Source organism: Lepisma saccharinum, chromosome 24 (assembly GCF_977018435.1).
Source record: "Lepisma saccharinum chromosome 24, izLepSacc3.1, whole genome shotgun sequence".
Lineage (NCBI taxonomy): Eukaryota > Metazoa > Arthropoda > Insecta > Zygentoma > Lepismatidae > Lepisma > Lepisma saccharinum.
In genome coordinates this window covers 9,417,888-9,489,976 of record NC_139252.1, presented here as the reverse complement: position 1 = coordinate 9,489,976, position 72,089 = coordinate 9,417,888, and positions in this window count along the sequence as shown.

Below are 72,089 nucleotides of genomic sequence, written 5' to 3'. Positions count from 1 at the left end.
CGCCGTATCCCAAGTACTTCACGTCAGACTCCGAATCGATTCGCATGCCGAAATAAGGCTGAAAGTTAAATCCAGTAGTTGTCAATGGATACTTGTTGAAGTTTCTAATTGATTCTTGAAACACATTGTTCCAATTTTCGGAAGTCGAGGCTGGTCGTAAACATTTAGATTGTAATGAATTTTTCGGTTGGAAGTTATTGTATCTTCGTATGAAGCAAGTACACTCGTTATCCTGGGTATCAAGGAATATGACGTTCGGTATTTGTTTCTCCCACAGGATCCTTGATAAGGGAATAACATCATATTCTAGCTTATTGATGATTATGAAAACAAAGGCTCTAGAATTGCAATACGAAATATATTCTGCTGCCTTTGTTAATGTGTCCTTTACTTGACCAATGTGTATGTGAATAACAACTAAGTCGCATTTACCGGACTGGCCAAGTGATTTGAGTTCTCTTAAACTAAGAGATAGAGTTACAACATACAGAGGACATTTACTTATTGCAAGATCAGGTATAAATTCAACTCTTCTTTGGTTACTATCCATAAGAATTCTTACATCTCTTATATTTGATTTGCTATACTTAATAAAATCTGTTATGCAGGATATTTTTGACCAATTTTTGATCTCTGTGTCATTGTTGGTAATGAAATATCCATTAACTGCTTGAAGAAGTAAGAAGAATACACACTGAACAGACAACATTCTGCTGAACGTATATCCTGAAAAGAAGAAAACAAGTTTAAACAAATTTGCGTAACATTCGTTGTTGTGAAAAGACAAGAATATGTATGGAAGGAATAGAGAGTACATAAGATACACGCAGATACAAAACCATGATTTTTTTTGTCTGGGGAGAGGAAGTAGTAAGTACCATGAGGATAAACGTGTCAATAATAATAATAAGGTCATAGATCAACACGGATTTCCTTTTTGTTGTGATGCTGGTTTTATATGTAAAGTGCGTATCTAAATCCATAAATGACCCCCGTTTTGTCCTATCACGTACCAATTTTTAATCATTTGCACCTATATCTATTTAAAAATACACAATATCCCAGTGAAATAGCAATACAAATATTGATGTTTAAGTCAGCAATCACTCATAGTTATTTCTTTATGTGCAAATAATAGTCTTCAATACAAAAACAAAGGGATGTTATACCTGGACTTGGATTCTGCTAGATATCTGTACCACATGGTTCTAATGTTTCAGTACCGAACCCTCCGAAGACACTGCAATCTGAATCAAGTCATCAAGCTAGTCGACGCATGTAAAGATGAGAAGACACATCTGCGCAGACAGACAAAAAAAAAACCAAAACTTTCAAACAAAATGAACCCCATGATGTGGTCAGAGATTTAAATCTCCCAAAAGGATGCTACAGAACTTCTGGCTTCAAGGATGAAAGAAACACCTGCTAACTCCAGAAACATATGTAACTCTTTACATACATCGCGAGAAAGAACTAGAACAGTATTTTATTGAGGAAAGCTCTTTAGTACATTGCATATACATTCCAAACCTAATAAATATTTTAGGAGAAGATTATAACATATATAAATGGACTCGTCAATAATTCTAACTACATCAGTTTCAAAGGTACGTTGCTACAATGGTAACATTCCAGCACCAGTACCAGTCGCTTATCCTCATTCTGCCGATGTAAAGGAGACATATGACAATCGTGAGCAGCTACTAGAAAAAGTAAATACAACAAAATTCGTTTGACCTTAGTTATTAATATTAATACTAATATTAAAATTATTATTTTTATTGATATTTTTCAATGGAACACATTCGCTTTTGCTTTGAGTTGCTGTTTGAAGTCCACTTTATGCACAGTAAGGCTAATCGGGACTGGTCCTACAGTTTAAAGTGGGACCCGAAAGACTGGTGCCTCCACCGGGTATCGAACCCGGGACCCCTTGATTACAAGGCTGGAACACATTCAATTTCACATTAGTTAATAATTATAATTGGAAAGAAGCACACAGGCTGTATTTTTGAAAGAGAAATAAGACGAATATAAGTCATTTTCTACATATTACATGTGTAACGTTTATGTAGTACATATGTTTTACACATGTGCAACGTAGAGTGACGTAAAATTAGAAAATACATATGCAACGTGTTAAAACGAAATTGTGCACGTCTTCAATGTTTCTTTAATATATATATGTATCATTTAAATACAATACATAATCAATTCATACACATTATAAAAAACCAACAGCAAAAATTATTAAATTGTCTTACACACGTGTTTGCTCCTTTTCCTCAAAACATTTGTTCATGCATTTAAGAAAAAACACTGGTTAGCAGAAACAGTCTGAAGTCTTAATTACATTGTTGGTCTTACTTCTCTCTCTGGTAATTTACAACCCATTACAGAAAATAATCATATTGCGAGGAAAAAGATCAAAACAATTTTTAGATACAATTTTTACAAACTCAAACAATATTCATTTAGTAGACAAAATATTTTCACGGGTCGACATGTCATTTCTCTTTATAATATTTTTTTTAACTAGATAGTTCGGTGCCCAGGTCCGTCTTCTGCTACGGCTCTGAACTTGATTTTCCAACAACATCGGCTGCGTCGAATAAATTCATGTTTGCAATATTTTCCACGTTTTCATGCTGTGATACAGTTTGGGTTATATTACGCAGAACATTGAGAGATGATATATAAAGTATACTCAGTACAAGAGAAGGGAATTTCCATGATACAAATGTGCATGTCATTGGAAATGAAGGAGTGGCAAAGGTGATGATACTGACAATAAAATAGCAAACCCTGAAAAATTTGAAATCTCATGCCAACATATTACAAGGACACTTGCTTTTATTGAAACAACTACATAGGAAAAATCAACTAAAGTACCGATCCACAGATGTGGTTCGAATGAAAAAAAAAAACAACAGATTCGTTCACTGAGGATATAATGTAGGATTTGGAACAACAAACAAGGTGTAAGCATATGGTAGTACAACCAAATAATCATGTGTAAAGTACATAAACCCCAATATTGCCCAATTACTTTGGTAGAACTATCAATCAACATGCGTCTACTATCCCAAATATCACTATATCCTGATCCGTTACCAAAAATTACACCCTTGCGAATATAATTATGTACATTAACAAAATCCAAAGTTAAATTCATATTATCAACCACAGTCGAAGCGAAGCTACCACATAACCTACAAAAAAACTTAATTGTATTTTCTGACATATATTTCGAAAGCATAGTCTCTTGATGTAAGAATCTGTGCATGATTTCCAATTTGTTGGAATAAAGATTTATTTCAAGGTGGAAACTGTTGTTCCTCCACATGCCCAATTCTACCATTTCCACACCTCTGCAAACTGGTTCTGCGAACGGATAGTAGGTAAACAATGAGACCCACACTTCATCTCTGTCAACTTTCATTTCTAAATTTGATGATTTTTGAAGTGATGGTAAAGAAATTACGAAGTTCAATATAAGATGTTTTCCTGTAGACTTGAACAGTTTGTAACGTTCATCTGATGAAGCATCTCCAGTGACAGCTATTAAATATCTCACCTCACATTTCCAGTGTGTAAATTGTGAACATCTTGTATTAATATTTTGTGCTGTGAGAGTCTTGCTCACAAGAAATGAGTAGCCTATTCCGTTTCATGGTATAAAGTTTATTGATATCTTTAGCAAATATAATTTCCTTAATCTATACAAATCAGCAACAAAATATGTACAGTGAAAAAAAACTTCTCGTATATTTGTGATGGCAGTGTGCTATTCTCAAACTGCTTACAAATCAATTGCCATAATATTAAAACACATCAATTAGTATTGTTGGAGGAAATAATGGGTTTTACTCTTCACCCTTCCATGTCAAGCAAATGCATGTCATCTGGTGACATCTCGCTTAAAATTACGCCACGGAAAATATGTAATATTTACAATACTTCAAGCATCTAATAACGAAACATAATATACAGAACATTAACAATCTAATTATAATATTTTCAAGATATTTCAATGTAATATATCGCAAAGAACGTGTAGTCCTACGAACGTGGATGAAATGCCATTCTTCATTGAAAGTGCTAATGATAGAAGAAATGTACTTTGAACCAATACAACATAAGAAAAACATTAATTTGCCATTGCAGGAAAAGTATTTTAATATACCCTATTTATAAAATTCATAGATATTTTGAAACAGAACTCTGGTAATTTGGTACTTATTATTCGAGGGGAGATATCACAAACAATATTAATTAGTATTTTGAAAACTTTCAGTTGCCACAATTTAAAAGCTGTGTCGCCCCAGTCGAATCTGGTAATTCTTCCATTTACAAGCAACAGCGCAAAATCTGCGCGTAGCTACATTATCTGTGCAATGCACGAAATTGGAACATTCGTGAATTGATTTGCTATATTTTAGATATCAAAATTATTATTTCGTGATATTTTTCGGCATTAAATAATATTTTAAGAAGATATGTAATTTATAACTTTGATAATTTTCTATAAATATTGTAACAACCTAAATTACGTATTATAAATATGCAGATAAATTCATACGCGTAAATATCGAACACGTTTCCTTGGAATTTTGTCAACAACCGTTCGGCATGAAAATAGACCACTCACATTTCTGTATTTTCTGGGCCCGTATAAATAGTTGTTTCTCAAGAAACGAAAGCGCCCTGAGACCTCTCCTAACGTATCTCAAAATACAAGCCAAGTGACTCTTTGCTTCATCATCTTGTATAAGAATAGTCTGTGGCAAGATAATCTTTCTGGCGCTTTTTTCTTTTGTTTCATAGTTCCCTCTCAATATCCACCTTAAGATACGTTGTTTCATAAACGATACGTGGTAGCAGATGATCGCTATGCGGTCTCTTAAGATACTGTATTCGCCAAGAGAACGAGAAAGGTCTTTTGAAATACAGAAAGTTCTCCTGAAAAAATAAAAATGGACGCTGCAGTTAGGAACTATAAAGAAAAGGACGAACATTTTGAAGTTTTCTCATTCCAACAGCTGTTCTGTCCAGTTTTTATGCCTCGGTTTAGTATCAGGTACATAAATTGAACTACTCTCTAAGTAATTGAGGACTAAAAGTAGTAAACGTTGTAAGTTCCAAAAGCAAAATGGGTTCCGACATTTCCGACACAGTCATTTGCGACACTAAGGCATAAAGTGTTTTTTTTTCCGTTATAAGCGACACTGCTTGGATTTTCGCCTACGATTTCTAATTTGTTTACCAGAATTAGCGACATTTGCGTACGTGCAGCAGCAATAGCGTATCTGAAGAAAGTATTTCCCGATACTCAGATCAGTGGTTGTAATTATCACTTTAACCAATGTTTGTGACGAAAAGTGCAGGAGTTAGGACTGACAAACGATTACAAAACAGATCCAGCCGTGCAGCTGTGTAAGAATGTGTTCAGCTCTGGCTTACCTCCCTGTGGCTGACGTCGATGATGGAAGATGCGCCAAACCACGACATATTGAGAAACGTTTTTTGGATTATTTCTGTTTTCCACATTTCCATGTGGAACTGCTCCCAACAGAGGCACAGGACTAACAATGCAGTCGAGGGATGGAACCATGCAGTTAATATATTGACGGAAACGTCAAGTCCTAACGTGTACCAATTAGTGAAGACTTTAAGATTAGAAGCTGTGTACAACGTATACTTATGTGAGAGGAGGGCCTCGAATCTTAAAGGGAAACGTAGAAGACGTCAGTACATTACATTACATGAGAGAATACAAAGAACGTTTGCTGACTATGAAATTCACAAAGATCTTAAGCGCATTTTGAGGAGAATGTCGTACTTTCAGAAATTAGAATGAAAATAGTAAGATTTTGGTTCAACTACAAGAGAAACGACGCATTCTACATTTATACATTGACAAGGGGTTGCAGTCGTCTGCTCCTATACTGACAAGGGATCTAAAAAATCCGTCATTGACAAAGGATAAATGCATCCATGTTTTAAACACCCAGCTGCAATGATGCAGTGTGAAGGAAAACTAATAAAGGTTTTAAAAAACACACCAGCTTTCATGATGCTGCCAGTCCTAAGCCTGGCTAAAGTATGACGGGAAACTATTTACACTTTGTGTCGCATATGGCGGTGTCGCAACTGTCATGGAATATATTTTCTATACTGTGAGGCATATGACGGCAGAAACGCTAGTGTCGCATTAGACGGTGTCGCTAAAGTCGTGGATTCAAGCAAAATTGTTGGGAAATCGCATCGTTCCGCACATCAGCCCGTAAGAACGTTCACACTAGTGACCTCTTTACACATCCTTTGAACTACTTATAGGGCTACCAGCCACTTTTCACGTTTACCACATTACGCAGCATGGAACAATTAACAGTTTAAATTGGAAAAGGGTGTTTGAATTATTTTGGCACTTACAGCGTTTACCAATTTTAGTATTCAATTCAAGTGCCTCAATAATTCAAATACCATTTTCCAAGTTAAACTGTTAAATGTGTCATGCTGCGTAATGTGGTAAACGTGAAAATTGGCTGGTAGCCCTATAAGTAGTTCAAAGGGCGTGTAAAGTTTTCACTAGTGTGCACGTTCTTAAGGGCTGATGTGTGGAACGATGCGATGTCCCAACACTTCCGCTTTTGACACTAACAGCGTTTACCACATTAAGTCCACAATTATCTTAGTTCGAGGAAACAGAAAGCATGTTAATTGGTTGTAGTGTCTTTTGCCTTCTGTTTATTGATTCATAAGTAAAATTATAGTTCTGTATTATAATAATATTGCTTCTGCATGAACATTATATTTTTCTGAAGTAGTGATTCGAGTTGTGACTTAGTTCTGTAGCAAAATTATGGAATGAAATAGGATTTCACTGTACCCCTTTGAGAGTTGTTTTTTTAATGGACGGATTTCGATGTTTAATAAAATACTAAATTTGTTCCAACTAGCGGCAAATATATATATCGGATGTATTTGATCCAAAAGCATGGCCTGCGTAAGTAAACAAAAAAAACTCCCATCTAGGTTTTTTTTTTGCAGGCTTTTATTAGCAAGAAACACTTTATGTGCACACTAAAGTAGCGGAAATTGTTGTCTACTTCAAACCTAACTCATCTAACATAACGAAAAATGTTTGCTGCTGTTATGGGATGTCGTGGTTGGTGCTATATTCACTTGGGTGAAGCTTCCGGGCTGTTCTGTTTCACACTAAGGTAACATATGTACTTTATTTCACAATAACACATCTGCACGAGCTAAAAACAGAGGATAACATTCATATTCAGCATAATGTTTATAAACCATGCAAGGCATTTAATTTTTTGAGGGAGTACACATGCTTAAGGTTACGTAGTATTTCTTTTTTCAGTGCAACTGCAGGCACGAGGTGGTGAGGCCAGACTTATCTTTCACACATTTTCAATGTTTGTATGTTATATTACTCATACTAATCATAATCATTAAGCATAATGTGGAAAAATAAACAAGACAATAACATTTAATATAACTACCTAACCTGTGCACTATATAAGTTTCTTATTATTTTAGACACACACATGGAATACCTAACTGCCGTATAATCTACAGTTAAAAAATAGAATGCAAGAAAAGAATGTCATAAAATAAATTTCCAGTAACAAATCACGAGAGCTAGTGAAAACAGCACCAACGCTTGGTTCACCACCTGGTGAAGGTAGTTACTGATTTTATTTTGTTACTACAAAGTGAGGTATTATTGACACAAAAATATATGATTTAACATAAACATGTCTGAACAAGCATAATTGTGAAATCAAGGATATTTCTCTTCTATTTTCCATTCCAAAGTGTACCGACAAGAGGTTGTATCCTGTCAGATAACTTTTTTGACATAAATTAATAAAGGCACAAACTCTGATTTTGTCATTTCAATATTGTCAAAAAACACACATGCATTTACATAAATCAACTTCAACATATCCAAATAAGCAAATATTGAACAGATTTTGTGATGAGAACAAATTTACCATCCTTCTTGTGTTCAGTTTTTCCAGAAAACGTGGAAACAGTTCAAGATATTATAAATGCATGCGCAGTCCTCCACAATATTGGTATTATGTACAGTGACGATATTGAAATTTCTCATGAACCACAGATAGAAGGTGCATGGTAACAATGCTCAGGTAGCAAGCTTCTTGTAAATAGCCTGTGTATGTGAACATTAGGGACGTAGACAGCATACACATTGTTCAAAGACTCTTCCCGGTTTTTCAATGTTTTACTTTTCCTAATCAATTTTCTGTGTCAGTGTGTGTGTATGTGTGTGTGAGAGAGAAAGTGATTTGTAGTGGTAGGAATACTAGTTATATGAGATGTCACCTGTGTATCTCTTCTATTGTGATTGTCAATGTGAACGTCGTTTCAGCATTTTCAATAACATGAGGTTCCGATTCATCCAAGTGCTATATGCATTGATACTAAGTATCATATAATCATACAGGGTGGTCCATATGTCTTGTTACCCCCCGAATCAATATCTTGTTATCTCTAATTCAGTGTTTCTTTTGCAGAGATGGCTGACACAAGCTCCTACAATGTAGAAGAGCGCCTTGTTGTCAGTGTTTGGGCCCATGAACGTCCACATACCGGCAAGACCATGGAGGATGTGCGACGAGAATTCACAAGACGATTCCAAAAAAATACACCACCAAAAGTGACAATACTGCGTTGGAATAGGAAACTGTTTATGTTGGGATGTATCAAAGAGAAACCGAGGCCTGGTGCACCAACCAAAAGACAGAACACATATACAGGAGTGGAGGCATCTGTGCTTCAGTCACCACAGAAGTCACTGCGCAAACGGTCTGCTGAGCTTGGAATCCCGAAAACAACAATGTTATGACACATGAAGTAGGATCCTGGATTGAAATCCTTTAAACCAGCAAGCGTCAACGAGCTCAGTGATGATGACATGAGTAGACGACATGCAGCATGTGGAAGAATGTTGGATGTATTTCCGACACTCCTGCAGCGGGCTCACATTTTCTTCTCCGATGAATGGGCAATATATTGAAGTGCAAGTGCAAGGAATGTGTATTTCTGGTCCAAGGAAAATCCGCATTATTACGAAGAGCTGGAAAACAACCCCCCACATGTGATGCTCTGGGTCCCTATGTCCGCTAAACACTTGATAGGGCCCTATTTCTTCGATGGCGTAGTCAATCAACACTCCTATCTCGCAATGTTACGAGCATTTTTTGTTAAAGAGCTGCAAAGAATTAATCTCCTGGGACGTTCCTGGTTTCAACAGGATGGAGCACCCCCCCACTATGTCATCGCTGTCAGGGAATATTTAAGTGAAGTGTTTCAGAATATGTGGATAGGACGCGGATCGGTACATCATCCGGCGTCTCTAGATTGACCTCCCTGAAGCCCTGATCTCTCGTCTTGTGACAATGACCTCCGGGGCATTATTAAGGAAAAGGTATCACAACAACGATACCAAACAACAGAACAATTAAAGGACGTTATTAGGGCAGCCTTTCAGACAACAATCACAAAAAATTTGCTTCGTAAAATCTCACACACGTCATGGCGCCGTGTCATTTTGTGCCTTGAAAATAATGGTGGTCATACTGACCTTTTGGATGCGTGAACAACATCCTGGTTGACGCTGAATCCATATGTCTTACAAATTGTTATATTGTTATTATCATAATATAAAATTATGTGAAATTGGTGGTGTCACACGACATATAGAATGAATGGCTACCTTACACTTCATTATATTCTATTGTATTATTATAAAGTTGTATTATTATTATCAAGTTATGTAAAATTATGGGGTAACAAGACATATGGACAACCCTGTAGAATACCAAAACTTTATCCTGTAAAACTGTACATTTCCTTAAAACCATACATTCCATTTCATGTTTTTAGTGTCACCGAAAATATGCGTATGTGGACGACAGAATTTCACTTAACTTAGTTAAGCACTGTATTTTTTTAAGATCAAAAAAATAATAAAATTTGTTACTTTATATGTTATATGTTGTCAGTAAATGAGATAATTCTCAAAATATAATAATGCTTTTTACCTGTAAATATTTTTTGCTTTTTATTTATGACAGAGTTTAGTGTTTCTCAAGAGTGATGTAGCGTCGTCGCCTTTTATTCAAGGGGTCTCGAGTTCAATACCCGGTGGTGGTACATAGTGTTTTGGATCCGACTTTAAACTGTAGGTCTAATCCTGATTAGCCTTACTGTGCACAAAGTGTACTTAAGACACCAAATGAATAAAAAATCTCGGAGTGATGACCAATCCTCTAGGAAAATTGTACATGTTGTTAATTCCTTTGGTTCTTTATGAATCAATAACATGAGGTAATTCTCGGAAGCCATGTGCATACACATGCACAGACAATTAATCGAAAAATAATAAAAAAAGATGTCAATTAATAAATTAACACAAACTCTATGGTATCTTACACCAAAAATTATTCAAAACAGGAATGCCATGCTTTCAACTATTCAGTATATCCTGGTATATTTGATTAAATACATGTTAAGAAAAAGGTCAAGAAAAAGTGTAAAACTTTGGATTTGTTAATTTGGTAGACACGTTGTATTTCTATTCAATAACTTTGTTTATTTGTATTCTCAAAAAGGGTTACCGAAAAACCTTAATACATTTGAGAAAATGTGTATAAAATGTAACCTATTTTTTATATGTGGGAAAAGGAGATCGTGTAGATTTCAGATAAAAAAAGAAAACATTAGCAAATTGAAGAAAAAAAATGTACGATTTTCTGGATAAAGAACATGACAGTATGCAGGAAAGTTTGAACTAGAAAGCCTTTTTTAGTTACTTGCACTTTTTGACAGTAGGGTGGCAAGTTCAGGATCATCCCAGTATTAGACTGATGCAAGGAAATTGTTTTTTACCAGATTGGTGCTACATTAAAAATCATAATGGTAAAGTTTGTAAGCAAGATCGTAAGATTATCCAAATGCCTTCTTACAGCTATAAATAACCATTTCGCTCTACTAAAGCTTTTTAAAGCTTATGCTTAACATTACATATTCGCAAATGATCTGCGTTTTCCCATATATAATGTATCTGAACATTCCTTTAGTTCACTGAACCAAACACCATTATAAAATATCAAATTATTATAATGTCACACATCTGAACGCAGCCACGTACAAATTTACTCTGTTGAATAACAATCTGTATAAAATCGGTTTCGCAATGTGAATTGACAATGATGGGGATTTCAAGAACGGATGGAAAGAGCTTCAAAACAAGACCAAAATTATATTTGCAGGACTACACAATTCTAAGGTAATTTTTTTTCACAAAATTTATCAAAGCGTTTTTTTTTTTAAATTTAAAAATTGAAAAGAAATAAATATGTTTAAAAACTTTGTCACCACCGTACTAGAATTCCATTAGGATCGAACCACCCGTTTCTCATTTATAGAATTCCAGAGGGCGATCATTTGCACAAATAAGAAAACGGAACTTATTTTTTTTCTTCTTTTTGTTCTCGCGACGATTAAGAATAGAAGACATACTCCAAGGAATATTGGTTAGCATGGATTATGGCAAAATTAAATTTTGTTATAACCTGTTTCTATGTAGGACCAACTACTGGTTATTTTTTAAATTGAGTACAAACTGGAGTATCTATAAGTTTTAATCGGACAGTAGATAATTCACTATTTTTTATTTTTGTTTCTCTTTCATCAACGTGTATGAGCATGAAACACGAAGCTCTAGCAAACTGCATGCCGTAAATTTGCGGTTTGACTGCAAACTACTGCGTGATGTTCTATTGTTTCACTATCAACATACAGCCCAAGAGAAACATACAAAGACAGGGAAGTAATTTCTCTATATAACAAAATCATCCGTTATCGAAACAAATGTGCTTTTACGTCTCTGTTCGTAGCACAAGTAATTTATTAATGTATTTAAAAATGTGTTATGTTGTTTCATTTGATACTTCTCTTGCATTTCTTAAAAGTTTGCAGCACTTCAGGATATCGCATCTCAAGATCAAGATCTTGGTGAAGAGAAGGTTTCTTTACTTGACTAGAGAGGCTCTTAGCCAAGAGTTTCTCAAGATACCACTATGAAACGACACTGTCGTCAAGACTTCCTAAGATCGTTTTGGCTAAGAATTAACCAAGAATACGGGCCACGGCTATCTTACCCGGTTCCCCTTAGGCTATATCACAGATAAAACTCGTAGGGAAAACTTTCCGTTCCTTAATGGGTTAATCAACTTATAAAAAGGTAAAAAGGTAAAGTGCTCTCCTGTGCTTAGCACCACTCCATGAAGGCGTATAGGGGGTGTGAGGTAACGCCCCACACTTTGCTGATCCGGTCGTGAGTGGGGGTGATGTGATCAGCATCACGCCCCTGACCACCTTTACTCCCCAGGGTTTCCCCCAAATACCCATATCTTTCGAATCTGGGTGGGCGCCGGGGCAGCTTCCAACTTTAGAAAAGTTCCCGGATTTGAACCGGGATTTTTAGCATGGTAGTCAGACTCGTTACCGACCGAGGAACCTCGGCCATTAATTAACTTATGCTTGGGCTAATTCTTCATAAATATACTGCTTTAGAACCAGGCTCTAGCGATACTATCAAAGCCTGATGGAAAGGTTGTCCGCTATAGATTTGTGAGCAGATCTGCATAAGTCAACTCGATCCAGGATTGGCAGTGGATAAGTGTTAATGTAATTGTGTATATAGGACAATATGTAAGACATATAATGAAAAAATCCATAAACCTGCCTTTCATAAGAGAAGGTATAAATACAACAACCGTGACCAGTCAGGGCCTAGTCATCTGTTTACCCTGTTGGCCTGAATAAGGATTCCGATATCGGTAACCAAGCTATGACCATTAACAGGCCTTATAGAACCAGTATAGGTGCGTGTTAAAGCATCGGGTTAGTCCTAGTATCAAAGCACCTATAGAGGAATATGATAACAAGAGATGAGCAATGAAAGTGTTGCGGCCATGTGTGAGAATGGCAGGTGAAAGAATAGAAAGGTGATTGTGACGTCGTCGCCTTGCAATCAAGTTGTCCTGACCTCGATATCCGGTGGAGGAACATAGGAGGTTCTGCTAGATCTTCGTTTAGCGAATGAAAAAAAAATTCGTATGAAATCCTGCACTTGTTCCTAAAAAGCTAATTATAGTAAATGTTGTCGTTAAACAGTTGTAGGCTTCGAAGTTTTTCTCTTATTTTAAAGTGTTAGTTAGAGACCTACCGGTTTGTAGTGTTTCTGCAGCAACTGGTTTGGAGCCAAGTGAAGGTGATTGAAACATCTGAGCCGTATTAACATTATTTTGTTCGTGTGTCGCCATACATTGTAGCTACGAAGGCCGTGGTATCAATTATTAAAATGATCTACTCGTATGCCACAATCATGTTTCCATACTGTTCGAAGGGAGTATATCGTTTTGATATAAAGGCTGGAAATACTGGAAAGAATATAATGTCCAATGTTTAGAATACCAATGACACACTTTTATGAAATATTCCCTATTGTAATATTTGTACAACATTGTACCGTATGTATTATGTTTTCATGGGTTTCGATTTGTATTGTTCCTTGCCTTTGCGTGTTTGACTTGTTTACGCGCTTTGTTCAAATCTATACAGCCTTTGGCTACATCGTACCAACTCGTTTCTTCTATTGGCCCGACCCTGTGGCCGAGTGGTTAGCATATCGCGCTGCGACGCCAAGGGTTCCGGGTTCGAATCCCGGTCGGGCTTGGTTGTTTGTGAATGTCCATTCATCAATTTCATCATTTCATCACTCATCCCCATCTTCGCAAATTAGCCAAGAGGCACAAAACGCGAAGTAAAATAAACTAAATCAAATCAAATCAAATCAAATCGTTTCTTCTATTGATTGACGAGAGCAGTTCAATAAAAGACATTGGGAGGAAATACAGGGAACTTTAAAACCGTAAACAGAAGAGAAAATCGGAGAAGATAAACAAATGGCAGCCGCAAGACCTTGGTTTGATGAGGTTTCCGAGAAAGCATTAAGTGAGAAAAACGAAGAAAGGCAAAAGATGATGCAAAAAAGAAACTAGAGCAAACATTCAGAGGTACTGAGAAAAAAGGAATATACGTATATAATAAATTATACAAACAGAAAAAGGTAGAGATAATAAAAACGCAGCTGACTGCGATAGACAACATGAGAAGACAAAGTGGAACAAGGATGTTATATGCTGCAATCAAAAAGTAAACAATGACTATTAGGACATTGGTTATAGTGGAGAAAATTGAGCAATGATAGGAGATCAGTATAGGAAATTATAAAGATGGCAGAATATTTCCAAGAACATCTGGGGAAAGAGGAGGAGCGCTTGGAAATAATGGAGGTACCTCAAATACACGAACAGTAGAGGATATAGAAACAACAATTAGGAAATTGAGAAACAACAATGCACCAGGAGAAGACGCATAATAATATAAATATAAATTTATGGCATGCGCTTTAAAGAAAATAAGTATTCACGAGCTTCTGAAACAGATTTGAAAAGACGAACAAATGCCCGAAGGACATACAATGAGAATAATATGTCCAATCAATAAAAAAGTGATCGGGCGTAATGCGCTAACTATAGGCCAATAATGTTACTATATGTGGTGTGTAAAATCATTATCAGTATTATTAATGAAGATAAAAAATACACTGAATGCATAATAGTATAATATTAATGTGGATTTAGACCAGAAAGAGGCTCAACTGATCAATTACTTGTAATACAAAGATAATTGAAAAACACTATGAGCATGAAATAGACCTTCTGATTTTATTTATGTACTATCGAAGAGCGTTTGGCACTATAAAAAGTACCAAACCTACTAAATCCATTCCAGATTTAGAAATACCTAATAAAATGATAAGCTAAGTCGAAATGACAAAGAAATAGACCAGCGCAAGAGTGAAAATAGGGAACGAAAGAAGCATAGAATTTCTTTACTATATGTGTTGCAAAAACATTTACACAACGCTTGGGTGCTAGTAGATATCATGAAAACATGTAATTTCTCCTAATAAACTTTACCTCGAAAGCGCTTAGTTTCTATGTTATAAGCTCTTAAAATATATCCTGTGTGTATACAACCTAACACAGCAAACGACGTGCTTCCAAGCACGCGTAACAGGGTTGCCACTAACGTCACTTGACAGTTTTACCCGAGAAAAATACAAAAGAATAATGATACTTGCGATGTTGTAAAAAGTATTTACAGTACTTACATACTTACCAAGCAAAGGATTTTAAAAAAATAGAGCTGAAATTGAAGAGAGTTATTTCTAAAAAGTCTCTATCATATTTCGACTGCCATGTAATATCAATAATCGGAAGAGAAATGTGCGACAGATGTTGATGAAATCGACTAGCAAAAAAAATGCTAATAGAATGTGCCCTCCGCCTCGTTTTGAACACACAGACTGTAACAATTTATTTGGAAATTATTATTTGACAATATGTAGCGTAATATCTCTAACCGAGTCCGTCACAAAACACGTGAGCAAGTCCCTTACAGAATAGGAAATTAAGTTAAGGGTTCCTGCAATAATTTGAAAAACGTTCTTTAAAAAAAATAATTCAAAATAACATTTATAAAGGGATCAACTCCTTATTAAGAGCAGGTCTCCGTGGCGGATTGATTCTCCACAGCGCGTTACGACGAAAATGGCCCAGCGTTCGAATCTAGCCCTGCACATGCATGTTCTTTGTGAGTGTCCCATCAACAATTTTATCGCACCATCACTCATTCTCACCTTCGTGATTAGCCAAAGTAGTAAAATGCAATGCGTTTACCAATTTTAGTATTCAATTCAAGTGCCTCAATAATTCAAATACCATTTTCCAAGTTAAACTGTTAAATGTGCCATGCTGCGTAATGTGGTAAACGTGAAAATTGGCTGGTAGCCCTATAAGTAGTTCAAAGGGCGTGTAAAGTTTTCACTAGTGTGCACGTTCTTAAGGGCTGATGTGTGGAACGATGCGATGTCCCAACACTTCCGCTTTTGACACTAACAGCGTTTACCACATTAAGTCCACAATTATCTTAGTTCGAGGAAACAGAAAGCATGTTAATTGGTTGTAGTGTCTTTTGCCTTCTGTTTATTGATTCATAAGTAAAATTATAGTTCTGTATTATAATAATATTGCTTCTGCATGAACATTATATTTTTCTGAAGTAGTGATTCGAGTTGTTACTTAGTTCTGTAGCAAAATTATGGAATGAAATAGGATTTCACTGTACCCCTTTGAGAGTTGTTTTTTTAATGGACGGATTTCGATGTTTAAAGAAAATACTAAATTTGTTCCAACTAGCGGCAAATATATATATCGGATGTATTTGATCCAAAAGCATGGCCTGCGTAAGTAAACAAAAAAAACTCCCATCTAGTTTTTTTTTTTTTTTGCAGGCTTTTATTAGCAAGAAACACTTTATGTGCACACTAAAGTAGCGGAAATTGTTGTCTACTTCAAACCTAACTCATCTAATATAACGAAAAATGTTTGCTGCTGTTATGGGATGTCGTGGTTGGTGCTATATTCACTTGGGTGAAGCTTCCGGGCTGTTCTGTTTCACACTAAGGTAACATATGTACTTTATTTCACAATAACACATCTGCACGAGCTAAAAACAGAGGATAACATTCATATTCAGCATAATGTTTATAAACCATGCAAGGCATTTAATTTTTTGAGGGAGTACACATGCTTAAGGTTACGTAGTATTTCTTTTTTCAGTGCAACTGCAGGCACGAGGTGGTGAGGCCAGACTTATCTTTCACACATTTTCAATGTTTGTATGTTATATTACTCATACTAATCATAATCATTAAGCATAATGTGGAAAAATAAACAAGACAATAACATTTAATATAACTACCTAACCTGTGCACTATATAAGTTTCTTATTATTTTAGACACACACATGGAATACCTAACTGCCGTATAATCTACAGTTAAAAAATAGAATGCAAGAAAAGAATGTCATAAAATAAATTTCCAGTAACAAATCACGAGAGCTAGTGAAAACAGCACCAACGCTTGGTTCACCACCTGGTGAAGGTAGTTACTGATTTTATTTTGTTACTACAAAGTGAGGTATTATTGACACAAAAATATATGATTTAACATTAACATGTCTGAACAAGCATAATTGTGAAATCAAGGATATTTCTCTTCTATTTTCCATTCCAAAGGTGTACCGACAAGAGGTTGTATCCTGTCAGATAACTTTTTTGACATCAATTAATAAAGGCACAAACTCTGATTTTGTCATTTCAATATTGTCAAAAAACACACATGCATTTACATAAATCAACTTCAACATATCCAAATAAGCAAATATTGAACAGATTTTGTGATGAGAACAAATTTACCATCCTTCTTGTGTTCAGTTTTTCCAGAAAACGTGGAAACAGTTCAAGATATTATAAATGCATGCGCAGTCCTCCACAATATTGGTATTATGTACAGTGACGATATTGAAATTTCTCATGAACCACAGATAGAAGGTGCATGGTAACAATGCTCAGGTAGCAAGCTTCTTGTAAATAGCCTGTGTATGTGAACATTAGGGACGTAGACAGCATACACATTGTTCAAAGACTCTTCCCGGTTTTTCAATGTTTTACTTTTCCTAATCAATTTTCTGTGTCAGTGTGTGTGTATGTGTGTGTGAGAGAGAAAGTGATTTGTAGTGGTAGGAATACTAGTTATATGAGATGTCACCTGTGTATCTCTTCTATTGTGATTGTCAATGTGAACGTCGTTTCAGCATTTTCAATAACATGAGGTTCCGATTCATCCAAGTGCTATATGCATTGATACTAAGTATCATATAATCATACAGGGTGGTCCATATGTCTTGTTACCCCCCGAATCAATATCTTGTTATCTCTAATTCAGTGTTTCTTTTGCAGAGATGGCTGACACAAGCTCCTACAATGTAGAAGAGCGCCTTGTTGTCAGTGTTTGGGCCCATGAACGTCCACATACCGGCAAGACCATGGAGGATGTGCGACGAGAATTCACAAGACGATTCCAAAAAAATACACCACCAAAAGTGACAATACTGCGTTGGAATAGGAAACTGTTTATGTTGGGATGTATCAAAGAGAAACCGAGGCCTGGTGCACCAACCAAAAGACAGAACACATATACAGGAGTGGAGGCATCTGTGCTTCAGTCACCACAGAAGTCACTGCGCAAACGGTCTGCTGAGCTTGGAATCCCGAAAACAACAATGTTATGACACATGAAGTAGGATCCTGGATTGAAATCCTTTAAACCAGCAAGCGTCAACGAGCTCAGTGATGATGACATGAGTAGACGACATGCAGCATGTGGAAGAATGTTGGATGTATTTCCGACACTCCTGCAGCGGGCTCACATTTTCTTCTCCGATGAATGGGCAATATATTGAAGTGCAAGTGCAAGGAATGTGTATTTCTGGTCCAAGGAAAATCCGCATTATTACGAAGAGCTGGAAAACAACCCCCCACATGTGATGCTCTGGGTCCCTATGTCCGCTAAACACTTGATAGGGCCCTATTTCTTCGATGGCGTAGTCAATCAACACTCCTATCTCGCAATGTTACGAGCATTTTTTGTTAAAGAGCTGCAAAGAATTAATCTCCTGGGACGTTCCTGGTTTCAACAGGATGGAGCACCCCCCCACTATGTCATCGCTGTCAGGGAATATTTAAGTGAAGTGTTTCAGAATATGTGGATAGGACGCGGATCGGTACATCATCCGGCGTCTCTAGATTGACCTCCCTGAAGCCCTGATCTCTCGTCTTGTGACAATGACCTCCGGGGCATTATTAAGGAAAAGGTATCACAACAACGATACCAAACAACAGAACAATTAAAGGACGTTATTAGGGCAGCCTTTCAGACAACAATCACAAAAAATTTGCTTCGTAAAATCTCACACACGTCATGGCGCCGTGTCATTTTGTGCCTTGAAAATAATGGTGGTCATACTGACCTTTTGGATGCGTGAACAACATCCTGGTTGACGCTGAATCCATATGTCTTACAAATTGTTATATTGTTATTATCATAATATAAAATTATGTGAAATTGGTGGTGTCACACGACATATAGAATGAATGGCTACCTTACACTTCATTATATTCTATTGTATTATTATAAAGTTGTATTATTATTATCAAGTTATGTAAAATTATGGGGTAACAAGACATATGGACAACCCTGTAGAATACCAAAACTTTATCCTGTAAAACTGTACATTTCCTTAAAACCATACATTCCATTTCATGTTTTTAGTGTCACCGAAAATATGCGTATGTGGACGACAGAATTTCACTTAACTTAGTTAAGCACTGTATTTTTTTAAGATCAAAAAAATAATAAAATTTGTTACTTTATATGTTATATGTTGTCAGTAAATGAGATAATTCTCAAAATATAATAATGCTTTTTACCTGTAAATATTTTTTGCTTTTTATTTATGACAGAGTTTAGTGTTTCTCAAGAGTGATGTAGCGTCGTCGCCTTTTATTCAAGGGGTCTCGAGTTCAATACCCGGTGGTGGTACATAGTGTTTTGGATCCGACTTTAAACTGTAGGTCTAATCCTGATTAGCCTTACTGTGCACAAAGTGTACTTAAGACACCAAATGAATAAAAAATCTCGGAGTGATGACCAATCCTCTAGGAAAATTGTACATGTTGTTAATTCCTTTGGTTCTTTATGAATCAATAACATGAGGTAATTCTCGGAAGCCATGTGCATACACATGCACAGACAATTAATCGAAAAATAATAAAAAAAGATGTCAATTAATAAATTAACACAAACTCTATGGTATCTTACACCAAAAATTATTCAAAACAGGAATGCCATGCTTTCAACTATTCAGTATATCCTGGTATATTTGATTAAATACATGTTAAGAAAAAGGTCAAGAAAAAGTGTAAAACTTTGGATTTGTTAATTTGGTAGACACGTTGTATTTCTATTCAATAACTTTGTTTATTTGTATTCTCAAAAAGGGTTACCGAAAAACCTTAATACATTTGAGAAAATGTGTATAAAATGTAACCTATTTTTTATATGTGGGAAAAGGAGATCGTGTAGATTTCAGATAAAAAAAGAAAACATTAGCAAATTGAAGAAAAAAAATGTACGATTTTCTGGATAAAGAACATGACAGTATGCAGGAAAGTTTGAACTAGAAAGCCTTTTTTAGTTACTTGCACTTTTTGACAGTAGGGTGGCAAGTTCAGGATCATCCCAGTATTAGACTGATGCAAGGAAATTGTTTTTAACCAGATTGGTGCTACATTAAAAATCATAATGGTAAAGTTTGTAAGCAAGATCGTAAGATTATCCAAATGCCTTCTTACAGCTATAAATAACCATTTCGCTCTACTAAAGCTTTTTAAAGCTTATGCTTAACATTACATATTCGCAAATGATTTGCGTTTTCCCATATATAATGTATCTGAACATTCCTTTAGTTCACTGAACCAAACACCATTATAAAATATCAAATTATTATAATGTCACACATCTGAACGCAGCCACGTACAAATTTACTCTGTTGAATAACAATCTGTATAAAATCGGTTTCGCAATGTGAATTGACAATGATGGGGATTTCAAGAACGGATGGAAAGAGCTTCAAAACAAGACCAAAATTATATTTGCAGGACTACACAATTCTAAGGTAATTTTTTTTCACAAAATTTATCAAAGCGTTTTTTTTTAAATGTAAAAATTGAAAAGAAATAAATATGTTTAAAAACTTTGTCACCACCGTACTAGAATTCCATTAGGATCGAACCACCCGTTTCTCATTTATAGAATTCCAGAGGGCGATCATTTGCACAAATAAGAAAACGGAACTTATTTTTTTTCTTCTTTTTGTTCTCGCGACGATTAAGAATAGAAGACATACTCCAAGGAATATTGGTTAGCATGGATTATGGCAAAATTAAATTTTGTTATAACCTGTTTCTATGTAGGACCAACTACTGGTTATTTTTTAAATTGAGTACAAACTGGAGTATCTATAAGTTTTAATCGGACAGTAGATAATTCACTATTTTTTATTTTTGTTTCTCTTTCATCAACGTGTATGAGCATGAAACACGAAGCTCTAGCAAACTGCATGTCGTAAATTTGCGGTTTGACTGCAAACTACTGCGTGATGTTCTATTGTTTCACTATCAACATACAGCCCAAGAGAAACATACAAAGACAGGGAAGTAATTTCTCTATATAACAAAATCATCCGTTATCGAAACAAATGTGCTTTTACGTCTCTGTTCGTAGCACAAGTAATTTATTAATGTATTTAAAAATGTGTTATGTTGTTTCATTTGATACTTCTCTTGCATTTCTTAAAAGTTTGCAGCACTTCAGGATATCGCATCTCAAGATCAAGATCTTGGTGAAGAGAAGGTTTCTTTACTTGACTAGAGAGGCTCTTAGCCAAGAGTTTCTCAAGATACCACTATGAAACGACACTGTCGTCAAGACTTCCTAAGATCGTTTTGGCTAAGAATTAACCAAGAATACGGGCCACGGCTATCTTACCCGGTTCCCCTTAGGCTATATCACAGATAAAACTCGTAGGGAAAACTTTCCGTTCCTTAATGGGTTAATCAACTTATAAAAAGGTAAAAAGGTAAAGTGCTCTCCTGTGCTTAGCACCACTCCATGAAGGCGTATAGGGGGTGTGAGGTAACGCCCCACACTTTGCTGATCCGGTCGTGAGTGGGGGTGATGTGATCAGCATCACGCCCCTGACCACCTTTACTCCCCAGGGTTTCCCCCAAATACCCATATCTTTCGAATCTGGGTGGGCGCCGGGGCAGCTTCCAACTTTAGAAAAGTTCCCGGATTTGAACCGGGATTTTTAGCATGGTAGTCAGACTCGTTACCGACCGAGGAACCTCGGCCATTAATTAACTTATGCTTGGGCTAATTCTTCATAAATATACTGCTTTAGAACCAGGCTCTAGCGATACTATCAAAGCCTGATGGAAAGGTTGTCCGCTATAGATTTGTGAGCAGATCTGCATAAGTCAACTCGATCCAGGATTGGCAGTGGATAAGTGTTAATGTAATTGTGTATATAGGACAATATGTAAGACATATAATGAAAAAATCCATAAACCTGCCTTTCATAAGAGAAGGTATAAATACAACAACCGTGACCAGTCAGGGCCTAGTCATCTGTTTACCCTGTTGGCCTGAATAAGGATTCCGATATCGGTAACCAAGCTATGACCATTAACAGGCCTTATAGAACCAGTATAGGTGCGTGTTAAAGCATCGGGTTAGTCCTAGTATCAAAGCACCTATAGAGGAATATGATAACAAGAGATGAGCAATGAAAGTGTTGCGGCCATGTGTGAGAATGGCAGGTGAAAGAATAGAAAGGTGATTGTGACGTCGTCGCCTTGCAATCAAGTTGTCCTGACCTCGATATCCGGTGGAGGAACATAGGAGGTTCTGCTAGATCTTCGTTTAGCGAATGAAAAAAAAATTCGTATGAAATCCTGCACTTGTTCCTAAAAAGCTAATTATAGTAAATGTTGTCGTTAAACAGTTGTAGGCTTCGAAGTTTTTCTCTTATTTTAAAGTGTTAGTTAGAGACCTACCGGTTTGTAGTGTTTCTGCAGCAACTGGTTTGGAGCCAAGTGAAGGTGATTGAAACATCTGAGCCGTATTAACATTATTTTGTTCGTGTGTCGCCATACATTGTAGCTACGAAGGCCGTGGTATCAATTATTAAAATGATCTACTCGTATGCCACAATCATGTTTCCATACTGTTCGAAGGGAGTATATCGTTTTGATATAAAGGCTGGAAATACTGGAAAGAATATAATGTCCAATGTTTAGAATACCAATGACACACTTTTATGAAATATTCCCTATTGTAATATTTGTACAACATTGTACCGTATGTATTATGTTTTCATGGGTTTCGATTTGTATTGTTCCTTGCCTTTGCGTGTTTGACTTATTTACGCGCTTTGTTCAAATCTATACAGCCTTTGGCTACATCGTACCAACTCGTTTCTTCTATTGGCCCGACCCTGTGGCCGAGTGGTTAGCATATCGCGCTGCGACGCCAAGGGTTCCGGGTTCGAATCCCGGTCGGGCTTGGTTGTTTGTGAATGTCCATTCATCAATTTCATCATTTCATCACTCATCCCCATCTTCGCAAATTAGCCAAGAGGCACAAAACGCGAAGTAAAATAAACTAAATCAAATCAAATCAAATCAAATCGTTTCTTCTATTGATTGACGAGAGCAGTTCAATAAAAGACATTGGGAGGAAATACAGGGAACTTTAAAACCGTAAACAGAAGAGAAAATCGGAGAAGATAAACAAATGGCAGCCGCAAGACCTTGGTTTGATGAGGTTTCCGAGAAAGCATTAAGTGAGAAAAACGAAGAAAGGCAAAAGATGATGCAAAAAAGAAACTAGAGCAAACATTCAGAGGTACTGAGAAAAAAGGAATATACGTATATAATAAATTATACAAACAGAAAAAGGTAGAGATAATAAAAACGCAGCTGACTGCGATAGACAACATGAGAAGACAAAGTGGAACAAGGATGTTATATGCTGCAATCAAAAAGTAAACAATGACTATTAGGACATTGGTTATAGTGGAGAAAATTGAGCAATGATAGGAGATCAGTATAGGAAATTATAAAGATGGCAGAATATTTCCAAGAACATCTGGGGAAAGAGGAGGAGCGCTTGGAAATAATGGAGGTACCTCAAATACACGAACAGTAGAGGATATAGAAACAACAATTAGGAAATTGAGAAACAACAATGCACCAGGAGAAGACGCATAATAATATAAATATAAATTTATGGCATGCGCTTTAAAGAAAATAAGTATTCACGAGCTTCTGAAACAGATTTGAAAAGACGAACAAATGCCCGAAGGACATACAATGAGAATAATATGTCCAATCAATAAAAAAGTGATCGGGCGTAATGCGCTAACTATAGGCCAATAATGTTACTATATGTGGTGTGTAAAATCATTATCAGTATTATTAATGAAGATAAAAAATACACTGAATGCATAATAGTATAATATTAATGTGGATTTAGACCAGAAAGAGGCTCAACTGATCAATTACTTGTAATACAAAGATAATTGAAAAACACTATGAGCATGAAATAGACCTTCTGATTTTATTTATGTACTATCGAAGAGCGTTTGGCACTATAAAAAGTACCAAACCTACTAAATCCATTCCAGATTTAGAAATACCTAATAAAATGATAAGCTAAGTCGAAATGACAAAGAAATAGACCAGCGCAAGAGTGAAAATAGGGAACGAAAGAAGCATAGAATTTCTTTACTATATGTGTTGCAAAAACATTTACACAACGCTTGGGTGCTAGTAGATATCATGAAAACATGTAATTTCTCCTAATAAACTTTACCTCGAAAGCGCTTAGTTTCTATGTTATAAGCTCTTAAAATATATCCTGTGTGTATACAACCTAACACAGCAAACGACGTGCTTCCAAGCACGCGTAACAGGGTTGCCACTAACGTCACTTGACAGTTTTACCCGAGAAAAATACAAAAGAATAATGATACTTGCGATGTTGTAAAAAGTATTTACAGTACTTACATACTTACCAAGCAAAGGATTTTAAAAAAATAGAGCTGAAATTGAAGAGAGTTATTTCTAAAAAGTCTCTATCATATTTCGACTGCCATGTAATATCAATAATCGGAAGAGAAATGTGCGACAGATGTTGATGAAATCGACTAGCAAAAAAAATGCTAATAGAATGTGCCCTCCGCCTCGTTTTGAACACACAGACTGTAACAATTTATTTGGAAATTATTATTTGACAATATGTAGCGTAATATCTCTAACCGAGTCCGTCACAAAACACGTGAGCAAGTCCCTTACAGAATAGGAAATTAAGTTAAGGGTTCCTGCAATAATTTGAAAAACGTTCTTTAAAAAAAATAATTCAAAATAACATTTATAAAGGGATCAACTCCTTATTAAGAGCAGGTCTCCGTGGCGGATTGATTCTCCACAGCGCGTTACGACGAAAATGGCCCAGCGTTCGAATCTAGCCCTGCACATGCATGTTCTTTGTGAGTGTCCCATCAACAATTTTATCGCACCATCACTCATTCTCACCTTCGTGATTAGCCAAAGTAGTAAAATGCAAAGGAAAATAAACTAAATCAATCAATCCTTATTAGAAAGTAAAGCCAAATTATCCATAACTATGTCAAGCACCGAGCTATATAGTGCATTTGGAATGCACAATGAGAAAACAAGGGCAGCATGAAACCCCGCAATGTACTATTCTCGAGCCACCAAAGTTACCGATTACGTTTAGATCATCGGAACGCGATATCTCTTCGATTGTTTCCACATTCGAATTCCTGCCTTTACAAAGATGTCACTGGGTCATACAATAGAATGGCACATAGAATGGGAGAAGGCTATGTAGATAGGGAGGGGGAAGAGAGGACTAGTGAGGAAGTGGAATGAGGCAAAGGAAATACAGAAAAAGGAGAAAAGTAAGTAATGAACTGGAATGGATTGCTGAAAATCAACATAGAATTTAAAGGAGTGCTTGAAAGATTGGAAAGGATGAGAGAAACGGAGGAAGAAACTAAAGAGGAGACAAGGAGTCCAGGAGATCTAGAATCTGTCCACATCCAGATATTGAGGAAATTAAATTGCACAGACTCTCATCAGGTACCTGTCAATCACCTATCAGGTAGTGTCAATTACCTGTAAGGAGGTTCCACACTCAGGAATTCCTGACAGGAGATGTTCTCTGATAAGGACTGGTGTCTTCATGTTGTTTCTTGTACAAACTCTGTTCTGGGAAAGTATGTGTACTAGTTATATGTATGTATGTATATATATATATATATATATATATATATATACACACACACACACACACACACAGAGAGAGAGATATGTACATAAATAAAAATCGTGTCGAAAAATGGATAGAAAATGTGCACACAATACACAATACTGATTTATTGAGAAGCGACATTAAAAGTTTCGAACTGACAAGGAAAAGATGCAATCTTATTGTCAAATTACATGAAGAGTTTGGTTTCATCACCGTGGTTCGTGGCAAAGTTACCAGTCTGCCTGCAGTTCTGGCAGGAAGCAGTTCGTAGAGAGCTCCGCTCTCCACGTTATCGAACAGCCCGAGTTAGTTAGGGCCAAACAGGATCTTCTAATGTTTTTTTTTAATTTTTTGGATGTGTGTGCGAGGTTCTGTAAAATATTTCTCAAGTGCCTTTGAATATAAGATGAAATAGATCACGATGAACACACAAAGACAAAATATGGAAATTTGTGTTCACTGATGTCAAAGCGTTGCTCACGTCATTAGATTTTCATCAATGGCTTCACGGTACTTACCACGTGCCAACGAAGCAAGTGTTAAGTTTTGAAATATATTTTTTTTGTAAGCGTTTTTAAGAGAAATGTGTGACAAAAGTCGTAGGAGAACGGTTACTCAATGATTTTGGTGCTGATGTAATCTATACTGACCCAGACTGTGACCATAAGGTTGAAGTAGAATGGGCCCACCACGGACATGTAATCGTAAGAATCCATGTAGTTCCAATTGAATTAAGTGAACAAGTTAAATTTCGAGTTACGAGTTCTTATGGTGAATTGGTGAATTGGTGAAACGTGATGAAGACATATTCTGCTGATCACATTTATCCTACACGCACTGGACGAGCCTTGATCATAATTGTATTATGTAAACCCATACCCTCTTATGTAACGATGAATATACTGGGTGACATATCCTGGGCAGGCGGGAACTTGTTTAGTTTGTTCCGAAGTTGGACATAAAGTGTCAGTGTCCTAAAAGCCTAAAATATAATATTTATCTTAAACTTATCCGAAACATATAAAATATCAAGAATACATTGGTTGTTATAGATACAGCAGAATCACAAAAAAATCACTATCTGGGGTACACCGAGAACCCCCTTTCGTGGTATATTAAGGGTTAAAATAAAGAAAAAATGTGCAAATTCGAAATGGGATTACACGATGTCAAATAACATGAATAGTTTAGAACAGAGGGTACATTCCGGATACTGAAGTCATTATATAGAAAGTTTGCATTTACAATCTTAATTCATGAAAATAAAATATATTTTTCTTTCTTCGCGTTCTTTTTTGAAAGTAATAAACGAAAGTTCCGTTTTAGTTGAAATACCTTAGTTATAATGCCATAATTTTAGAGTTTCATTTCCTTCTAATTCTCAAATGCTAAAAGAGAGAAAAGATTTCAAGCTCCTTTACATGCTGACAAACACGAATTCAATTTTCATCGGTTATTTTAGTTACAAGACAGCTTTGTATGCATGTAACAATACCCCTTGAAACCAGAGGGGAAGACATATCTTGATGTGACAACTTCCGCACAAAACAATGGGAGTAGTGGGGTTGATGCTATAACCAGCACCACTTACAAGTGTAGAAAGGAAGAGCTCCTCTCAAGCAGATTTGCTTATACTTAAACCTAGCTCAACATGCCCATATGAGCTTTTTGCTCTAGTGTGGAACCCCCTCTAATCCAAGATTTTTGTAAAAATGCCCTCGGGAATTTCTCAGAAAGGAAGAGCCTCTCCCAAGCAGATTTGTTTATACTTAAACCTAGCTCAACATGAGTATTGCTCTAGTGTGGAACCCCCTCTAATCCAAGATTTTTGCTCGGAAAGAAAAAAAAAGCCTCTTGCCTATACTTACAAAAGTTGCATTAGCCAGATTTTTGTTTATAAACTTGTCAACACCAGTAATTAAGCCAATACATACACACATACACACCCATATACACACGTATTTACTTCCAATTTAAGTTTAATTGGACCTCAGTCACTCTCACAACACTAACTGATGCAATGCTCGGGAATTTCTGTAACTAGTGGCGCTGGTATTGATTTTTGTTTTGCATGTTCTCCCCAGCGCCACTAGTTACAGAAATTCCCGAGCATTGAAGCTTTGCATGCAATTATTGCATCAGTCAGTGTTGTGAGAGTGGCAGGGGAGAACAGATGTGTTGTTAACAGTGCTCCTCATACTTACAGACCTGTTTGGTTTAAATATTCATATTGAACAATATAAAATCTGATATTTGTTGTAATCTACTCTTATTTAGGGTCAGGCTTATATTTGCCCCAGCTTGTTATACAAAAATTAATACATAACAAGGTTATTGCTATTCAAGATATGCATGTTCGTGCAGGCATTTGCGCTAGGTCAGTGTGAATCAATATTTTTCCACTTGTGGGCTATTGGCCTTACAACCTGTCATAATAGGCATAAAAATTTGATTTAAAAACCCAGGTAATTTTATATAAATACCAAAGCGAGAAATATTAACACACATACACACATACACACACACAAAGTACAGTGCTGAACCCAACTGATCCAGCATAGAGTTTTGAATTGAAGCCCGGGAAATATATATAATAAACCAACAACAAAAATGCCGAATCAAAAATATTGTAATCAATGCAATAAAAATATATTTAGCTCTAATTGGGCCAGACACCAAAAGATTTGTAACCCAGACAAAAGCAGAGCTCCCACAAAAATATGCCCCAAATGCAATAGAAAATATAACATGCAATACTTCACATATATACATAAAGATACTTGTTTTGCACAGTCCCCACAACCATCTACATCTGGTCTGAAAAGAAAGCATGAAGCACCTCTTAATGCCAGAGCAGCAAAGCAGCTATGTTTTGCACCCATCCATAGCAGTTTTAATGCCCAACTTAGAGATTACTGGTTTGAATCAGAGCCAAGATGTGGTATTAACAATTTTTTGAACAGTAAAAAACCTGATGTGCAGGCAATTCTAAATGCACAAAATGGCTCTTATAAGCTCTCCCTCAAATTGTATACACAATATAAGAAGCCAAATGGCACAAAATTTACACAGCCCCACATAACAGAAACTGTACCGCTATATTCAAATGCAAATTTGGACACAATAATAAACAGATTGATAGATCAATTGAATATTAAACACTCTGAATTTGCGGCAAAAGAGTCTGGATGGAGCCTATGCGGCTCTCGACACAAGTTATATGTTTATATTTCTGAATTCAGCCCATTACAAGGTTCTACATATTTGCCATTACCTGCCAATATTAAAAACAAAACAGCCGTGGTTAATATAAAAAATACCGACCAGAAATGCTTTTTGTGGTGTATTTTAGCTGCTTTGTATCCAGTTTCAAGAAATCCTCAGAGAATAAATTAATACAAACAACATGAACATGATTTTGACGATGCAATGGAGGGTTTAGAATATCCAATGTTAGTTCAGAATATTGATAAATTTGAAAAAAAGGCCAGGCATATCAATGGCAAACAATTATCTATTAATGTATTTACTTGCTCCACTGGCAATTGCCCGATAGAACCTCTCAGAATCAGTGCAATTGATGATGAATCTGCTATTCTAATTGATTTGCTCTTAATTGAAGAGGATGGCACATATCATTACACTCTGATACATAATCTTCAAGCTTTAGTGAGAACACAACTAGACAAATCTAATAGAATATTTAAGTTGTGCAGAAGATGTTTAACTGTACTTGATGGTCAAAAAATGGTAAATGGGGTTCGTGAAAAAAATGCAGAAATTGCAAAAAACAGGTTAATTGAGCATCTGAAATATTGTGGCAATCATAAACCTGTTCATATGGTGATGCCTAATCCAAGTGAGAATTGCAAATTCAAAAAGTTTGAAGCCTTGATGGAACACACAGCATATATTGTCTGGGATTCTGAATCAAATCTCAAACCTCTTGCATCCTCCAATCCGGATCCTGAAGAATCTTCTATTACACCATACCAGCTACATGAACCTTCCAGCTTTTGTTATGTGGTTGTACAGGATGGTGTTGTTACCAAAGAATATTCATACATGGGACCAGATGCCATCAAAATATTTGCACATAGAATAGAAAATGAGTGCCGTGACATAGCATCTAATATCTTATTAAAATCAAAACCCATGTTGCCTTTAACAGAGGATCAGATTGAAGATTTCAACAATGCAGAAAAATGCCCGGTATGTGATTGTGAATTTTCAGATACAAATATCAAGGTACATCACTATTCTCATACAGATGGTAAATTCTTAATGGCCCTGTGTAATAGCTGTAATATTAAGATCAAGAGACCAAGATTTATCCCCATATTTTGCCATGGAGCATCCAATTATGATTTCCATCATCTAATCAGGTACGAGGGGTTTGAGAAGCAGAATTTAAATATTTTAGCTGAAAATGATGAGAAATATATATCTATTACCAAAACAATTAAAGTTAATGGTGTTCCTATTCACATGAGATTTCTTGATTCTTACAGATTTTTATCTGCTAGCCTGGATACACTAGCCTCTCAATTATCTGATGATCAATTCAAAATCACACGTGCATTGTTTCCAAATCAGGATCTGAAATTAATTAGGCGGAAGGGTGTATATCCATATGACTATGTTAAAGATTTTTCTAAATTTGATGAGTGTTCCCTGCCACCGCAACAAGCATTTTACAGCAAAATCAGAGGTTCTGGAATCACAGATGAAGATTATCACCATGTCCAATTGGCGTGGAACAATTTAAAATGCCGGACATTTGGTGATTATCACATGGCATATTTGAAACTTGATGTGACCATCTTAGCAGATATAATGCAGGCATTCAGAAAATCTTGCATGCAAAATTATGGACTGGACCCAGTGTATTTTTTCAGTGCCCCGGGCCTAGCATGGGCTGCAATGTTTTTAAACACCAAAAAGCAATTGGATCTGATCCAAGATCAAGATATGTATCTGTTTATGGAGCAAGGTATAAGAGGAGGGATGGTGCAATGTTCTCAGAGATATGCCAGAGCAAATAACAAGCATATTCCCAATTATGATCCAGAATTACCATCAAATTATATAGTGTATGTAGATGCCAACAGCCTCTATGGTCATGCGATGATGCAAAAACTGCCATATGCAGGGCTTGAGTGGGTTGAAAATTTTAATATTGAGGATCTTCAGAACTATGATGATAGTGACTATGGCCTGTTCTTAGAGGTTGATCTGACAATTCCAGATTATTTACATAAGACATTTTCTGATCTGCCCCCAATTCCTGAGGTTCAGTGCTCACCTGGCTCTAAACAGAAGAAGCTCATGATGACACTGGAGTCAAAACAGGGCTATGTCATACATTACAAGTACCTCCAGTTCCTGATGAAACATGGTGTCCAAGTGACCAAAGTTGGAAAAGTTTTGAGGTTCAAACACTCAGAATGGTTGAAACCATACATTAATACAAACACGGAGCTTCGAACATCTGCAAAGAGCCAATTTGATAAGAGCTTGTTTAAATTGATGGTTAATTCTGTATATGGCAAAACAATTGAAAATGTCAGAAAACATACCGATGTTAAAATAATTACTGACCCCAGCCTGAGCAAAAAATTGGTTGCAAAGCCTAATTTCAATTACAGAAGAATTTATGGTGAAGATATGGCACTTTTCAACATGAAAAAAACAAAGATTAAGTTTGATAAACCTATTTATGTAGGGGCTGCAATATTGGGATTGTCCAAATTACATATGTTAACATTGTATTATGATGTGTTGAAACCTTTTTATGGTGATAGAGTAAAACTGATATACATGGACAAGGATAGTTTTGTTCTTGATATTCAAACAGAAGATGTTTATCAAGATATGGCCCAGCCTGAATTGTTTAAATATTTTGATACCAGTGAATTGCCAGGCCATTTGAATATTCAACCCCACAACAAAAAAGTGCCTGGCAAGTTAAAAGATGAGACACTTGGTGATGTTATTGTGGAATTTGCTGGGTTAAGTGCCAAGACGTACAGTTTTAAAACATGTAGTGCTGTTGTCAAAAAAGCCAAGGGTATTGGCAAAGTAGCTGTGGAAAAAGAGCTTGAATTTGAAGATTATAAAAATTGCATCAAATCCCAGAGTTTAATCAGAACATCAGAATCCAGAATTCAGAGTGTGGATCACTTATTGACTTCAAATGTTGTAAGAAAAGTGGCTCTGGACCCACATGATGATAAGAGATGCATTTTATCATGTGGCATACATACTTTACCATGGGGTCATTGTGATTTGAAAAATGGCAATCAATGCCCAATTCCAGAGCATGATTTGAAATAAATAAACATGCCTATGAACTTATTTGGGTTTAAAAAACAGGGTATTATGGATCTGCCAGCACCACAACCCTCTTCTGATATACTGTCTAAACTGAGTGGCTTGTTAATTATTCATCTGAACAGCATAGTTACAAATATTGATGATGAAACAGGCAAAATATTGTACATATTTAACAATAATTTAAATTATTACCAATTACCTGTGGGTGGGCAATTGCAATTTATTACAACTCCTGAGGGTGATGTCAAGATTTCAATAGGGAGAAATATTTACAGAATTAAGCACTCAAACATGGTTTCTGGCACTGTTTATACTGTTTCTGCTGGTGACTGCTTATATATTGAGGTCCCTGGATCCTATGATAAGCTTATACCTTTTTTTTATAGAATTAAGAATCAGATACTCTATAATAAATAACTACTAAACAAAATGCCTAATGATATTTTTGGCCATACAAGACATGAAGATCACAGTGATGAGATTCTGATGCTTGATGTCAGAGTCAAGAAATTAAGAAGTGATTTACAAGCTTTACAAACAACACTCAATGCCAGTCTTCAATTAGAAATTACAAATTTACAATCACAATGCATGGACCCTCTTCTTAAAATTGATTCTGAACTCAAATTATTGCTTCAGAAATATACTGATCTGGCTACATTGGATAATTTTCAAAGTTTGGAAGAGGCTGTAGCAGCTCTTCAAGCCAAATTTAAGACCCAGGCTAACAACTCTGAGCAATTGAAACAACAATTGGAAGAGCAAATAAATAATGTCCAGACACAGCTCCAAACAATTGTCAAAAGCATAAAATCACAAGAAGATTTTGATCTAGTGATTTCCACTTTAAAAGAACAGATTCAGTCACTCCAAATACCTAATCTGGACCCTCTGAACAATGCCATAGCCGAGGTTAAAGAAAAAATTGAGACACTTGAAATGTTATGAACAATTTGCCATCTTCCGATGCTTTGAATGCAATAACTCGGAGTGTAGCAAATATTAAGCTGCAACTTGAAACATATGAAGATTTTGGAAAAATTCAAAGTTCCATAACCCATCTTGAAGGTACAATAGCAGCAGTGCAAAGTGATTTGGCAAATGTACTAGAATCCAGATTGCCCGGGATTGTAGATACACTTGTCAGTGTCCAGCAACAAATCACAAAGCTTGAAAACCTCAACACTGAATCTGAACTATCTCATTTTCATCACTTGATAGATGATATCCAAACAAAACTTGAAATTTTACAACAATCCACACCTTCTCAGGCAGATATAGCCCTGCTCCAAAATGCTATGCAAAATGTGGCTGATGCTTCTGAATTACACAATGTGAAATTGGCACTTGAATTTTTGCAAAATACAGTCTCAAATCTTCCTACATCACAGGAACTTAAAAATATTAAGAGGGCAGTGAATAGGATATTGAAATCAGAAGATATCAAGAATATCCAAGCAGAGATCAAACAACTTACTCAGACAGTGACCACTCTTCCAACCAATCAACATATTAATGAACTGCATGCCCTGTTTGAGGATATCAGAAGACAGGTCCATGATCTTACAGCTCAAAATTCAAAATTGGCAATTGTTGAAAATTTGCAACAAATTGTAGCTAATATCAAGCAGCAGCTAGGAACCATGGAATCCAATCAAGCAAATGCTCTGTCTGTTTTTGCCACCCAGCTTCAAGAAATTGTGCAACAATACAAGAAACTTGCTGTGGACATAAGAATCAAGCCTGGGCACGATGAGATTGTTAGAACCATCAATGAGCATCTTGAATCTGTAACAAGCAGATTGCTCACAGCAGAAAAAGAAATAACAGGCATAATCGAGAATCCAAAACATTCAGTAATTCTTGAATTGTACAGCATCCCCAACAAAGAATATGATTCTCCATTTACACCAGGAGGCAAAATATATATGCTGTCCCCTGCACAATTTTATTACCAATTTTTTGTTGGGGGCACATTGAGACCAATCAAGATCAAATATTGGCTTCAACCACAGGCACACCACTACCCCACCTTATCAATAACAAATGCTGAGAACAAAGTGAAAATCACCCGTGTAGAATTGGAGGATTTTACAGATCCCAATACATTGGAAACAGCCTATACTGAAGATGATGGCACTCTGGAATTTAAAATACAAATAGGGGACAAATTATATTTAGAAAATCCTGCAGTCTCAGCTGCTGAACACCCTATAGTTGCAATATTCTTGTTTACATATTATGTCTAGAAAAATTATTGTTGATGAATTACACAGACAAGCCCGACATAATTTTAAGAGACTCCCAGTAGTCACAAAGGGCATAGATGATTTATGGCAAAGCGACTTGATTGAGTTGTCAAGTGGGCAGTTGAAAAACTTAGACAAAATCAACAAGGGCTACAAGTATCTACTCACTGTAATAGACACATTTTCAAAATTTGCCTGGGCTGTGCCACTCAAATCCAAGACTGGAAAATGTGTTACAGAAGCCCTCAGGACAATCATCAATCAGAGTGGAAGATCCCCGCGCTATTTGCAAACAGATAATGGCAAAGAATTTTATAATTCAGTGTTTCAACAATTTATTAAAAGCCAGGCAATAAAACATTACTCGAGTTACAGTGACCTCAAAGCCTCAATTGTAGAGAGATTCAACAGAACCTTAAAAAATCTTATGTATAAACAATTCACACTTCAAGGTAATTATAAATGGATTAATATTCTTCCAGAACTTCTACATAAATATAACAACTCGGTCCATTCCACAATCAACATGAAACCCTCTGAAGTAACTTCATCTGATGAGCAAAAATTGATCAGCACTGTTTATTATCCTAGATATCAGCCAACAATAAGAAAGGCAAAATACAAGATTGGGGATCAAGTAAGAATAAGCAAATATAAGCACTTATTCAAGAGAGGCTTTACAAGAAACTGGAGCACTGAATTATTTACAGTGGTTCAAGTTAAACCCGGGACCCTTAACACATATATAATAAAGGATCACCGAGGAGAAATTCTCAAAGGCAGGTTCTATGAACAAGAGCTCAGCAAAACTAAACAGCCTGACACATATCTCATAGAAAAAATCATCCGCAGAAAAGGCAACAAGTTACTTGTCAAATGGCTGGGTCATCCGGAAAACAGCTGGATCGATGCAAACAAAATAATAATATGAACACCTGGGATGTTATAAAAAGGCTCCCAGAACCTGAACAACAGAATAAGAGAAATGGCAACTTGTTACCTGATAATATTAGGTGTCTTATTGTTGGGCCATCTGCTTGTGGTAAAACTACACTAATGGTTGATAATTTTTTATTGGCACCCAACTGGTTAGACTGGAAAAACAGGCACTTGTATATCTTCTCTAAGAGCTTGGAACAATTAAAATATCAGCAGCTGATGAAGCTATATGATGGATTGGATATTGCCACTTTTGAACCAGATGTTAAGCCACTTGATGAATGTCTCGATAATTCTGTTGTTGTGTTTGATGATATTATATTGGATAATCAAAACAAGGTTAGAAATTTCTTTACACAGGGCCGGCACAAAAACATTGATTGCTTCTACCTGGCACAGACTTTTTCAAAAATACCCAAGCAACTGATCCGAGACAACAGCAATTTTATATGTGTGTTTCATCAAGACCATACCAACCTCAAACACATACATGATGAATATGTAGGTAGGGACCTGAGCTACAATGATTTTTCCAAGTTTTGCAGCAAGTGCTGGAGCCAGGACAGTTATGGGTTTGTCACAATTGATATGACAAGAACACCCAATAGTGGCAAATACAGAAATAAAATTAACAATTTTCTAGACGTAGAGACGTATATAAATAAACATGAAAAGGCCAATCATTGATGATCTTAAGTTAAGAGATTATCTTGTAAAAAGATTTAAGGGATGGAAATCAGAGAACCGTGGAATTTATGAAAAACACAAACAAACAGAACAGCCTGTAATTGATGCTATTAATAATTTAGGTAAGAATATCAAAACTGTTACAGAGCAAAATCAAAATTTGCTCACAGAGCTTGTACCTGTAGCTGCTAGGAACATATTAGATTATCCATTCACCCCACTTTCCAGTATTCATACACCTAGTCCTCCTCGAAGAATTGAGGCTAGTCAGGATCCTATTGAATTGGGTCTTCTTGCTCAAAAATATTTAACCACTCCTAAAGACAATAAAGATGAGGTTTTTGGCTTATATGCTGACACAGAGCTTGATGGCAGCATTATTCATAGAATTGGCAATTTCAGAGTAACATTTATGGGAGATGATATAATTGTATATTCAGAATCTCGTCTCGGAGAAAAAGGTGCTTTTGGTAAGTACACCGGAACACCTGGATTATGGGAACTGATGACGAGGAAAAGGCCTGGCAGCTATACAGATCAAGATTATGAGGATTACAAAGAAATATTAATAAAATCAGATGCTCTATACCAGAACAATGATCCCACACAAAAAAGAGTCAAGTCGAGCAGTGGAGCAAAATACAACAATTTAATCAAGCCCATATGGTCACAGATCAAGACTGGCAGTGGAATCAAACAATACAACACCCTGCCTAAAGAATTTGTCTGGGTTGATGATGTCAGGAAACTTGTAGATAGGTTGTTGGTGATAGCTGGGGAGGAAAATGCTGGCAACCACAATTTTTACAATGAAAAGGTTGGAATTATGGACATGATAAGCACAAAATTGTCTAATTTTATAGTAAATGACACTAAGGGGATTGGATATCTCATAAAAATTATTAATACTTTACCACCTAAATTTTGGAATATTTCTGAGGGTCGGGGCCTTGTTAATGACATTATAAACAAGCTGCCATTTGAACTACATATTCCAGGCTATCAGTATTGTGGTCCAGGCACAAAATTGGATCATAGATTAAACAGAGGTGATCCTGGTGTTAATCCCCTAGATGCTGCTTGTAGAGACCATGACATAGCATACAACACACATTCTGATCTTGACAAGAGACATGTTGCAGACAAGAAATTAGAAGAGGCTGCATTTGGTAGATTTGTAAGCAAAGATGCTTCTTTGAGTGAAAAAATAGCAGCATTGGGGACCACCATAGCTATGAATACCAAACAAAAATTGGGGTGGGGGTTGTAAATATGTATATAATAAACCTACAATGAAGGCCAAGGGTGTTATGTATCAAGTACCTTATGCAGGTCTCAAATCTCTTAAAACTATTGACAGTCTCTTAACCAAAAAACAGCGCAAGAAAAAAAATTCTTGTATTGCAAAGGGGCATGGTATGAAATTGTTGCTTAGTACCCCTCAATTAAAAAAATTACAGCAATCAAGAAAAAAATCACATGCGGGGGGATTCATATTTACCATCCCTGCCATCTTAGCTGCTCTCGGGGCTGTTGGGAGCTTGGCTGGGGGTTCAGCCGCCATAGCAAAAACAGTAATAGATGCCAAGAAAAATAGGGCAGAATTAGATGAGCAGAAGCGCCATAACCTGGCAATGGAGAAACAAGGGAAAGGTGTTAAAAGAGCCATGAATAAGTTTAAAAAAAACAAGAGCCGCTTACAAACCAAGATATTGAAGCTTTAATCAAGCCATTGGGCATCAAACATTTTAGAGGTGTGTACATGTCTGATTCTTTACCAGAACAACCACTCAACAAAGAGTGTGGCATTGTTAATTTGGATAAGTACAAAAATCAGGGCACTCACTGGATCTGCTATCTTAAATATTTAAAAAAATGAGGCATTTGTGTTTGATTCATTTGGAGGTGTTCCACCTGAAAATTTAATAAAATATCTAAATTCAGCTAATCTTTATTACAATAATGCCCGTGTTCAAAACTTCAAAGATGTTAATTGTGGACATTTGTGTTTGTATGTTCTTAGATATATGTCTCAAATAAATAAACCATCAATTGAAGATTTTCAAAAAGCCTTGTGGTATCTGAAACATCATGGGGGTATTCCATCTCACCAGCCAAAATTCAATATTGAAACTTAGATTACATGATGATATTGTGTATCCCAAAACAATAGCTCTCAGGGCATTTTATGGCATGTACCTGATCCCCAATATTACACACCACAACAACACAATTGCAGTAGGGGATGAAAAAATTGTCATCACTCCAGGGCAATATAATCTATCCACTTTAAATGCTCAATTACCCAGAGGTGTAGTGTTAAGTCAAAATTCTGTCACTCACAGAGTAGAAATTGTATCTGCCACAGAAACAGTGAATCTGGGTACTATTGGAGAGCTGTTAGGCTTTGAGAACAACACAAAACTTGAAGCAGGCATCAAACACACTGCTATGAATATACCTAAATTCTTAGCCATAGAGACTCTGAATATTCACTGTAATGTGGCTGAGGGTATGATCACCAAATCAAATGGCATAGGCACTCACAAACAAACCGGCATCATTGCAACATTCAAGCCTAATTCTGAATTTATGGAGCCCATCATCTACAATCCATCCCCAACATTATATTTTCCTGTGTGTCATAATAGAATAGATTATATTGAATTGATGGTCACTAATGAAAAAGAAGAATTAGTTGATTTTGCTGGAGCCACAACAACTGCTATCATAGAGATTAATATTTAAATAAAAATACATACAATGGAAAATATTGAGAGTTATGAGCTACAATCATTCCCTCCAAACAGGAGGACATTTGCAAATTTAAATCAACCCAACACAGAAATTGAGGTTGATCTTGATGTAGGGGATGGCTTTATACACCCCCACAGAGCAGATCTATACATCAAATTTGATGTTGTAAAGATCGATGGTACAGATTATCCTGCAAATTCAAATATAAGACTTGTAGACAATTTTGTGCCGCATCTATTCTCTGAAATTGAGATCAGAAAGCATGGCGTTGTTATAAACAGAGTGGATTATCCCGGCATTACCTCCACAGCTTTGGCCACATTAAAATTATCCAAAACCGAGGCTTCATATTACAAAATCGAGGGATTTGAGGCTGGTGATAAGATATTATCTAAGAACCACACTGTGCTGTTCCCTATGCGCCTGTTGCCAGGATTCTTCTCAGATTACAAAGAAATTATGTGGAAGGGTGGGTTAAGAATCACATTTAGAAGAGCTGCAAATGATAACAATGCTTTGATGAGGTACAGTACAATAAACCCCACAGGAGAAGCTCTGCCTAATACCCTACCAGATGCAGGCAAATGCATTATTCAGACTATGGAGTTAAGAATCCCTGTTGTTGAGTATGAAGCCAGTTATGGTCTTAAATACAAAGCTGATATAATAAAAAATCCACAAATTCCTCTGCAATTTTATACATATCAATGTGTACAGAAGTCTGCATCTGGTACATATTATGAGTTTGATGCTACAAATTCATTCTCCAGTATTCAATATGACATGCCTGATTTTGTGGTAGTACTGTTTCAGACTGGAAGACACAACAATCAGGAAAAAAATTCAAGCAAATTTGATAACTGCAACATCAAGAACATATATCTTAAAAATGGCAGAAATGAGGTCTTTCCTAGAGAAAATTACAATTTAGACATGTCCAAGGATGATTTCCTCAAATTATATGAGGCTTTTTCGGCTTTCAAGAGGGTCACAATTGGCAATACGGATATGTACTACACACCAGATGAATTCAAGGTACAGAGACCCATGTTTGTAATTAACACTTCAAAAAGGAAACAGGTTGTGGTGAATGACAGAACAAATATTAAAATTATCTGTGAATTCCATGAAGCATTACCTAATGACACCATATGTAGTGTTATTCTCATAGGAGAAAAATCATATGTTTATGATGTAAGAAATGAGAGGGTCACGGAGCAATTCTAGAGGTTCTCTGCATATTGCATTGTTTTAATATTGGATTGAGGCTGAGGTCCAATTAAACTTAAATTGGAAGTAAATACGTGTGTATATGGGTGTGTATGTGTGTATGTATTGGCTTAATTTCTGGTGTTGACAAGTTTATAAACAAAAATCTGGCTAATGCAACTTTTGTAAGTATAGGCAAGAGGCTTTTTTTTTCTTTCCGACCAAAAATCTTGGATTAGAGGGGGTTCCACACTAGAGCAATACTCATGTTGAGCTAGGTTTAAGTATAAACAAATCTGCTTGGGAGAGGCTCTTCCTTTCTGAGAAATTCCCGAGGGCATTTTTACAAAAATCTTGGATTAGAGGGGGTTCCACACTAGAGCAAAAAGCTCATATGGGCATGTTGAGCTAGGTTTAAGTATAAGCAAATCTGCTTGAGAGGAGCTCTTCCTTTCTACACTTGTAAGTGGTGCTGGTTATAGCATCAACCCCACTACTAATGGGATATAGAAGCGAACGTGCATCCAGACACTCACTTGTGTCTATAAATCTACCTACATATAGTATGTGTGTTTGAGGTTCGGCGTGCTGACGTAACCTCATTACCAGTTGAAGAACTCCACACCTCTATGTAGAATTGTGGGAGGGAGACTAGGAGGTCTTTAAAGGCCAAGGTCTTTAAAGGGCTGTTGCGCCAAGGATAATTATTATTAGTATTATTGTGTGCACATTTACACGACGAGAAGGGAACATAGTTAATGTCCCGGGCTATATTGCTGGTAGAAGAAACTGTGGTTCGGATACCATTTTCAACATTAGGTCCAGTTCCGATTATCCTTTCTGTGCATAAAGTGTACTTCAAAGCCAAACTCAAACAAACAAGCAAATGTATGACGAAGCAATATTTCTATGTAACTCACAATTTTTTAAGTAAATTTTAGTTACTCTTCTTCCAAAGTATATGGAACGTTTCATCTTCAGCTGTATTTCAAAACCCTCTTTTAATTTTGATTATTGTAAGCAACGAGTTTTAGCCGCAACAGGATAAAGAAATTAAAAGACGCTCTAAATTTTATTTAATTATAAAATTTCAGATAGAGCACATAGTCATTTTACACTGAAATGAGTAACAATCTATAAAACGAAAATTAAAAAAGCAAAATGACACAAAGGAATAATATAAATATTTCAAATTGTCTCGACTGTTAGAAGATCTGTGGGTGTTATATTCTTATTATCATCTTGCCACATGAACAATAACAAATGAAGACTTCACGGATAGAACGGATGAAGTCCATTTTTACCAAAAATGAGTTATTGATGGACTTCTGTAGTTCCTTAGACACTCTTGCAGATACATGTATTCAATTTCTAAAAATGAGTGAAGTGACAGAGCTATTGCCGTAGAAAAATATAGAATGCAATGAGAGAATGGGCAAAGTCCGTGCACAACACGGAAAGAACGGGCAAAGTCCTGTACACGTATGCATGTACAGGACTTGTGTTATCGTTTGTCAGGCAGCTGCTTAGTGAAGGCTGATTGTTGACTTAATATTTAACGCTTGTGTTCATTGTAGTAAACGTGAGAGTAGGCAATAATCATTCAGTGCTTGAGTGTGGAGGACGTTTTTACCTGTTTCTATTGAATGGAAAATTCAGAAGAAACAATGGGAGAAAATACCTAAAAGCGTAAAAGTTTTGGCAGAATGTCTGAAGGTTCTAGAAAGCTGCGAACTAAGTCACATGAATAATTAGAGTCCTGTAACTGTAGGAACAAGTTCAATGAGAAATTTATTGATACAGAAATGTCACAAATTATGTCAAGTTTCAATAAGTTGAAAAACTGGAAAGAGCAAAGTAATCATCTGACGAGACTTATTGCAACTGGTATCATTCGACTCCGAAGACGCCGTAAAGATCAATCGGTAGCCAATTTGCGTGACTTTACTTTTCAGTATAAGGTAAGAGTAATAAGAAACGGTAAGATGAGAGAAGTTCCAGTTTTTTAAAGCCATTCATTGCATTATATTGGATAACGAAGACAAGGCTAGAAACCATTAGAAAATCATTAAAATTAACAGGTGTGGCTCCTACTGATAAACGAGGTAAACATGGGACCATTGCCCATAAACATCCATCAGAAGTATATCGGAGTATTTGTTCCCATATTGAATCTTTTAAAACCAAGAAAATGTTTCTGCCTGAGGAGCCCAGTATTGTGAAAATGTACAAATTGTTTCTAGATACGTATCCTGATGTTAAAGCATCTTATGAAATATATCGTAAAATCTATAATCCAAGATATGACATTTCATTTTGGTTTACGCGCAGTGATATGTGACAAATTTTCCGTTACTTCCAAATGCCTGGAAGACAGCTGAAGAATACAAGCAGTGAAGAAGAGAGAAGAGAGATTGAACAACCTTTACGGAAGGAAAGCATTGAAAACGAAGTCCACCGATACAAAGCTGATACCTTTTAATTGGGAAAGAGACAGTCCAGACAGAGAACAAGAAAGTACAGAAACACGGAAGCAATATGCTTGGATTTTCAACGAGATCTATTAAGTTCTAACAGCAGCACCAATATTGTTTACTACGACGGCAACTGTCTCTGTATTTATTTAATATACATAGACTGTTTGATAATGATGCAGTATTTTATGATTATTCTGAGACAATCGGTAAAAAATAGTCTAACGAAGTAGCTTCTTTTCTACATCACTACGTGACCACAGTACTTGATCCTGAGGTGAAACACGTAGAATTTTTTTTGTGATTTGTTTGGAATTAGTGTTATAGGTATTTTAATAATTAGTCTTGTTTGTATCCGTGGGGATCAGAATAAGAATTACACGCACTTAAGATATATTCACTATTTTGTTCACCAATTGATGCGTTTTCATTCTGTTCACTTGATATTCCTCGTTAGGAGACATTATATACTATTTGCAATGTATTAGAGAAATGGGTCTTATCAGAAGCAAGTTGAGAGCCGAAGTTTCAAGGGATTGGATGAAACTTATAGAAGATGCCAGAGCAAAATCTACTCCTTTGATGTGGTGGAGGTTGGTGCGCCTTTGATATGAGATTGGACAAATTTCTTGCAATCAATGTAAAAAACAAAATGTCCATTTCCATCTTTAGTTATGAAGGAGATGAAGGTGGAACGGCATCATCCACGATAAATCAGTCAACGGGGAATGGACATCATCAGTCGTAACTGGTCCTGTTAAACGCCAGTAAGAAGAATCAAAGCTCGCTAAATGATAGTTTCTGTTTCCATCGTCCTATTATGAGGGACTGCTATCTATCTCCAAAGAAAAGTATCATGTTCTGCAAGAACTAAAAGTGTTCTGTGACTCAGAGGCCCAGGAATACTACACAAATATTCCTTATTGTAGCTTTCATTCATGCCATTGTATCATTATATGCAAAATTAATTTGCAAGTTTTGTAACACTCTTTATGTTCAACTTGTACGTTGAACATTTCATTATATAACAAAACAATAAAAATAACAATAAAAATAAATAAGAAACAAGTAATGTAAGCTTGATTGATTGGTTTAGTTTATTTTACTTCAAGTTTTGTGCCTCTTGGCTAATTTGCGAAGATGGGGATAAGTGATGAAATGATTAAATTGTTGAATGGACAATTACAAACAACCACGCCCGAGCGAGATTCGAATCCGGGACGCTTGCGTCGCAAAGCGATGTAGAAGAATGTAGAAGTTATAGTGTTTTGAAGTTAAACAATGCTTTTCTGAAAAATTGAAAAAAAATTGACTTAACCAATTATTTCCGTGTGCTCTTCAAATTATAACGCTACAATCGGTGCAACGACTTGTAATCCAGAGGTCCCGTCTTCGATTCTTGATCAAGGCACATAGTGGTTCACATCACATTAAAAACACTGAAATACAAAGAAAATGAAATAATTAAGGCGTTGACAAAAAGGGACCTCGAGGGGAATCGAACCAAGGATTTTAGCTTACAAAGCTAATTTTCAACCGACATTGCCACAAACGAATGTGAGGAATCCAAACTACTCAGGTAATTTCTCCGTAAGATTGCACCTTTTCTTGTTCAGTTCGAAACTTTTAATGTCGCTTCTCTCTAAATAAATACATTTGAAGGCAATACGCTTCATCAAGTAGTGTTTGTATGTTGTTCACATTACTGATAGAATAGAAGTCAAGCTTGTGCAAGGAAATTAATGAAGATGTTTGGAAGTCGTGCATTTGTGGAAAGTTAGTTTGTCCAGCCCGAAATTTTTATGGTGATCTATCATCCGTCAACATAGCGGATTGTGCTATGTGACGACGAATCTTATTAACCAAAGGCACATACGAGTACATTGCTTCTAAACTATTTCTTCAAAAAGAAGAGTCATTATTCCGGAATCTACGGAGACATTCATTCAGCCGACACGGATTTTACGATAGTGACCATTCTATTTTAGTGCTCCATTCAGAAACCAACTTGCCCGTGTAAAAAAGGAAAGAACCAGATATTATATTTTACAAGAAATCCATTTAACCTTAAAGTTAAATGAAAGGAAAACCATTGACTTGGCCACGACCAACCAGTAGCACCATACGCTCTGCAAAGTTTTACCCATTATGCTAACCTTTTCTCCGGCGGTGGTATGAAACTCTATTTCACTCAGGGTTCGGGAATAAGAACACTGACCAACGTTAGAGAAAGTTTAATGAATGTAGCTGGATACACTTATGCAACTATAAACGTTGTAAGTTTAGCACACGCCCGTCTGGGATATTACACTCACTTGGCCAATATATTGCCACACAAGGGGAGAGAATGGCTTCTGCAAACTGCCGTAAACTGGGAACAGATACACTGCTGCTGCTGCCCTCTGGGGTCGTATCCTTAGCTCCAACAAACTTCAGGAAGTGCAGTCCTTTACTAGCGCCGACTTCTGTAGCTGCAGGGAACTGTTGGCTTTCGGGGAACAAAGGGGCATTTATGAGGGTCACCCTCACGATAACCGTAGTATTTCCCCTGACCTGTAATTTTACCTTCTGAGCAGTTGCCTGGAAACCCAACGCCACACTACCCTGGCGGGGTGCCGCAGGTTGATAGGGGGAGGAAACCTCTCGCTCTAAAGTGGAGTTGTTCTCTCTCACCAATAACCGGAGTGGGGTATCTCTCAATCGAAAGTGGAGTGGGTTCTCTTGCCAAATACAGAGTTCAACCTCTCTCGCTGGAAAGCGGAGTGCGACTTCTCTCGCCCGTAGGAGGAGGGCAACTTCTCTAGGGAGCTTGGTCTCTCGCTAGAGCGGAGTGCACCTTTCTTCCTTCCTTAAGAAGCTTGGCCTCTCGCAAGAGCGGAGTGCTCCTTTCTTCCGGGTCAGTAGGTAAGAGAGATCTTATCGTGAGCCGACCTGAAAGCCAACTGAAGAAAATCTGCTCCGCGGCTGGTTATATAGCCTAGGGTCAGGTAGCGCCTCTAGCGCCGTTCACGCGAACTACGTGGAACCGTGATAGAGCAGGCAAGGCCATCTCTACGGCAGACGATTGAACTACGTGCTCAAGGCACAAACGATGCATACATATAATATTAAACGTGTGCTAAACGTTAATATACAATTATCAAATAAATAATACATATTCTTTGCGACCACGCAGGGCCTTATTAAGAGAATAATAATAAATCACTACTGATAAACACAATTATCAAACGATTTATTAACACATGTAACATTGAACAAGCAATTAAAGTAACTTTGAACATAATAACATGGTTACCTATACATTGAGTAAATAAACATTAGCGTTACTAATGAGAATGATCTCTCAGTATCATTAAATGGCTAGGGATGCGGGTGCAGAACGTTTGCTCCCTGGTCTACTTCACGTCCAGTTTCCTCCGTCTCCTGGAATGCTCCGACTTGCAGAGGAGAATTCCACAGGAAACAGAGGTTGCAAAGTACAGCGGAACTGGCTAATATTTAAGCGACGGGTGCCCTGCCACCAGGCCTTATTTCAGTTGTAATCAGTTGGTGGATCATTGATAGTAGCAGCCAGTGCCGCCGTCAGGAAGCAGAGGTAAGTGCTGACGCATCTCTCAGCCACCTACCCTTCTCCTCCTACTCTCATTTGTGTAGCTCAGTAAACTGTAAAACACCATCTGACCTTATCTCATTTCTCCCGAAGTAAGTGCTTGATCGATATAGTAAAGTAGACGATTTAAGATAGCCTCTCCCGGACTAAAAAAAAAAAAATAGTTTTTTTCTTGCATCATTTTCAGCAAATTACAACAGCACTATTTACGCCTTGCTTATTCTAATTCCCTTTTATTTTTTCGTTATATAGTGCTCCTTTTCTTCATTGTCAGCTAATCGCAATTACAAAGAGAAACTCAAAAAGAACATCAATGTTCAGGCCATATACGAACCCGTAACCCTAGAATTCTAACTCATTGTGAAACCACATCTTCACGAACGTTAAAAACGAGTTTTCTTAATATATTTTTTACGAATGTTTCGCATTCACATTATTTTCATTGTAGACGTGAACAGTCCACTTAATTAATACGTAATTATGCTAGAATCTATCCGTTAGCCGTCTGAGTCTGAGAGACACAAAATTCGCTGCATGTAGTTAAAATGTTTGATAGTACTGCTGCTTCCCAAACACTTACTTCGGCTGAATTGCCAGACACGATCACCTACGAAACTGGACTTCAATTCAAACGATTTTGCTTCTTTCTGTGAATAAGGGTGTAGTAGTTATGTACCCGCGTTGAAGTCGATAAATCAATTGATTGGAAAAGATCGATCAAAGATCAATTGATGATGTAGGTGTGTGGGCAAGCAAGTGTGGGTGTTTTGAGAGTTTTGATTGGCTGTTGGGAAAAAGGGGGCCTGGCATAATGATATGGGTTTCCTGTTGTTAATGAGTAGAGTGATAAGTGTTTCCGGTCGGGAGTTGATTAGGATTTTGATTGGTTGTTGGGGAGGAAAAGTAGTGGATTCCTGTGACGGTTGGTTTTCTCGGAATTGGAGTACGTGTTTCCGGTGTCTGAGGAAAGATGGCGTTGATGAGTTTGAAATTCTGGGAATCGTGATACGTGTTTCCGTTGTTTGAGGAGAGATGGCGTCTAAAACTGTACTAGGAGTTGAAGTAATAAAACCGTTTGTACATACAAGTAAATGTTATTATTGTATCGAAATAAATAGATGTAATATACGTACAAAATTATCTCCCTCCACCAATACAACACTGTACCAGTCGAGGCGTTACGGCAGAATGAAAAATCTGCAGTGATGGTCACAACACATACATATCAGTTCTGTGTAGGGTTTGGTCATTAGCGGAACGGATGCAACTTCTTTGCTGATTATGCATGCCAGAGATAACCAACCACAACTTCCGCGTTGAGTCTGCGGGCAACGGGAAGTTTGCGGTTTGAGCCCGTTGTGTGTGGCGTCGATGATTTTGAAATTCTGAGAATTGGGAGGGGTGAATAAGATAAAAATATGCGTTTAATTAGGGAGATAGGATGGTAATTGGCGTTGATGAAATTGTGGTGAGGGAGGAAATCCGGCGACGGTTGGTTGCTTGGTATTATCATTTTGTTGGTCGTTAATTGAAAAGGACGGGAAGGAGTGTGGCGTGTTTGTTGTGGTGGAGATATGGGGCTTCCGGTTGTTATGAAATTCGTGGAACTGTTGAGTGATATGTGTGGTGTGTTTGTCGGGCTGGAGATATGGGTTTCCGGCTGTTAATGAGTCTGGTGATTAAGGGAGAAGGTTAGGAAACTTTCGGCAGAGTGCTATGTGTGGTGGTCCGGAAATGCTGAGATAAGAAATCGTGGAAGGCGTATGATAAGAATTCTTGTGGTGTAGAATAAAAGGAGATAGGAGTCTTTGTCGGATAGCATGTGATGGAGGAAGAGCAAAAGGAAAGAGAGAAGTCTGAGAATCAGGATGTAAAGAAAGAAAATAGAGCAAGAAGAGTAGGTTTCTCGGGAGAGGTGACTGTGTATAGTGTACCAGGACAGGAAGAAGATAGGAGAGGCACGTGGGCGTTGGACGCTCTGCGCGAACGAATGCGCACGGAATGTATTGATAACGTAGATCGGAAGGAAGGTATATAAGGGGCTAGTGGATTGTGTTGTTACCAGAATCACCATCTCCATTGTAGAATCAATCAGCAGAGTCGCTTTTCACCAGGAGCAGCAGATATTGGAACACCGTCGAAAGATCATCAGAGTCGTTGCTATCTGTCTGAAATCCGAGCAGGTATCGAAGGTGAAGAACCCTAAGGTAAGTAAAAATGTAGTATCGTGGCTGACACTAGGAATAAAAGGTCCTGAATTAGATCTGGAAGAGATGGTCGAATATTCCGACCGTCCTGCCTGCCCGATGGCGCAGTGGTAGCGTCGTCGCCTTGTAATCAAGGGGTCCCGGATTCGATTCCCGGTGGAGGCACATAGGGGTTCGGCTCCCACTTTAAACTGTAGGTCCAGTCCCGATTAGTCGTACCGTGCATAAAGTGGACTTAAAACACCCAATCAATCAATCAATTCAAGTCACAAGAATCGTAAACGAAAATATTTGTTTCTTTCCAGCATCGGCAAAGTGGAAGAGTAGTTCGGCAACAGAAAGCCGCATCGTGAATTCCCGGATATCATTGAGGAGACCAACACGTCGGAAGCAGAAAACGATACAACTTGAAAGGTGAGAAAATAAAAAATATTACCTATGGCCGCAGAGGTTTATTTTGAACTTGAGAAGATACAGCTTATGGTGAGGGGGGTGGCTCTTCCCGGTCCTCTCCTCCAGCTGGAGGTAATGGAGGCGTAATATGTCCCTCCTCCTCCTCCTCCTCCTCGTGTTGCACTAAATGGACCTCCACCTCTTCCGGAGCAGGAGAAGGAGGACGAACATAGCCCCTGAGGACCGCAGGAGGTAGCAGTAGAAGCAGGTTGGCAGCTCTACGATTATTGCGTCGATCCATTCTGAAAAACAATATATAATAATTAAAAAAATATATTGTATTCCATGTAGATATCGGCTATAAAGAAAAAAGTGTTATTGTCGGACTATGTTAAAATATACAATGTTATGAGAAATAAATTGAAAAATAATTACCTTTGGCGATATTGATGAAAAATGTCTTGCATCCTTTGCCGATTTCGGTTACGCCGAACCGAGAATACGGCAAAGGTGTATTCATATTGCCGATTTATTTCAGCCTGCTCCTCCAGGCACCTCCTAACACCCTTGGTGAGCTCTGCGAATTGCTCTTGTTCTTCTATTCCTATTTGATATTGAAGAAAACCATTTCGCAGAGCCTCTCCTCGCTGCATGTTACGTTCCTGAAAATATGTGTGAATTAATATATATAACAGTGATTACAGTTTGTGTAATATATATATATATATATATATATATATATATATATATATATATATAACTAATATATTTTCTGTCTATTTTCAGATGACTACACTTCCAATAGGGTTCAGTCTACTGTATGGTGACGTAAAAGAGGAGACGGGGACTACAACAGAAGAGAGAAGAAATTTGTGGAGCAAAGTTCACGCACGCCAAGTAGAAAAGCATGTAGTCAGCTACGTCAATTTCTGCGAAGAAAACGGGTTGGCCGAAGATTTATTGCGCCGACTAGAAGAAACGTGTAAAGATTTTGAAGTGAAGGTGGACACATTGGTGAAAATATTCAGCTTCATTATTGAAAAAAAAAAAGAAACGCGGCAGTGTTTGGTGATTTTGTAGAAAACATACAGAGAGTACAATATGTACCCTCGCATTTATCGTTAAGAATCTGTTTCGAGTTAATGGAACTATTTAAAAGTGTGAGGAATGAAAGAGCAGAAAATAAGAAAACAGGAGGAACGGGGAAAGAGCTAGAGGAACGGATGGTGGAGATGTTAAAAAAGAGAAAACCGAACGAATAAACTAACAATCACTAATACATTAACACCTGTTTGTTCAGTTTTCTGACCGGTCACGGACATTTTAGGCTTGTAACACTTGTATAACCAAGTTGTTGCAAGTCGAAAATGTCCGTGACTGTAGATATTGTGGGGTCCTGCTGGATAACCGAAACTGTTTAATTATTGTAGAAAATGAGATATGTTCCAAAATAAAAATCCCCCCCTTATTTTGCCCCTCACTATGCTAAACCTTATTTACCAATGAAAAGTAAACTGTTAATATTGTAGAAAATGGAATGTATTCCAAAATAAAAAAGCTATATATCAGACCCCTCCCCATTTCTGCCCCGCACTATGCTAAACCTTATTTACGAGGGAAAAATGAACTGCTTTTGGAACCTAATCGCCGCCACTGCGATAAACCTATACTAAAGTACCAGCATTTTAACAAAATGTAAAAAATATATATGAAAAACATGTACTATGAGTTGAAGTAATAAAACATTTGTAAATACAATTAAATGTTATTATTGTATCGAAATAAATAGATGCAATATACTTACAAAATTCTCGCCTTCCATTAATACACCACCGTACTTGTAAAGAGTGTATAGAAGAATGAAAACTTTCCACTGAAGGTCCCAACACATGCATATCAGACTGCAACTTCCTTGCTGATTATGTATGCCCGCGATAACCGACTTCTTTGTTCGATGGAGACTAATTAGTAGCGGCTATCGTTATCATATAACTCTTTCCGCCTGGAATGCGATAGAGAACCTATTCATAGAAACACTATTTCCTTGTTACATCCTGTCACAAATTCCCCAGCGTCAAACACTTATAACCGACTTCTTTGTTCGATGGAGACTAATTAGTAGCGGCTATCGTTATCATATAACGATTTCCGCCTGGAATGCGATAGAGAACCTATTCATAGAAACACTATTTCCTTGTTACATCCTGTCACAATTTCCCCAGCGTTAAACACTTATAACTGGAAATGGAGAACATGCCTGTGAAAGGGGTTTATCTGCAGTATGTTTTACTGGGGGTCAAACAGGACCGGAACTGGGTTTTTTGAAACATGAGTACAGGGGCCTACAGTTTTAAAAGTGGGGATGTGTATATTTCGAATATACAACTAGTTTTACTCTTAGGCAAACATGCCAGTAATTGAGGACCCTTTGAAACATGAGGTCCGGAGCCAAACAGGGCCAGTAACTGAGGGCCCCTTGAAACTTGAGGTCTGAGGACAACAGAGCCGTAACTAAGGACCCTTTGATGCATGAGGTTTGGGACAAAGAGGATTGTGACTGAGGTTATTTTATTTCAACTTTTTCCAAACAAATTTTCAATTTTTCAAAACAAATTTTGAATTTTTGTCGATTATTTTTCGATTATTTTTCGATTATTTTTCGATTATTTTTTCGATTATTTTTTTCGATTATTTTTTCGATTATTTTTGCAAAAATTTCAAATCGATATATCTCCGTCCCTAATTGAGCTAGAAGGATGATCGATATCTTTTCGGACTCGGAATGAAGTCCTTTTTCCGAAGAACTAGGTTTCAGCGTTTTAGGTTCGGCTGTTTTCTACTTTCTTTATTTTCAATAGTAGATTCCCTTCCAACGCTTTACTGATAGGTCTCGACATCCAACGCTCTACTGATAGGTCTCGACATACATATTCCGAATCTACATTTTTCCTTTATTTGCCTACGCTAGTTCGTATACGTAATCTCTTTCATATGAGCCAGGAAAACATGTGATGAAGACGGTTAACCATTTCCGGAAAATTACATAGGCTTCATATTAGTTATAGATAAACAATCAGAAGACTGTTACAAATTTCCGGCAAGTTTACAGATTAGACGGTAGAACCGTTAGGAACGGAAATAACTGCTTCGGCATGCTTGCGTATATAAAGAAAGGAGTTGTCTCCACAAGACAGTCTTCGTGAAATAGTCATCCTACTATCATCGACGTACAGTTATCCGCTGACGATCTGTTAGTGCTATATCGTGATGGATATTACACAACACGTAGACAGTTGCGGGAAGTGTTGGTGAACATTGCGCAGAAAATCATCGCGGGAGAAAGTATCTCCTTGGTCGAGGAGTATGACCACTTACTACGGACAGTGACAACATCCGTACCCGATCTTTCCGGAGAAGGAAGGACAGGTATTTCCGAGCAGTCCCTAGGCACGTCGTCGACACCCGATCCTGCGTCACCAGTCACCAACGAGAAGCAGATAGCCGTCGCATCCGACTACGTTACATCATCAGGAACTTCTACGAACGCTGCATCCGGATCACACCCGGAGCCTTTGCCAGGACCGTCATGGAGACCGGACCCCTTACCAGCAGCAGAACAATCATCCCAGAATGTTTCTGTATCAGATGGGAAAGGTAAGAAAAGAAAACGTGCTTCAGTGTCTCGTGAACAGATAGGGAATATAATATTACACAACATTCAAGAACGCGAATATCCTAAATTCCGTTCCAAGGGACGACGTGTTGAATTCAGTTTCTCACACCCTCCAGAGAATGTCGATCCTCACACTTGGATTCGCGAAGGTGTTGAAAATCTTCTCACCTACGTTAAAAAGGACACCAAGGAAGAAGACAAAATAGGTTTAACTCTGTCTAACATATCTGACCCAACTGTGAAAGATATTTATATCGGGTGGCATAGATGTGATCAGTTACATAGTGATATGGTGTGGAACATTATGTACAAAATATTGCAAAGTGCAAAAACTTTCACTGCTACAGATCGCTTAATTTTACGAGCGGACAATGTCAATATACCTGTTGGAGGGGGTGGGGGTACTCGAACATATTGTCTACCTAATTACATGTTAAGCACTCGAAAAAGAAGTATTGTCGGTGTGCCAAATAGAAAAAAAACACTCTGTTTAGCTGAAGCTCTGGTCATAGGGAAAGCCCATGCTGATAAAGACCCGTCCTATACTCAATATAGAAGAAACAGAAATCTTCTTAAACCTGTTTTCGAACTGATGCGAAAAGCAGATATAGATCTGACAGACAGTACGTGTACTGGAAGTGGAATTCCGGAACTGAGAAAATTTCAGCAAGTTCTCCCTGAATATAAGATTATTGTATACAACAATCTTCGTGATGTTAAAGATGTTTTGTTTGAAGGACTGGTTGAAAACGCTTCCAAATTTATATACCTTCTCTATGATAATACCAGACAGCATTATGATGTAATAGTGAACCGTGTTGGAGCATTTGCGGCAAAACAAGAATGTCGCGGGTGTAACGAACTCTTATTTCAAAAAGCTTATAACCATCTGTGTAAACAATTGTGTTCTATGTGCCGTTCAACTCCACCGTGTGTACCTGAACAGGGGGTTCGCAGAATATGCCAGACATGTCACAGAATTTTCAAAAATGAAAACTGCTTCACGAATCACGTTTCTACACCATTCCGAAACGGTACAGTCTGTAGTGAAATACAACAGTGTCCCCGATGTTTCAGAATTATTCTAACTCACAATACATATGAAAAAGTGCATAAATGTAACATGAAGTACTGTACTGTATGTAACTGTGTGAAGCCTATCAATCATTTCTGTCACATGGCTATACCGAAACCTAAATTGAATTCAAAATTTCTCTATATATTTTACGATTTTGAATGTTATACAGATATTCCTTACTCTGAGAAAGAAAAAACTTTTCTGCATGTTCCGAATCTTATTGTAGTGCAGACAGCCTGTCACGCATGTTACAAAAAAGAGGATTTGACGGTTCCATGTTCTGTCTGTGGAACAAGAGAGTTTGTATCCTGGGATGATCCTGTAGACACATTTCTGTCCTATCTCGAATTGCAACATAAGTTTACCAACATAACCATCTGTGCACACAATGCACGAGGTTATGATTGCACATTTCTATTAAGGAGAATGTTGGAAAGAGAAATGAAACCTCGTGTCATCTTAGATGGAACCAAAATCATTAGTATGACATACCAAAATCTTCATTTTGTGGACAGTCTCAACTACGTTCAGACAAATCTTGCAGGATTTTCCAAACTTTTTGGTTTGCCTGTGCAGAAAGGATATTATCCGCATTTGTGGAACACCTACAAGAATAGAAATTACATAGGGCCGATGCCTCCTCCTTCTGCATACGGATATGAATATATGAAAACAGTTGAAGATCAACACCGTTTTATGTCTTGGTATGACATTGAATGCAATAAGAATATAACTTTCAACAACAAAAACCAACTTCTCCAATACTGCATCAAGGATGTTGTCTTGTTGAGACAAGGATGTTTGAAGTTAAGACAGAATTTTCTAGATATATATGCAAAATAGATATTTTCAAGGATTGCATCACAATAGCATCTGCCTGTTCCCTGATTTACAGAGGGAAATTTATGCCTGCTAATACTATAGGGATAATTCCTAAAGGAGGTTACCATCATGCAGATCAGATGTCCAAGTTTGCATTGAAATGGTTAACCTACGTTGAAGAACAGAATCATGTAATACTTCTTCACGGTGGACGTACTCGTGAAAAATATGTCATAGGAGGACGTTACAGAGTGGACGGATATCACGAGGAGACGCAGACAGTGTATGAGGCGCTTGGATGCTACTGGCATGGTTGTCAACGCTGCATATCAATTAACAGGGATATGTATCCGAAAAATGACGATGAAGATGAAACCGATCAGGATAGTAGCAGTCAGAAACATAGTGACATGTTGAACACTGCAGCCTTCAGATACGAAACAACATGCCGTAAACTTGCTGCTTTACGTTCGGAAGGATACCATGTCGTCACAATGTAGGAATGCGATTTCAACAAAATATTGAAAGCAGATCCTGAACTCGATAGATATCTATCGACACATCCTATTGTTTGCTGCATTCCTTTAAATCCACGAGACGCCTTATATGGAGGAAGAGTTGAAAGTGTCAGGACTTACTACAAAATCAAAGAGAATGAGAAATTACAGTACAATGATTTCACAAGTTTGTACCCTTATGTGAACAAATATTGTGCTTATCCTGTCGGACATCCTACCATATTTCTAGGAAATTCTATTCCGTCGGTAAATGAGGTTCTGAACATGGAGGGCCTCATCAAATGTACTATTCTGCCGCCAAAAACTCTTTTACATCCTGTGTTGCCTACAAAAATGCATGGAAAACTCATGTTTGTATTGTGTAAGGAGTGTGCTATCAAATTGAAAAGTGAAGGTACATGCCAGCATTCCGATGAACAACGCGCACTTTCGGGAACTTGGGTCATTGCCGAGGTACGTAAAGCATGCAGTTTAGGTTACGAAGTGTTGTCGATGTCGGAAGTGTGGAAATATGAAACATCCATGTACAAACCTGTCACACATACTGGAGGACTTTTTGCAGGATATGTCAACACCTTCTTGAAAATAAAACAGGAAGCGAGCGGTTGGCCTTCATGGTGTCAGAACGATGAAGATAAGAAGAAGTACATACAGGAATATTTTGATAGAGAGGGTATTCTATTGGAAGAAAACAGTATAGAAGTTAATCCAGGAAAACTTACTCTGGCTAAACTCTGCCTTAATTCTTTATGGGGCAAATTCTGTCAACGGGACAATCTTTCCCAAACAACCATCATCAAGGAATCGAAAGATTTTCTCGATAAAATGACTGACCCAAATAAAATGATCGGAGGAGTTGTGTTCATCAATCAGGATACTGTTTTAGTGAACTGGAAGTATGTTGAAGAGGCTGTCAGTCTGAACAGGAAAGTAAATGTTCCTATTGCAGCCTTCACGACATGCCATGCTCGCCTCAAATTGTATGAACTTCTCGAAAAGTTGGGTGACAGAATATGTTATTGTGATATAGATTCTGTCATTTACATAGATAGCCCTGAAATGGAATATCACCCCCAGACAGGTGACGCATTAGGAGAACTCACCAATGAATTGACCGATTTCGGCCCCGATGCAGTTTGTGAACAGTTTGTTTCAACGGGACCGAAAAGTTACAGCATGAAAATAACTAAACCATTCTCCGAATCACGGTATATCTGTAAAGTGAAAGGGATTACATTGAATACCACCACATCGGAATTGGTTAATTTTGATACTATGTGCGACATGATAAATAATGAGAAACCTGAAGTTATAGTGGAAAATATTTTCAGAATTAGAAGAACAAAACAGTTCCAGGGTTATCAGTACAAATGAAAGAAAGCTGTTTCAACCAGTATTGCTGAAACGACGATTCGACCATGAACATTTATCGTTTCCTTTCGGATACTGCGCAGACTAAAATATGTATGTAGTGGTCCAGAGTTCGAACCCTTCTTCGGACGGTCAGTATATAAAATGTGTTTACAGACTGGCAGATCTTCATTTTTCTTCAGAACCTGTAAGACGTTTCTTCAGCATAAAACATGTTTCCTAAACTTTCCCATCCTTTCACCATGATGGTTTGCGGAGCATCAGGAAGTGGAAAAACTACCTTTGTGACAAACATAGTCGACTCCATTGTTCATCTCGTCGAAGGATCCGTGAAGAAAATCATATGGTGTTACGATCAGGAAAACAGTCTTCCGCAAAATCTTCGAGATGTGCAATATCATAAAGGTATCGTCGATTGGCAGTCGTGGAACGGAAAAACCCCCACTCTCATAATCCTGGACGATCTTATGATGGCTGCTCAGGGAGAAAAAGTCGCCGACCTTTTCACAAAAGGTAGCCATCACAAAAACATTTCGGTGGTGTTTATAACACAGAATCTTTTTCATCAAGGAAAAAATTGCAGGGATATTTCGTTGAACGTGAAGCATTTTGTTATTTTTAAAAATCCACGAGATATGAACCAATTTACTGTTTTTGCACGACAACTTCATCCTCACCGCATGAAGGAACTCGAAAAACTATACATAGATGCTACGACGCAACCTTTCAGTTATTTGTATATTGATCTTTCACAGTCAACACCGGATCCTTTACGTTATCAGACAGACATTTTTAACCAGAATTACTCAACTGCATATCTTCCTCAGGAATGTTTAAAACATCGAGATGAGGAAAACGAGGAAGATACGTACCAACTCACGTTCTAACAGGAATAGGCATTCGACTTCTTTCAAGAAACATTCACCTTTCTTGCACGTGTTGAAAAATTCACCTACCAAAATCCGTAAATCATTATTGAAAAGTGCTCCGAAAAAGACAATACGTTTCATCAGCGAATGTTGCTTGAACGTTTTAAAAGGAAACGTGAAAATTAAACCATCTGCAAAACGCCGTCTGACACCTTACAAGTCGGTCATACGCAATCTTGTGAAACCGAAAGTGAACATCGAGAAACGCAGAAAGCTTCTTGTTCAGAAAGGAGGATTTCTACCATTACTTCTAGGCTCCTTGTTATCGGGTCTTCTCGGTACTCTCATTCCTCATTGAGAAATGACATCTTCTTACAAAAAAATGATCGTCCTTTCACCGGAACAGTTAGCACGTATTCGTGGTTCCGAATTGTCTGTAACTCAAAAATTATCCGTTCTAGATAAGAAGATGAATGATAATCTAAAAATGAAAAATATATCAGACGATCAAAAATGGCGTCTTTACAGAAAAGAACTGGTCGAGTATTTATGGCTGAGTCGAAAATCCAAAGAACCATTACAGATTCCCATTGTTCAAGATAACGACGGTTCTTCTACTATTTCACCAGAATCGACGAATTTTCCTCAGAACCTGGCAGAGACGTTACCCCGTAATACACGTCATCAGTTACACAATATCATCGATGAGTACCAATCTACGGCACAACATTTGATAGACGAACGTCAGGAAAAAACACTTCCGGATCCGAAAACGTTGAACTTCTCATCGTCGCCAACGGAAAACCCTGGACCGTCTCGTCGACAGAAACAGAAAAAGAAGAAGAAAGTGACCGTCCGTGTTTCCAGAAAAACTACACCTTTTCTGAGAACACCTGACGCTTACAAACTGGTTCCTCTGAGAAAAAGCCGTAGACAGAGAGATCGGTCATGGGAGTCCCTAAGTTGAAACACAATAAAATTCTCACCAAAATATATTACGATCCCCGACACCACGCTTCATTCTCATCTGTAGATCGTCTGTGGAAAGCGGTACGGGATAAAAATATATCCCGCGATACGGTGAAAAAATGGCTGAATCATCAGGAAACCTACACTCTCCACAAACCGGCGAGAAAAAGGTTACCTCGAAATCGTTACAATGTGTGGAACATAGACATGCTTTGGGAAGTAGTGGAAGTGGCCGGGTTCTAAGCCCTCATTTGGGGCTCGAATCATCATGTGGGGCTCAGTGTTGCCAACTCACCCCACGAAAATTTCACCAACTGATATTTTGAAGCCTTTCACGGTGTATGTTAACCTCACAAGCAGTGTTGCCAACTCGGGCGAGGCGTAGCTTTTTATGGTGTATGTTAACCTCACCAGCAGTGTTTTCAACTCGGCGTAGCCTTTCACGGTGTATAATTTTTTAGCTTTTTTTTGTGTGTGTGAGTGTACATGTGTTCGGGCGAGGCGTAGCCTTTTACGGTGTATGTTAACCCCACTAGCCTCAGCGTACATGAGAGTTCTGAATCTTTTTTTGAGGCTCGAATCATTATTTGAGGCTCGTCGTAGTTTTTTATGATGTATATTTTGAGGGCACAGAGTTGGCAACACTGTGGCCTATTACTGTAGCTTTTCATGAGGGGCTTATGTGCGCCCAGTGTTGCAAACTCTGTGGGCCCTTGTCGTAGTTTTTTATGATGTATATTTTGAGGACAGAGTTGGCAACACTGTGGGCTCTTACTGTAGTTTTTTATGAGGGGGGTCTATTGCCCTCTGTTTACATCTGGCAATACTGCCGTAGATTTTCTGACAGTGTTGTTAACCTACTGGGTTTTTCACTGTAAACTTTTATTAAAGGGCCTGAGGGGCCCATGTATTTTTTATGTCTGGCAATACTGTTGGGGGCCTAGTGTTGGCGACCTGTGGGCTCTTACTGTAGCCTTTTATGAGGGGAGTTTATTGTTTTTTTATATTTGGCAACTCTATTGGATGTTTTTTTTTTGAGGCTTGGGTTTTGCCAACCTATTCGAAGAAAATTCCACTATATGATCTTTCACTGGCTAAGCTAACCTACAAATAGGAATTGGCAGCACTGACGAGGCTCGAATTATTATTTGAGGCTCGAATCATCATTTGACGCTCGAATCATTATTTGAGGCTTGAAATTATTATTTGATGCTTGTCGGTGTTGCCAACCTACTCTACAAAAATTCTACTATATGATATTTTGAAGCTTTTCACGGTGTATGTTAACCTCACAAGCAGTGTTGCCAACTCGGGCGAGGCGTAGCCTTTTATGGTGTATGTTAACCCCACCAGCAGTGTTTCCAACTCGTCGTAGCCTTTCACGGTGTATAATTTTTAGTTTTTTATGCTGTACGAATACTGGAAGCTTGACAGTGACAACCAACAGAGTAGGTAAACCTACATCCAGGAACTGGCAACACTAGTTTCTGACAGTGAATTTGAAATAAAATATTAAACAAAATACATGAGTAAACACTATGGGTATTTTTTTTAAAAGAAGAAACGGACAAATAGTACCAGTGTTGTGCCCCCAACTCCAACTGGGCAACTGGGGGAAATAATTGTACAACAATTTGTACCGAATTGTACAATACTTGTACCTAATTGTACAACATACATATACACAGACATAAAAGAGAGAGCCTTCCCGTAACTTACTTCATGTACAATTTATATGATTTTACAACTGTGAAAAGAAAGCATATGTGTTCTGTATGCACACATTTATTCTTATTTTTCGAAGTTGAATGAAAGCACATGTTTTTACGTTCTCGTAATACTAACCTTGCTCCACTGATTTTAAATTGCTTCCATCCGCTTTTTTTTCTGTGTTATTTCCGTATGCACGCAACATTCGCTTTCAATAGTATAATGAAACACAGAAGGAGTGTTAGTATAGCAGGCTCCGAGTTTACAATTTATTAAATTAAACAATAATTTATGTAAGAATATACTTGTACTTACCGAACACAAAATAATAAAAGCACATGTGAATGTTTGCGTGTGTTCATGTTATATGACGACTGAGTAAAAAAATAATGTTGACTCCCCGAAAGATAAAGTTCCTAGTTCGACATCAGATGTATGCAAATTTTATGTTTTGCTCTCCAAAATCTTGATTTTATGTTTGTGCTATTTGTCATACAGCAGAGGAGGAGAAGAGGGGAGAGAGAGAGAGGAGGTACTATCAGCGCCATCTATTAACAAACAATAGAAATAAAAAGTAGGTCAAACTTTTTCAACACCCAAACATTTTAAACGTCCTCGCGTAGTAATACGATCTAGCTGAAGACGTTTAAAAGAGTACTCTTAGTCGACGAAGCTAATTGCTAGGGCCCTTATATTACTAAAATATTCTTTAATTTGCATATTTTTCATACCGCCATATGTTGTTCTAGTTGACTTCTTCCAAAAAAATGCTAATTAGCGAGAGTTAATTAAGCAAGGCAAGTAAAAGAAGCAAAATAGAACAACATATGTGCCGGCGTGAGAATATGTAAAAATTCGATTCAGAGGTGGATCGAATTAAAATTGGGGGATATTTTGCATTTTTTCCCTATAATGTACAAAACATTTACCGTACATAATTTTTTCTATTTACAACAGTATAAAATAAGAGGAATGTGTGACAATATCCATATTAACCTATCCGCTTACCATTTAAATGCCAATTTTTTTGTCATGAAATACCATTTAAATTTGACTATCTCCCGTGAAGGTTGCACAGCAAGACAAGATGTCAAATATTGTTTAAACTATCCAAGCAATTTAAGTGAAAATTTTATATATTGAAGTGGAAGTATAGTAATAAGTATGCACATATGCAGTTTACTTGAAAGATAATTAGAAACTCACCTAATAAATTTGATCACACACATCTTTGCATTCTATCTCTATTCCTCAACCTTTTATATTTTTCCTGCCACAGCCACTTCTTCCTCACTTTCACTATATTCTTCAATTTCAATAACATAAAATGAACCCCCGTGTTCATCTCCCGTTCCAAAATCCACATTTTCCTCTTCATCGCTATCGAAAAGCAACTTTTCAATTGCAGAATCATCTACAACATTCTTAAGCAACATGTTTGCAAGACGTAACAATTGAAGGTTTGTTTACATGAGAAATTACTGAACAAAACACGCTTGAAATGGTATGAAAAACTTAGCAGCACAAACATATACGTCATAGATTTGAAAGATCATACAACCTCTGCCATCTATTGAATGAAAAAGGAACTACGTGATGAAAAAATCAGGAACCCGTCGATTCGACAACTAGGTACAGGAAGGAAACGTCCAGTCAGGCCGTCGATTCGACAACTAGGTAAGCGGATGGGTTAATTAGGAAAGTATGTTGTATGCTAGGTTAGCTAATTGTGTCTTCTACAGCTTCACTGTATAGAGGGAAGATGGAAAAAGAGAGCTCTACGGAAACTGACGCTCTTAACAATATTGTACGCCCGTGAAAATTACATATAAATAAGACTTAAGCGTATTATCTGCTTTCATGTCAGATTTTGCCAACCTGTGAGCTGTAGTGTTTAGGTGACAAGCGACCTGCTCAAATATGATACTGTTGACAATATTGTACGCCCGTGAAAATTACATATAAATAAGACTTAAGCGTATTATCTGCTTTCATGTCAGATTTTACCAACCTGTGAGCTGTAGTGTTTAGGTGACAAGCGACCTGCTCAAATATGATACTGTTGACCATATTGTACACCCGTGAAAATTACATATAAATAAGACTTAAGCGTATTATCTGCTTTCATGTCAGATTTTACCAACCTGTGAGCTGTAGTGTTTAGGTGACAAGCGACCTGCTCAAATATGATACTGTTGACAATATTGTATGCCCGTGAAAATTACATATAAATAAGACTTAAGCGTATTATCTGCTTTCATGTCAGATTTTACCAACCTGTGAGGTGTAGTGTTTAGGTGACAAGCGACCTGCTCAAATATGATACTGTTGACAATATTGTATGCCCGTGAAAATTACATATAAATAAGACTTAAGCGTATTATCTGCTTTCATGTCAGATTTTACCAACCTGTGAGCTGTAGTGTTTAGGTGACAAGCGACCTGCTCAAATATGATACTGTTGACCATATTGTACACCCGTGAAAATTACATATAAATAAGACTTAAGCGTATTATCTGCTTTCATGTCAGATTTTACCAACCTGTGAGCTGTAGTGTTTAGGTGACAAGCGACCTGCTCAAATATGATACTGTTGACAATATTGTACGCCCGTGAAAATTACATATAAATAAGACTTAAGCATATTATCTGCTTTCATATCAGATTTTGCCAACCTGTAAGCTGTAGTGTTTAGGTGACAAGCGACCTGCTCAAATATGATACTGTTGACAATATTGTACGCCCGTGAAAATTATATATAAATAAGACTTAAGCGTATTATCTGCTTTCATGTCAGATTTTACCAACCTGTGAGCTGTAGTGTTTAGGTGACAAGCGACCTGCTCAAATATGATACTGTTGACAATATTGTACGTATATTGTATTGTATAGGAGACTAGAAGCATATAATTTAGCGGAAAAACCCAAGTAAGGTCATAGAGAATATTTTAAAAATAGATTTTTTTTAAAAAAAATTAACAATTATATTTTGCATTGCACAGCATTGGGTATTAAATAACATACCCCCAAAAAATCTCTGCATTATGCGTTCTGTAAAAAATTGCCCTACGTGCCAAACTGCTGTGTCAAGTAAACATTTTCAAAGGCACGGTCGTACTTGTGTGCCGGGAAAACAAATATGTGCGACCAAACTGTGCTCTAAGTGTGGAAAAAATATTTCTATTGCCAACTTCAAGCGACACCAGCTTACTTGCAAAAGCACTGGAACATCTCTACCGCAACCTTCCAAGCGAAAGGTAGAAGTAACCTCCCTCGATGCATCGCCACCTGCCAAACACGTCAAGCTGGCGAAGAAAGCAGACCGATTTGCGTTTGAGCATTTATTAGAAGACTTTAACATAACATCAGACAGCTTCTGCGATGTGCGTAGTTTTCTGGAGAGCGAGCGAGCTAAGATAATATCCATCCTCAACGATGCATTGGCTACACACTCCACTAAATTCTATGCTGTGCTATGCTGCAAGTATAAGAAACCGTCTGATGAAATATATAAATTCTTCCATGCCACAAAAGCAAAAACACTGCATCAGGCAGATGTCACTGACCTCGACAGCATCTACGACAAGTATGTCGAGGAGTTTGTGGCAAAGCACGAGGAGCATCAGGCTGAAGGCTCGGGCGGTTCGCTGTGTGGCGACCCCCACAAACTTCGTCTGAAACTTTACAAGTTCCTGCCACTGGCAGGGTCTAGCTATATTGCCCTGCCACGCGAGGTTGAAGCAAGGAAAGCTGTTCTCAATATTCAGAACAAAGACACCAAATGCTTCCTCTGGTCGGTGCTGGCAGCATTGCACCCCGTGGACTGGAAAAATCATCCGCATCGCGTTGGCCACTACAAGCAGTATGAGTCGGAACTGGAGGATGCAATGGCCGGGATTGCCTACCCTGTAGAAGTCTCGCATATTCGCAAGTTTGAGGTTCGTGCTCGTGACTTGTTGGGCCTGCAATTAGCCATCAATGTTTACGGTCTTACCGAGAACAAACATGAGGTCCACCCCATCCGGGTGAGCAACGTGAGCAACAACAACGAGGCACGAGAAATCAACCTCCTGCTCATCAAGGACGAGACACAACACCACTACACCCTTATCCGTTCCCTCTCTCGGCTTGTTTCGAGCCAACGGAGCAAAGGCAAAACCCACATAGAAGTTTGTCGCAGGTGCTTGTCTACATTTCATAATCGAGAACAGCAGGATTACCAGCGCATCAGAGGTCCCAACATCGCTGCCGAAAAGCTCGCTCGCCACATGCTCCACTGTGGTACCAACAAACCTGCACAAACTATTCTGCCCGATCCTGGTGAGACAGAAACATTTAGCATGCACAGTGCCATGGTAGAGCATCCTGCCATCATTGTAGCAGACTTCGAAGCCTCCCTCGAACCCCTCTCCACCTGCTATCCCGATCCCGAAGTTTCTTCCACCACCCCTTACCAACTCCACGAGGTCTCGAGTTACGCCTATGTTGTGGTGTGGCGAGACCAACATATTGCCTCCGAACCCTATGTGTATCGCGGTCCCGACCCGGTCAAACACTTCCTGGAGAGAATGCAACAGGAAGCCATCAAAATAGGGAAGGTGCTGTTGGCCCCCAAGCCGATGCTGCCTCTGTCTCCGGAAGACAAACATCAGCACGAAATGGCTCTAAATTGTCCTGTTTGCAACTCGGTCTTCACTAACAATAACAAAAAAGTCCACCACCATGACCATTATGGGACCGGAAGCTACATTGGCCCGTGGTGCAACAGGTGTAACTCGAGAGCCTGGGACCCGCGCTTCATACCGGTCTTTTTTCACAATGGCTCGGGATATGATTTCCATCACTTGGTCACACATCTAGGGTACGACAATGCAAGAATCAATGTCCTGGCACAAAACGAGGAGCGTTATATTAGCGTCAGCAAGTGGGTGCCGATCCCCGCCGACTCAAAAAGCAGGAGCATCGAGCTTCGGTTCCTCGACTCTCTGAGGTTCCTCCAGGCAAGCCTGGATGCTCTTGCTGGGAAGCTCAGAGACGACCAACTAGCCATTACCACATCAAGTTTCCCGAACTTAGATGTCGCACTCATCAGACGTAAAGGGGTCTACCCCTACGAATACGTTACCGACCCTTCCAAGTTCGAAGAAGAGTTGCTGCCTCCCCAGGATAAGTTCTACAGCCAGCTGAGAGGTTCAGGTATTACCGACTAGGAGTACAAGCATGCTCAGTCTATGTGGGTCAAGTTGGGTTGCCGAACTTTTGGTGATTACCACAATGCATACCTGAAGCTTGATGTGACGCTTCTTGCCGATGTGTTCCAGGCGTTTCGGGCGACTGCGATAAACATTTACAACCTGGACCCTGTATATTTTTACAGCCTTCCTGGACTGGCATGGTCGGCCATGCTCCTGCTGACTAAAATTAAACTTTCACTTATCTCCGATATTGATATCATGCTTTTCATCGAGAAAGCTATCCGGGGCGGCATGGTCCAAGTGTCGCAACGCTTCGCACACGCCAACAATCACCACATGGCCACTGGTTACGACCCCTCCCAACCATCAAGCTACATCATGTACACTGATGTGAATAATCTTTACGAGCACTCCATGATGCAGCCACTCCCAACAGGACAGTTTGAGTGGGTTGATCCTTTATACCACGACATCGAAAAAGAGTGCGACGAGTTTGGGTTTTTTGCCGAGGTCGACCTTGACTTCCCCGAGAAGCTGCAGGATACATTCTGTGACCTTTCGCCTGCTCCGGAATTCAAGTGTCCACCTGGCTCGGATCAACCGAAGCTCGTCATGGACTTGGAGCCCAAAAAACGTTATGTGCTACACTACCGGAACCTCCAGTGGTTAATGCAGCAAGGGGTCTCGGTCAAAGCAGTTTACAGCGTGCTCTTGTTCAGGCAGTCTCCATGGTTGAAGCCGTACATCGAACTGAACACCAAACATTGCACTGCTACCACTTCGGAACTTGATCGCGATTTTTTCAAATTAATGAACAATGCGGTATTTGGGAAGACCATGGAGAATGTGCGAAATCACGTTGATGTGAGGTTGGTGACGAAGAAAACACAGTGTCGTCGACTTGTTGCAAGCCCGCTGTTCAGCTCTCGAACAATTTACAACGAACAGATGTCTCTGATTCGCATGAACCGGGGCGAGGTGCTACTCAACAAGCCCATCTATGTGGGAGCTGCAGTTTTGGATCTGAGCAAGTTGTGCATGTTCGAGACATATTACGACATACTACGTGCACACTACAACCACAATATCTCGCTCCTCTACACAGACACAGACAGCTTGGTGTACCATGTTCGCACGGCCGATGCGTATGGTGATATAGCCAAAGTTCCAGCTCTTGTCAAGCTCTTCGACAAAAAAATACCCGGCAAACTCAAGGACGAGAAAGACGGGGATGTGATTGTGGACTTTGCTGGACTTCGTGCCAAAGCCTATGCGATCCGGGCTGAGGGTTCTGTAACAAAAAAGGCAAAGGGTGTAAGCAGGCAAGTGGTTCGGGAGCACCTCAAGTTTGAGGATTACCTCGAGTGCCTCAGAACAAAATCGCCCATTCTACAAAAAGAGCATCGTATCCAAAGCGTCGATCATGTGCTTACAACTAATATTGTCAGGAAAGTTGCTCTGGATGCACACGACGACAAGAGGTGTATTCTTGAATGTGGGGTCCATACACTTCCGTGGGGCCACTATCGCCTCCAAACTAGTAAGGCCTGCCCAGAGTGTAACAAAAAGTAATAGGCAATGCGAAAAGAAAAAAACAATTTTAATTTACTTCCACTTCCTCGATTACATGCATGCATGGCACAGCAAAATTAAACTTCTGGAAACTGCTAATTGGAATTTGTACTTATATATATAAAATTCCACATTTCTTATTGTGTGCTATTTTTTTTTATTTATTTAAAACTGTTCAGTTACTCTTTCATTCTTGACGTCATACACAAATGTTTTCTCTGCAATAAGAATGACACTGCACAGAGTATCTGCAGGCAAGGCGTCGTGGAACTCGCATACGATCTTTATGTTGGTACGATCGTTGACAACCACCTGTTTTCTTTTAGATGTGTTGATGACGAACATGGGTCTGCGAGCTATGAACTCGTCGGGGTTGTAGTACACGTCCACATTGCCGGAGGTCACTCTCTTTAAGCTGTGTACGCCTCGTAAAGTTTCAGGTAATCGTCGTTCGTAATGTTTAAGTTATAATTCTCGACTGGAAAAACTTCATTCCTTCCATTTTTGAGGTAAACATTCTTAATTTTGCAATTATCAAACTGGCTAGAATCTTTCTCTTGGTTATTATCTTTCCCCGTCTGGAAGAGCACAACCGCAAACTCAGGCATATCGTACCGGATGCTGTTGAACTGCGTAGTAACATCAAATTCAAAATGGCTGCCGGAAGCAGGTTTCTGCACACACTGGTAACCGTAAAATTGGATGGGTACTTGGGGGTTCTTCAAGATGTCGGCTTTGTACTTGAGACCGTAGTTAGATTCGTATTCTACCTCAGGCATGCGCAGCTCCATGAACTGGATGACGCACTTGGCTGCGTCGGGTAGTGTGTTGGCAAGTGCTGCACCGTCTGCACCCAAGGTGCTGTAACGCATCAGCACATCGTTGTCGTTGGCGCTTCTGCGAAAAGTGACGCGCAAGCCACCCTTCCACATAATCTTCGTGTAGTCGGAGAAGAAGCCTGGAAGCAAGCGCATGGGAAACAGTACTGTGTGGCTTCGAGTTTTGATTTTTGTATCTGCTTCGAATCCCCCTGCCTGGTAGTATGCTGCATCGGTCTTGGAGAGCTTCAGTGTTCCCACAGCTGTAGAAGTAATCCCGGGGTAGTCAACCCTATCGATGACGGTGCCATGCTTTATAACTTCCACTTGCGAGAACAGATGCGGTACAAAATTGTCCACAAGTTTTAAATTTGCATTGGCGTTAAATGCTTCCCCGTTGTCTCTCTTCACCACATCAAACTTGATATACAAATCAGCTCTGTGAGGGTGAATAAACCCATCCCCAACGTCCACATCGTATTCAATCTCCCTGTTCGGTTCGTTCAAATTGGCGAACGTGCGGCGATTGGGTGGGAAAGATTGCAACTCGTAACTTTCGATTTGCTCCATGATTGTTATTTATTATACGTTAATCTCCACGACGGCGGTGGTAGTAGCTCCGGCAAAATTCACCACCTCATTTTTTTCGTTTGTCACTGCCAATTCTATGTTGTCTATGCGATTACGAGATATAGGGAAGTATATCGGTGGTGAGGGTGTGTAGATAATCGGTTCCATGAATTCAGAGTTTGGTTTGAACGTAGTGATGATACCTGTTTGCTTGTGGCTGCCTGGGATACCATCCGAGGATTTGGTGATCATGCCTTCTGCCACGTTGCAATGTATGTTCAGAGTCTCGATGGCTAGAAATTTAGGAATGTTGGCTCCGATGTGCTTGATGCCAGGTTCGAGCTTTGTGTTGTTCTCGAATCCCAGAAGCTCTCCAACAGTGCCTAGGTCTACTGTTTCCGTAGCAGACACAATTTCAACTCTGTGAGTTACAGAATTTTGAGATAGCAGTACATTTCTTGGCAATTGGGCTTGCAAGGTAGACAGATTGTACTGTCCTGGCATGATAACTATTTTTTCATTTCCAACAGTAATTTTGTTATTGTGCTCCGTGACATTGGGTATTAGGTACATGCTGTAGAATGCACGAAGAGCAATAGATTTAGGATAGATGATGTCGTCATGCAACGCGAGTTTCAAGACCGAAGTCTCGCTGGTGAGATGGAACACTCCCATGGTGTTTTAGGTACCACAATGCTTTCTGAAAATGTTCCACGGAGGGGTTATTTATTTTAGACATGTATGCGAGAACGGAAAGGCATAGGTGGCCGCAGTTAACATCGGTGAAACCCTGGATGCGTTCGTCATTGTAGTAGAGGTTGGCAACACTGAGATACTTCACCAACCTGGCAGGCGGTGTGCCACCGAACGAATCGAAAACAAATGCTTTGTCATCGTCAATTTTGAGGTAGCATATCCAATGTGTACCAGGATTTTTGTAACTGTCCAGGTTGACCACGCCATACTCCTTTTTCTTCACAGCAGAGGGTAGAGAATCGGACATGAAAACACCCCTAAAGTTCCTTATTCCCAACAGTTCGATCAGAGATTCAATATCGAAGTTGGACAGGGCTTCTTCTTTTTTTTATATTTCTTCAAAGCATCGAGGTTGTTTTTTCGCTTTTTGGTCACACCTTTCCCCTTTTTTTCCATAGCCAGGTTGTGACGTTTCTGTTCTTCCAGCTCATCCTTGTTCTTTTTTGCATCGATGACGGTTTTGGCAATGGCAGCACTGCCTCCTGCCAAGCTGCCCACTGCACCCAAAGCTGCCAAGATGGCCGGAATGCTGAATATGAAACCTCCAATCTTCTGCTGCTTCCGCGAATGCTGCAACTTTTTCAATTGTGGAGTGCTGAGCAGCAATTTCATTCCGTGTCCTTTAGACAAGCATGAACGTTTCTTCTCGCGTTGTTTCTTGGTGAGTAACCCATCGAGGGCACCCAGCGTTTTCAGATTCGAATATGGTATCCGGTACACGACGCCCTTGGCCTTCATGATGTAATTTTTTTTTTTACGGTATGTTATTTTATATATGTTCAGAGATTTTTTGTTTTCCCTCCCGTGTAATTTTTTTACGGTATGTTATTTATATATACTTTGCAGCTATTAAACAAATTCGATTATGTGTTTTGTTTTCTTACCAAGAAGTTCTTTTGTCCCCTTGTACACGATTCGAGTTGTGTTCTCGATTAAAATGGATAGCTTCTCGTCGGATAACATGCTAGCGTATCGATCTGGTAAAAAAAACTGTATTGTCCGTTGAGCAACAGACGTACTTTAGGACCAAACTGGGTTGCAACAATTGAACCAGAAGTTATTGCATAAGGTTTGTCCACTTCCAATTCCTGAATTTTTATATATTCGACTGACAAATTTAGCATTTGTTTTAATGCCTGGACGTCACTAATTTTTTCACTCATATCGAAGAAATATTTTTTTTGGTCTCGTAGATTTTTTACAGTATGTTATTTATAGAAAAAAATTTCGGCATTGCCTAATGCGATCAAGTGATCGATGATCCTGCTGGTTTCAGCATTTGAAGCATACCAGTCGTCTGTATATCGTCTCCTCCCCTGTCTCCACTCGTGAAGTTCGCCCATCTTATCAGCCAATTTTTCATCAGCAGCCCGAAAAAAAGCATAGGGAGAAGAAGAAGATTTTACACCGCTTATTTTTCTCAGATGATCCAGAAGTAGCATTTCACAGGGCAAGCGAAATTGTGGTGTTATTTTAACTAAATCAATAAGCTTTTTAACATCCTCGTGACTATCGTCGAAAGTAAATATAAATATTTTGTATAACACTTCTGTTGGTAAGTCTGTTATATGCGTAGACATTTTTTTACTGTATGTTATTTAATTACAGCCCCCACCCCAATTTTCGTTTTGTATTCATGGCAATGGTCGTGCCCAATGCTGCAACCCGTTCACCCAGCGAGGCGTCTCTGCTGACGAGTCTCCCGAACGCGGCATGCTCCAATTTTCTATCAGCATCGTGACGCGCATCTAAATTCGTATATGTGTTGTAAGCAATGTCGTGATCCTTGCATGCAGCATCCAGCAGATTTACCCCCTTGTCTCCTCTCTCCAGTCGTCGTTCGAGTTTGGTACCCGGTCCGCAGTATTGGTAACCTGGTAGGTGCATCACGAAAGGTAGCTTGTTGATGATGTCGTTCACGAGACCTCGACCCTCGGCCACATTCCAGAATTTGGGAGGCAGGGTGTTGATGATTTTGATAAGGTAACCTATACCTTTGTTGTCGTTGACAATAAAGTTGATAAGCTTGGTGCTAATCATGTCCATGATGCCCACCTTCTCGTTGTGGAAGTTGCGATTGCCTGCATTTTCTTCGCCTGCGATAACCAGCAATCGATCTACAAGCTTCCTTACGTCGTCTACCCAAACAAACTCTTTAGGTAGGGTATTGTAGAGTTTGACACCGCTGCCAGTCTTGAGCTGGTTCCATATTGGCTTGATGAGGTTCCTGTATTTTTCTCCACTGCTTGATTTTACGCGATTCTGTGTTGCATCGTTGTTTTGGTACAGGGCATCCGTCATGATTAAAATTTCTGTGTAACTTTGGTAATCCTCGTCTGTGTAATCTTTAGGTTGCTTTTTGGTGATAAGTTCCCACAGGCCCACAGTGCCAGGATACCTAGTCCAGCTGTTCTTCTCTCCCAAATTAATTTTCACGTCGTCACCTTCGAACGTAACTTTTGACTTTCCAATTTTCCAAACCACACCCTCGTTAAGTTCCACAGAGGGGTACAATCCAAACACCTCGTCCTTTTCAAATTTCCCAGTGCTCAGGTAATCTCTCGCCAACGGACCTAATTCAACTACCTTGTCCGAAGAGGTACTGCCTAGAACCTGACGTCTCAGAGGTGCAGCTCCAAGTTCGAACGGGGTAGTGTGAATACTGGATATCGGTGTAGGCACAGCATAATTTCGAGCAGCAAGTGGCACGAGCTCGTTGATTAAATCTTTATTTTGCTCGGTAACATCTTTGATGTCTTTACCTAGTCCACTTATAGCATCAATAATAGGTTGGTCCTGTCGCTTTTTCTCTTCGTAAATTCCGCGATTCTCTGATTTCCAACCCCTGAAGCGTTTGGCCAGGTAGTCGCGCAGCTTCAAGTTGTCGTCTGCGAGTTTGCGTTTCATTATTTGTTATTTATAATACGTCAAGACGTTTCTTGTAACGTCGCAACGTTTAGAAAGTTGTTTATTTTGTTTCTGTATTTTCCGTCATTGGGTTTCCTCGTCATGTCTATCGTGGCGAATCCGAAATCATCTTGATTCCAGCATGAAGAGCAAAATTTGGAAAACTGATTGTAGTTCATGTCCCCGCCTACATAATCATCGTAAGTATGTTTTAAATTGGTGTGGTCTTGACGAAACAAGCAAATAAAATTAGCGTTGTCTCGGAGAAGCTGCTTGGGAATTTTAGAAAAAGTCTGAGCAAGGTAGAAGCAGTCCATGCCTCTGTGCCGCCCCTGTGTAAAAAAATTGCGAATTTCGTTATGGTTCTCCAGGATGACATCGTCGAAGACCACCACCGAATTTTCATGGCAG